Here is a 55,211-nt window from a genome sequence, read left to right on the forward strand (position 1 = left end):
AGTGGTATTGGGAGTGGTTCGTGAGGCTCGAAGGGCTTGGAGTTCAGTTAACACTGATTGTAAGACAGTGTTCATTTGGTCGAAGCTCGACTCATGTCGTGCTAAGGTTTCATTGACCTCATTGCGGAACTCCGCGTTAGTCTTTCCACGGGTGTCCATGGTCGAACCGGCTCTGATACCAATAATACGCTCAAGTTATCTAACAAGAGGGAGAAGGATCTAGAATAAGGAGAAGAGAGAGAGAGAGAGAGAGTTTGTTTGTAGAAAAGCCAGTGCCAACTCCATTCATTCAGGCTATATTTATAGCCTTATGGTGCTACAAACTAGGAGTAGAAATAGGAACTACTGCCCCTTAATCTTAGGAGCTTATCAACAAAAAAAACAGAATGCACTTATCTAGGAAACATAATGCACTTATCTAGGAACAGAATTGAAGACTTATCTATTCTAACAGAATTAAAACTGAATGGATAAGGCTTATCCCAACTAAGAGCTAACATGACCGGGTCTTCTGCTGCTATCCACTTTGACCGGGTCTTCGGCTGCTGCATGCATGCACGTATCAACATCTTAGGGGATTCTTTGTAAATTGTGTATCTCTCTCTATCTTTCTCTCTCACTCTCTATATGCATCTCCCTATCTCACCCTCTCTCTATCTATCCATCTACCTATCTTTTTTTTTTTTTTTCTCTATCTCTTTGTCTCTCTCTTAGGTTGGACAATACTTTAATGAATTTGAATGTTGTCTATCTTAGGTTGGATAATACTTTAGTAAATCTTTGTCTCTGTCACTGCATCTCACCTATTCCTAATCTTTTTATGATTTTTTTATAATAAAACAAACTTAGAAAGGGACTTAAAAAATTCATAAACTAATTTGATTTGCATGGCATTTATACATTGCTAATAGTGCTAGTTGGGTATATCTTCTTAATATACTCGGTCCATGTGACCATGGATGAACTCCTTGAGTTGAATGATTTGTCAAGAAATGGGTTTGATCTTCTTAATATTAAGTATTTCTTCTTAACATACTAATGTCAGGAAATGGGTTTAATGATCTATGTATTAATTCTCTCTCTATGTTTACTTCTCCAAGGGTTATTGCATTTGAATATTGTCAATCTTAAGTTGTCTAATTGTTTAATAGTTTACTAATAAAGTTTGAAGCAATGTGAAATTGAATATGATTTTAACAATGATAGGTTTGTTTTGTTTTTGGTCTAGATGTCAAGTGGGATATAAACCATTAACATACACCATGGTGGCTCCTTTTTGAACATACCACCATTGATTTATACTGGTGGTGACGTGTTTGTGAAGCACAATGTTGATGGCGATCTTTTATCACTCATTGAGATTCAAGTGTTGGTGAATTAGCAATTGAACAACTAGCAATTGAAGCATAAAATCTGATTATGGCTTTAGTCTATATAAGCTTAGTTTGGTGTGATGGGTCTTCTTTGAAACAATTAGCAATTGAACAACAATACATGAAATTGTTATCATCTAGCCTTCAATAGAGGCATTTACAAATAGGTACAACCTCCCTTGCTTCCCACATCTCCTTGATTGGTTTGGCATGCCAAGTCTGAAATCCACTTTTGTTTAATTTAAACTTAACACTCCATTTCCATCCCTTGACTATTGAAAGCTTAACACGTGAATTTACTATGTGTTTGGTTTCGTTTATGTTTATTGGAAAAACATTTATCTAATAAACACTCACTTTAAACGTTTTTTATTTTGTTGTTTGGTTAGGTTTATTTCGGGTGTTTCAAGAAACGCCCCTTTACAGCTCAACACAATAAACGTTTTTCCACCATGCTATTTAGTGGCACGTTTCAAGAAACAACTATATGGATGTTTCAATGTGACACTTTCATTTTGGTGTATAGGATCCATTAGTCAATCCAACGGTCCAAATTACAGGTGCTTGTATTTAAAGACCAATTTTTAAATCCAATGGTGAAAATATGATATAATCCACATCCAATGATGGATATATGACACTTTCGCTTTGACTCTCTCTCCCCCCCTTTCTCTTCCTTCATCTCTCTCTCAAGAAACCCTTAACAAATGGAACCGAACTTGCTGAAGAAGAACGAGGTCCACTGCTCCTTCGGTATCACTCCTCCGGTCATGGTTGGGGTTTCCTCTGGTGTCCACTGTTATTTGCGGGCGGCAAACACTGACTCATGGTTAGAACTTAGGGTTTCATTGGATAGAGAAACAAAAAGAAAACAGATAATGGGATGGTAGATTTGGGATGCATCGGATCAAAACCTCATTGTGCCATGTCATATGACATGTAACCACCATGTCACCTGTGCGTTTCATGAAACGCATAGCCATTGGGGGAAGGGAGAATTTCTTGCTTCTCCCAATGGCTAATTTCACGAAAGCTGATGAAAATAAATGAAAAAACGTTTTTTAGTGTTTTTTTTATTAAACACTACCACCAAACAGTAGTTTCAGCGGCAATAAACGTTTATTGTGCCAAAAGCTAAGGTGGCGCTGAGGTGGCAACATTTATCTGATAAACATCAACGGAACCAAACACCCTCTTAATTGTGAAATCCATTTTTGTTTGCATAAATGGTAGAAAGAAATAAGTTAACTTAAACTTATAAGTTCATCCACTGATCATAGAATATAAGTGAACTTAAACTTAGGTGGCGTTTGATAAATCTAAAAATTTATATCTAAAAAGTTAAAAAGATATTAAAAGTGTCTGAAATCTGAAAAGAGGCATAAATGCTTTTCTACTTTTTCGAGGATCTAAATCGATAAGTTTGTTTGTGTTAGATCAACTCTTTACCATATAAAATTTACTGATTTACTATTTTACCCCTAGAACATACTATTTGGAATGTTGAATTCAATTTGCATTATCTCATAAAAATAATTTTCAACCTCAAAATAATATTGAAACAATACAAATAAAAAATAATAAATTATTAATTATTAATTAATAAATGAAATGATTAAAATTTTAAAAAATAACTAATGACTATAAAAATATTAAAATAGTTAATAATTTACATAAATAAAAATTAAAATAATTTTTAAAATTTAATGAAACAATTAAAAATGACTAGTAATAAAAATAATCAATAATTAATAAATAACATAAGTAAATTTAATAAAAAATAATTAATATTTAATGAAAATATTAAAATAATTAATAATTAATAAAAACATTATAATTAATAATTAAATAAAAATATTATTTTTACTCACCGAACCACCACTGCTGGATGTTGTAGTGACGGTGGCGGTGGTGGGAAGATAGGGGAGGGAGAGAGATAGATAGATATATATATATATATATATATATATAGAGAGAGAGAGAGAGAGAGAGAGAGAGAGAGAGAGAGAGAGAGAGAGAGAGAGAGAGAGAGAGGTCGAATGGAGAGGGGTAGTTTTGATTTTTGGCCACGTCTGAAACGCGTCTGAATGCGTTAAGTGACAGGCCTGAATCTAAAAATTTTAGATCTGAAAAAAGTTTATAGACCCTATTTCAGATGCAACATCAAACAAAGGTGGCGTCTAAAAAGCAGCATTTTCAGATTGAGACGTTTGAAAAATGCAATCAAACGCCACCTTAAACTCCTATTCAAAAAAAACCCTACTACCAATTTAAGTTAACTTAAACTCATATCCATATACTCCAAACAAATAGAATTGAAAACTCATATAGGAATAGAACTTGAATAAAAATTCGAGCCTGACCATAAGTTAACTTAAACAATATGGTCCCAACATCTTAGGCAACAAAAGTTCACATGGTTAACATTCTCGACAAAGTTTTGACTCGATTGTCAAGCTCGGCAACAAACTTCTCAATCTCCCTCATATGAAATGATTGGCCATCTCCAATGATCACAAGTGAAGTAACATTATCTTGGTGGTTGATTGGAATGACCCATTCGAAGAAATCACATGGTTTAACATTCGGTTGTTTATCTTTTTTTTATTAATAAATTATGAACACTGATCATGGTGCCAATAATAAAGAATGGTAAAACTTACAACTTTGCGAAGACAAGTATAAAATAATTTCTATGGATTGGAGGTGGTCTTAGACACCCTTATCACACACTTCTTACCACAGTTAGGGGTGAGCAAAAAAAAAAAAAAAAACGAAAAACTGAACTGACCAAAATCGTACCAAAAAATTGGTTATCTGAATTGGTCGGTTTGGTAATTTTAAAAAACTGAAGGTACCGGTTCGGTTTCGGTTAACCAATTTAAAAAAACCAACGGTTAACCGAATCGACCGGTATACATGTTTTTCTATATATTTTTTATATATTTATGTATATTATATTTATGTTATATACATTATACGTAATTTATATATTATAAATTAATAAATACGCATTATATATAAATATATATATATATTTATAATATATTATGTATTATGTATTATTTATTATTTAAAATATATTAATTTATATATATTTATATACATTTTTATAATAAATATTGTAAAGTAAAAAAAACCGAAAAATTGACGAACCGAACTGTCAGTTAACTGAACCGATCAATCAGTTAACTGATTGGTTTTGGTTCAGTTTTGATTACTGATTTTCCAAAAACTGGTACTACCAGTTTAGTCCACAAAAAAGGCCCACGGTTCGGTTACTCGAACCGTGAGCACCCCTACCCACAATCACAAACTCTTGTCTCAAACCTAAGATCACTCGGTGACTGGAGTGTAAACTTTGAATGCTCACTCATTGTTGCATTAAAAATAGGTTAAAATTACAAACATCCACTAATTAAATTCTGTTTAGCAAAATGAACTTCACTATAAGACATGAGCATTGATATATGGACCATTGAACCTCTTTCATGAACATTAAACACTTCATGATTGACATTCAAATATCATTAAACACATTTCATCAACATCAAACAATGTTACACCTCATGAGAATTAATACATGGATCATTAAACCCATTTCTTGACATTAGTATGTTAAGAAGATATACTTAATACTAAGAAGACCATTAAACCCATTTCCTGACAAATCATTCAACTCAAGGAGTTCAGCCATGGTCACATGGATCGCTTGTATTAAGAAGATATACCCAACTAGCACTGTTAGCAAGGTATGAATGCCATGCAAATCAAATTAGTTTATGAATTTTTTAAGTACCTTCATAAGATTGTTTTGTTATAAGAAATCACAAGAAGATTAGGAATAGGTTTCACGTGTCATTACAAATAATGAGTTAAATCCGGAGATTAACTAAAAGTTAAAAAAAACCCTTATACTTTCATTTCTATAACAACAATGAATTATCCTTTCAACCTTTAAACCCTAACAATAAGCAAACCATGGTGGATGTGAACTCATCAAACAGGAAGAATTGCCGTTAACCTTCGCTATGAAGCAAAAACCTCTGTTGATATACACTATAGAAGTAAAAACCCTATGCCCTCTGCTCTTTGAAACTTGAACTAATTAGAGAAATGAGAAAAATCACTAAATGCAAGCTTTAAAGTGATATTAGGGGTAAAATGGTCTGAAAATATGTCAAAAGGGCAATTTAGGTATTTAAAAATATCATAACAACGATATTCTAACTTTTTTTCGGCGATAACTAACGGAACCCTAACGAAGAGAGTCTTTGTCTAACGGCCAAAGTACAAAATATTCTTCATCGAAAATTAAAGTTCAAGGGGTATCTATCACTGACCCCATAATATAGGAGGTCCGTGTAATTTACCCTTTTAAATATAATTATATAAAAATTGCATATTAAAATTAACAAATATTATAATATTGATTTTAATCGGATCGGATGGATCATGTCCAAATCCTACCGATTATTAATTGGATATAAATTGTAACATCCAAATCCGATTATCATTGAGAGGCCTATCGACCACGCGAATGACACGTAGCAAACTAGCAATTGAACCAAATTAGTGGCAAAGAGTGAAGCAATGCAAAGAGGCATATAACACTTGAAGGGAATATTCGTTGGTTTTTTTTTTTTTTTTTTTTTTTTTTCACTTTTGCGAAGATGACGAACACAACCTATAAATACCAATTTCTCATATTTTCTGAGCTCCAATGACAGCCTCATTTGCCAAATCCCCATTTGCCGCTCTCGCTCTCTCACACTAACTCCAGCGACTGCGAGCAATGGAGATGGCGATGAGCTTCCACAGTCCTCTCAAATCGTCCCTCTCTATCAACCACTCTCTCAGAAACCCTAAGCGAAGCTCCTCTTCTTGTCTCCTTTCTAAACAATTTTTCGGCCAGAGCTTTCCCTCGTCACTAACTGCTAAAACCACTTTAAGTTTCGGTTCCTCTTCGAGTTCTTCCGGTCGTACCTCGATAAAATGTTCAGTTTCTGCTGCCACAGAAACTGCCACTGGTAAAAGTTGACTCTTTCTTTTGAATTGCTTGTTTTTTTTTTCCACTTCAATTTTCATCTTTGCTTTTGATAAACGAGTTCTGCTTATGCCAAAAGCTACTTGATTGCCTTTGATATTCTCGTACGTTTGAATTAAAGGTAGTGGTTGTTTACCCTTTTCTTTATTTGTTTTCTTCTGCCACCCCATTCCTGTTTTGGTGCTAGTTGTTATTATCGTCCATCTCGCTCTTCCAGTTACTTTCTTTCATTCTCTTTTAAAATTTGTTGCTTGCTTGTTTGTTGTTGTTGTTATTTGTATTGAGGATATGTGAACAATCGGAATTCATCAAGTATCCAAGGTCTCTGGTAACTTCTTTGATGTGGAGATATCCTAGAGTTTCCTGTTATCATAATCTTGTTCATTGCAAATAACATGGAGGACATATTACTGATAAATTGAAAAGAAGGTCTAGTTAGAGGGTTGTACACTGATTGGAGTTGGCCACAATTAGTTTAGTCATTATTGATTCACTTATTTCATTTTCTTACATGTCATATGAATTACATTTATATATATTTTTCTTGTCTTCTCTGCGGGGATGGTGTGTGGCATTTTGATTTTTGAAGGATGTGTAAGTTCTTTTGATCTATCCATAATTCAAAGAAGTGAAATGTGTCTCAACTCTCAAGATAGGAAGGGGGTTAAGGGCCCAAGGGCTGCAACCATTGACTTCCTCTTCAACTGTGTTATCCAACCTGATTTCCAAGTTCAGGTTGGAATTTTAAACTCAACTGGTAAAGGGATAGGACCATAGGGGTCAGTTCAGTCATTTTCTACTTCACCATGGGGTACCTAACTAATCTGTGGGGTTTTCCTTGGTTTGAATTTCAGTCTCTCAACATAACTAATATGGAGTATGGTCTTGGGTTTGCATTGGTTTGCTGATTTAAGCAGTGGCTCATCTTATATTATTGCCACATCTGCAGTAGATTCATCACATATCTTCTTCTTCTTGTCAATTAGATTGTTCTGTTTGTTCAATTCAAATATTTTCATGGTATACTACAGAGTTGGCATTTCTACCAAAAATAAATAAGAAAACTTTAATGTTAGCATTCTCCTACGCTATTTCCTTTTTATGGATGAACTTATCTCATGCATAATTATTTTTTAATGTAAGGTTGAAATGAACCGTACTTCTAAAACTTTTCTTAGTTTGTATGATAAGAATGTCTTGCTTATAAACCTTTGTCCTGATGTAGGGAAAAGAAGTTCATTAAAGACAAGAAGAGACATAAGAAATATTGCCATAGTTGCTCATGTAGATCATGGGAAAACAACCTTGGTTGATGCAATGTTGAGACAAGCAAAGGTAGTACCAGAGAAATTTGTATCTCAATTTGACCTTGTTGTATATTGTTTTTCAAGGTTTCCAGATTTCATGATGAATTGGATTGAACTTTGGTTCTGAATGCAAGCAGTTTCAGTTTTGTAAATGTAATAAGTAGGTATATATCATTAAGTCTAATGAATATTTTCTTGTGTTTCTCATAATTATCTGTTATTTTGCTTTCTTTTCTGTTTTCATTTCTTTCTTTTTCTCCTTTTCTTTTGCTATGATTGTTTGTATCAGTTGATGCATAAATTTTTTGGTAATCTGGTGTAAGGGTTTCACATTTAGAAAGATGGCTATATAAGCAGATCTATTAGGTAGGATTTATTGACATCCTCCAAAATCCCAAGAAATATCATCATGTACTATTGTTTCAATTCTGAAATAAAGAGGTACTTTTTTTTCTGTTTTTAGATTTGAGTGATTAAATATCAAGCACCAAAAACTTTATTAACTGCCATTTTTTCTTTTTTTTTTTTTATTTTTTTTCCTGTTGTATGGAATGAAGGGACACTTAGTGTAAAGTCTCTCTAGATGAGATTTCTAGTCCCCATAATTTAATGATTCAGAACATGTACATAAATGCATTTTTTACTATAGTTTATTAGTCAGTTATGAAACATCTTATTTCTGCCTTTCTTATCTTGCTCAGCCTATATATGCAAACTTAGTGCAAAATCCTCCAGATGGGATTACTTATTGCCTTGTCCCAATAGTTTTATGAGTTGGTATAGGTGCATAAATGTGTTTTTGACTCTTAAGACATGGATTGGTTATAATAAACCTTAGCTCTATGCCTCTTCTTAACTTACTTAAATTATAGTTTCAGAACTCTCATACATTTTTCATTCAGGAACATCTAGTTCCACTCTAGATGGTTTAACTGATCAGTCTTTCAGAGACTTGATGCTTTTAGGCATAAAGATGATTTACTTCTAGCTAGGAATCTAGGTGCTACTTATAGAAGTCTGTTGTATCTTAAGATGCTGTTTAGCTTTAGGACATACTGGGGCCTATTGACCAATTGCTACTTAAGTTAGAAGCTAGAAGAAATTCTGATGAGGTTTCTGCAATATTGGTGTCCATATATGTATATGTATATAGATAGATAGATAATAGACAGATAGATGGACTGGGTCCTGATTCTCCCAGAGTTTGAAGGAATCACAAAGGAAGATCTTGGTGCTGAATTTTGGAATGCCTTGCAGATGGCATGATGTGTTTTTTGTTTTGGCCCATGCTATTGCATCATCTTTGTTGTTGTTTATCCCTTGTATTTTTTCCTCTTTTGCTCTTTCTTGTAAGGCTGTACTCTAGTGATATCTCATCACTTCCAGATGTACTGTTTTTTGTATTAATAAATTTTTCTTTTTATTGATTACCCAAACAAAAGGTACATCATAATTTCCATCCATGGTGGTAACAAATATACTACTTCTCTTGTGCAGGTCTTTCGTGAAAACCAATTTGTCCAAGAAAGGATAATGGATTCAAATGATCTAGAGCGTGAAAGGGGAATTACAATTCTTAGTAAAAATACATCAATCACTTATAAGGATACAAAGATTAATATAATTGATACTCCTGGTCACTCTGATTTTGGTGGCGAAGTGGAGCGTGTTCTCAATATGGTGGAGGGTGTTCTTCTAGTGGTACTGTCTGTCAATCCTCTTGGAAGTTGATACACTTAAACCTGTAATTGGTTATATGATTTTGATAGCCAGTTTAGATGGCATTGCTATTCCTGTCATTGTAACAAATCAAATTGACTTTCTATATTCCTACATTGGATATCTGAGACAGTAATTTGATCTTAACACTATATGCATCCAAATCAAATTGATTATAAAAATCATAGTCCAAAGTAATTCGATCTTGCCCAAAATGCATCTTCCTGAAATCCAATAATAAGTGCTTTTCACTCTATGTCAAATCATCAGTTACTTTCCTTTGGGCAGCTTATTAACTCCTTTGTGCGCTTTTTTCCCATGACTACAATTAGTTTTTTCCCTCTGTTTTGGTTATTTTGTTCTGAAGAAGACAAAACAATTTGCTTTCCTAATAGTTGACAATGATCTTGTTGCCTGCACATGTTCTTTTGGTTAGGAAGCTTTCATACTTTGGAATTAACATTTTCTTTTGTTAGTTATTTGGATTTTTTAATTAGAGAAATGTTAAAAACCTGGTTGCCTGATCTCTTTTAATGGTAATGTCAATCCAAATAGCACTATTTAACTGGTGCCATTTTTAGTTGTATTTTGAGAAAAAATTGTGTCAATATTTCATGAAATTTAATAGTAATCTTCTACACAGTGACATGTTTTGCAGGGGTTGATTATGCTGATAAGTTTTGATGAAATTCTATTTTGTAGGTAGACTCTGTAGAGGGTCCAATGCCACAGACAAGATTTGTTCTAAAGAAAGCACTGGAATTTGGTCATGCAGTTGTTGTTGTTGTTAATAAGATTGACAGGCCTTCAGCTCGTCCAGACTTTGTCATTAACTCCACTTTTGAATTGTTTATTGAACTAAATGCAACAGATGAGCAGGTTCTTTTGTCAGATAATTTCATATTCTTATTAATTATTTTTTAACTCAATGTTGACATATCCCAGAGCATTGTAAGTAGTAAGGTGACTTAAATTTGAGTCTAACATCCAGGAATGTTCATTATTTATGCAGTGTGATTTTCAAGTAATATATGCAAGTGGTATCAAGGGAAAGGCTGGTTTATCTCCGGAAAATCTGGCAGATGATCTTGGACCACTGTTTGAAGCTATCATCAGATGCATACCAGGGCCACACATTGACAAAGATGGTGCATTGCAGATGCTTGTTAGTCATTTTTCTTTTTGCTAATAGATGTAGTTATATTTGGATAAGATTTCATCTTTTTCATAGAGAACTAAATTAGACATGTCATCATGAACACATGTGCATTTTCTAGGGAAGTTCTCATTGGCATGGCCATTTTCTGTATATTTGTCCTAAGACTGCAAGTTTATAATGAAAAAGAAGAAGTTGATTGCTCAAAATTTCTTCTGTTGGTACTTAGGGGTGTCAACGGTATTCGAAAATCCGATTTCGAATTCGATATTCGACATAATCGAATCAAATTCGGATAATTCGAATAATCGGTCGAATTCGGATATCCTGTTCTTATTGAATAGTTAATCGGATTCGAATTCGGATATGACCTGATTCGATTCGATAAATATCCGAATTCGACCGATTATTTAATTCTTATATAATATATAAAATATTTTATATAATTTATATATAATAATTAAGTTATATAAATAATTTATATATTTATATACTTTGTATCAATAAAATATTTATTTTATATATTTATTGATTATCTAAAATAATTAATTAATCGAATTTGAATCGAATCGAATATTCAAATATTTAATCGGATTCGAATTTGAATATTAATTTTCAATATCCGTCGGATATCGAATTGAATTCGGATATTGGGATTTTCTAATAGGATTCGAATTCAGAAATTGCCTGATTCGATTCGAATTCAATCCGTTTACACCCCTATTGGTACTGATTGATAGGAAGGATGAAAATGTTAGTAATGGGAGTAAGTCATAAACAGGTGAAAAGTAAAATTTTACTTGTTAAAGTGACACGAATCCAAATTAATAGCATCAGGAAAGACTGCTGAATGCAAAATGAACAAGGTAAATTTGGTTAGCTGAGAGGTTATGATGGTCATCCTGGTGCAACGTTTGGATGCTTCTATATTCTACCTAGCATTTTTTAGTAGCATCTACTTCAACAGAGAAGAAAACAAGCAGTACAATGTCTCTTGCACCTTTCCTAATGATACTATGATGTTCAGGCTAGACTTCTTCCCACCAAGGTTTCCATTGTACATAAATTTCTTGTTGTCTTGCTCCTTACAATGAACAATAGGAAATAAGGAATAGCTTATATGCTTGGATTGCTATTGCTATCTGCATGTACCCATAATTGTTCAATTACATATTTACTATACTTGAATGACATGACACCTATTGGGTTTTGAGGTATTAGATCCGATTTTTAATCTGATTGGATTTTTGGTGGACTAGTTAGAGATTCCACATGTAAATATGCTACGTTCAACTCAGAAGTTTTTAATCTAGACAGAAACTAACTCAACTATTGGGCAATAGTTGATTCTGATGCCTCAGTCAGAAATTCCATTCAAGATGTTATATAATAAATAAAAATATAATAAAATACATAAATTCTTGTAGGCAAACATATATTATAGGATCCGTACTTACTGTGAAAGATCTATTTTATGATTTGGATTAGGACTGTGATTTGATCTACTTACAGCCTAACTGTCAAGTGTGAGAATGTAGGTTTGAGTTTGAAAGCGGCCACTTTGTGCAAAAAATGCCAAAGGTTAGGACCATATCTGGTCTACCCCTCCCATGACCCCAGATAGATGGGACCAACATTGGGTAATGGTCTTTTACAGCCTTACTGTCAACCTGGCTACCAAAGGCACTAAGACTTGTAGTTAATGATGTGAACTGATGGGAGAATGAGAATATGAGGGACTGAATATGACATTACTGCTAGCAGGGTGATGGGAATGGGTTAGTTTTCTCAGCCAAGCTAGGTGGCTCTAGATATACGGCTGCAGCATTCTTGGCACTGATGGAGGCAGAGGGGCTAGTGATGATATCAGTAGCAGTGGATGCTTCTTGTGAAGGTGCTAGAGGGTTTGGAAATGAACAGTTGGAGAGGAAGGGGTGGACATAGTTTCACTTTAGACCAGCATGGCAGGATGAATGGAAGGGAGGGGAGTCCAGAGGTGGGGAACTGATCTTGAGTGGTTCACAACAAGAAATGAATAGGAAGGTGTGGTGGGGCACTCAAGGGAGTACTAACTGAGAGATCTGTTGGGAGCAGGAAGGACCGAAGGATAGTGTTGATGAAATTATGAGAAAGAAGACATTGTGGGCACTTTATTGCTGCTCAGTTGGTAGGATCTCTGATTCACTGGAGTAGAGACTTGGGATAAAATCCCGCTGTCACCAGGGTGGGGGGGGGGGGTGAAGGGAGGGGGATGGGCAACCCCCTGTTATGTAGCCCCATGAAGCAAAAAATAAGTGGACTTTATTGCTAAGAAGTAAAAGGAGATAAAAGTTTGTTGCTTCTAGAGGGAGAAGTCATATGGGTTGCAGTGGTGGAATATGACAATTGGGGTTTGGGATTTGAAGGTGGGTTCATGTAATTCAAGTTGAGGTTAGTAGTTGCAGTTTATTGCCTTTTCTTTTCTTTCTTTCTGTGTGCAGCATGGTGTGGTGTTGAGTCTTTTGGCCGGCTTCTGGGTAATGAGTTCCCTTGTACACTAAGACTTCTGGGCCTTTTTATTAGAGTACCAAGTAACCAAGCGCTTGTTTTATTTCTTCTTATTTGTGCTGCCTCTCCTTTTATGTGCAACTTGCGTAGTTTTGTTTTTGTTTTCTGATAAAAGTTATGTTATCAAACCAAGAAAAAAATGTGAAATGGGTCCTATTTTTCATTTTACACTGTCAAATAAATTTATGCCAATACATATAGATTGACAAGTACTTGTAATTGAGTTCCCTACTTCAGTATGGTGTCTTTGCTTAGATTTTTATGGTTTCAATGGAGCTAGTTGTGGAAGGCAACCCATCAACCTTGATTGTTGGGTAAGAAGAGTGAAAAGCACATGTATATTACCCAATATCTTTGTGGAAGTTCAAATGTTAGTTATGTCCTAGAACACTTGTTGCCTGCATTCTTATGCCCACAGAAATGGTGTTCATATTTATATCATGTCTAGTGGTTGTTCCCTCTTTTTCATCATATCAATACAAATATAACTTATCTTTTTTTCAAAAAAAAAAAAATCATGTTTAGTGTTTGAGTTTTCAGTTGTGACATTTATTCATCCATGTTCTTCCTATCTTCTTGCACTGTTTTCTCTTCTTGTTTTTTTTTTTTTTCATCCTTAATACCTCTCTTCTTATTTTTTGTATATAATTCCATTATTGTAGCTTGAACTGTAGATTTTACAGTATTATCTTGAGTTTGAGATATTAATATCTTCTGGTCCTTGTGATATTTATGCTTTATTTAATTTTTGTTTTCACATTTTCAGGTTACAAACACTGAATATGATGAGCATAAAGGACGGATAGCTATTGGGCGTTTGCATGCTGGGGTGCTACAAAGAGGAATGGATGTGAGGGTGAGAATTCTTTGACCATGTTATAATATGATATTTGAGTTTCTATATTTGGCAGTACAAGTATCAAATATTGTCAGCCATTTTTTATCAGTAACAATTAAAATATTTAATGTTTTTATTTATCCTTTTCAAGAGCCCCCCCCACCCGGGAGGTTAAGCACAGAGTCATTTGTAGCCACATTTTTTTTTTTGATGAGTAAAGAGAAAAGATTCATTAATAGAGAATTAATGCAATTACAAGCTTCCCATGGAGAGGCACGAGCTGCGTCCTCTCCAAATAGCAGGAAGAAAGACAAAGGAAAACAGATAACAGAAAACAGAAAACAGAAAACAGGAAGCAGATTCAATCTACAATTGAGCCCAATATAAACTTTCCCTGTTTACCCCTTGCTTTGCAAGGCCATCAGCCATAGAGTTTGCAGATCTCCCCACCCATTGTATTCTCACTGTCAAGCTCCTTGTCAGGCAGTTGAATTTTTTAATTTCATTCTTAAAGCACCACACTATAGAGTCCGGGTTTTGTAGCCATCCCACTACCACCTTGGAGTCCCCTTCTATTATCAGATGTTCCACACCTATCTGCACAGCTAGCTGTGCTCCTTGGGTAGCAGCTGCTAGTTCCACCCTAATGGAGTTTCCAGCTCCTATTGGCCCCGAGTAGATAAGAACCACATTCCCAGCCTCATTCCTCAGTACCCCTCCCACCCCTGACGGACCTGGTTTACCAAGACTACTTCCATTGAAGTTCAGCTTCAAAAAATTCTCAGGAGGGGGTTCCCAAGTTAGACTCACTTTAGTCTTTCTAGATGAACAATTAGCCACTGCTAACCAATTCCTCCAAATATCACTAAATGAGAAATGATGAAATAAGTCCAGGGATTTTAGCCATAAGATCACCCTATTTAGAATGCAGTCCTTCATCTCTTCTAAGTTTCTCTCCTTCTCTTGGAAAGTTCTGGTATTCCTTTCTTCCCACACGGACCAAAGCAGCGCTGCTCTTGCACACCTCCACATAATTCTTCCTCTTCTGTGCTGCCAAGGGAGGAAAGCAGGATAAATAATCAAGCTTGCATCTGCTGGCCTAACCAACATGCGCCCAAACAATGAGAAGAGCCACTCCCATAACTCTGCGGTAAATGAACAGGAAATTAGTAGATGGTTATAGTCCTCACCATGTGACTTGCGAAGGATACACCAACAAGGTGAAAGACAAAGATAAGGTCTTCTCTTTTGTAGAATGTCTAAGGTGTTTATTTTCCCATAATGCACTTCCCAACAAAAAGCCATAACCTTAGGGGGAACAGGCCTACACCAGATTTCCTTAAAAGGGAAAAGTCGAGTGGGGTTAGATTGAGTAATGGATTTAAAGAAAGAAGCGCAACAGAAGGATCCATTTGGCTTGGGTGTCCAAATCCGTTTGTTGGGTTCAGAAGGGTCCAAACACACTGTATCAAGTAGGCTTAGCAGATTTGTTAGGGACACAATTTCCTCTTCCCTTAGGCCTCTACGAAACCCAAAATCCCAATTTGGTGTTAATGGATTATTCATAAAGGAGCAAAACTTTGAAACTGCCTCCTTTTTGTACCTTGAGATAGAGAACAAAGAAGGGAAGAGGTCCTTCAATGGAGCCTCACCGACCCATGTATCCTCCCAAATAAGAACAGAGTTACCATTACAAACATCATACCTGACAAAACTGAGAAACTGAGGAAGGATGCCATGAATAGCTTTCCAAGGAGTTGCCAAGGTTGCCTGCCGTGATACTCTAGCATCCCACCCATTATTAGAGCGACCATGAATACTACCCACCACCTCATGCCAGAGCCTCTCTCTCTCCATTGGCCACCTCCACAGCCACTTCCCCAGCAGTGCTTTATTCTTTTTAATCAAATTCCCTAACCCCAATCCCCCCTCCTCTTTATTCCGGCATACAATCTCCCATTTTATCAAGTGATCCTTCTTACCTTCTCCCGGTTCCTAGAGGAAATCTCTCATCACCTTCTCTAGCTTCCTAGCTTCCCTAGGTGGTATCCTAAACACAGATAGGAAATAGGTTGGTAGGTTAGCTAATGTGTCTCTTATCAACATGATTCTTCCCCCCAAAGAAATATAGTTTTTCCTCCAAGAAGTCAATTTCTTTTGAAACCTCTACACCACTAGACACCAAAGACTACTTTCCCTAGGGTTTGCTCCTAACGGAAGCCCCAAGTAGGTCATAGGCCATGACGAAATAGAACACCCTAAGCTTCTTGCTATAGCCTCCACCTGACTGTCCTCCAAGTTAACCCCAGCTACACAACTCTTCCCAAAGTTGACACTCAGATTTGACACCCTCTCAAAATTCCTAACCAGATCCTTGAGATTTCTCACTTTCTCAATATCGTCCCCTTCACAGAAAATCAAAATATCATCTGCAAATTGGAGATGGGTGACCAAAATACCATCCCTACCTATCCTCCACCCTTTAATCATTTCTTCCCTGTCAGCCTTTGAGATCATTCTATTAAGCACCTCTGCTATTAGAGTAAAGAGGAAGGGTGATAGCGGGTACCCTTGTCTGATACCTCTACAAGCTAGGAAAAAGTCCACCACTCCATTAACCAGGACAGAGTAATGGCATGAACTCACACGTCCAAAAATCCAACTGCACCATTCCTTCAATATTTTCTTACTTTGAGGAACATAAGTCATGACTCTTGGTTCATGCTCTTTTGGGTGGTGGGCTTATTTATTTTTGGATCTGCTATAGGGCCATAGCCCTTTGAAAGAGAACAAAGGTATAGAACTTATGCAAATCTTTCGGTAAAAACCCAAAAAGAAGTAAAAGCTCCTCCAATAATCAAGCTGATGTTTCGCTGGCACGAAGGCCGTGCGATCCGTTGAGTTATCATGAATCCTCAGACCAACGGGCAAAGCCCACGTCAACCTTTCAGTTTTTCTTTGACCTTCTAAACATGTTTCCTCTTCTAGTTGGTTTCCTTCACTTGTAATTTCTCTAGTGCTTTGCTTTTCTCCTTATCATTTTGTTTGGTTCATTTCAAGTGAAGGGATAATCTCTTTCTCTCTCTCTTTCTCGATGAGTTGACCTGATAAGAAGGCCTTTTAATTTGGATTAGGTTTTGATTGGTTTCTCCACATCTTGTTGCAGTTCTTGATTGAGATCCAGGCTGAATAGAAAAAAGAATCAAAATGACTCCTAAACTACTTATTTGATAACAATGAAAAGATAAATACAACTCATAAACAACTAGAAAAACTAGATCCTAAGGTCCGGACCCACTTCTATGAAAAGTGACCAAAATACCCTGGTCCCAAATCCCAAGAACCAGCACTGTATCACATCATGGCCTCTTGGTTAGTCTTTTCCTTCTAGTTCATGTTTTCAAAGGCTTATTGGATCCTCATCACGTTTCCTCTAAACTGTTATTGGTGTAAAATGTCTTCTTGCACATGGAGGCACCATTGCATGGTATGTATGTTAATTTCTTTTGGCAATTTGTTTGTGAAAATTCAATGTGGTTGATAGTAGTAGGTAAGTCTTTTGGTTATTATCTAGGATGCACGGTGAAGAAACAAGTTCTTTCATGGTTTGCTATGAATAATTTAATTTGAAATTTTGTAGGTATGTACCTCAGAAGAAGAATGTAGATTTTCCAAAATAAGTGAGCTTTTTGTATATGAAAACTTCAGTAGGGTTCCTGTAGAGAGAGTGGAAGCTGGTGATATCTGTGCCGTATGTGGTGTTAGTGATATACAGGTATGTATTTTTTTTTTTAGTTTTATGTCATTTTCCTATGAATTCCATGATTGATTTTAAGAAGATGCTATAGATGGAAATTATGGTCTTTTTCCTCTAGTAATTGAATCTGTATTTCTTTTCTTTTAAGTAGATTGGGGAGACAATTGCTGATAAAACTTCTGGGAAACCATTGCCTACCATTAAGGTTGAAGAGCCAACAGTTAAAATGTCATTCTCTATCAACACATCACCTTTTGTTGGCCGTGAGGTATGGTTTATCGATCTTGATGAAAAGAAGAATGTATACTATTTATACACATAAAATGATATAATATAGTACATTATGTTACCCAGATACAAGGACACGGCTGTATATGGTGTCAGATGTGGAATTTGCACTAAAAATTGAAGTATCTCACACAGTTTGGCACCCTTGTACAGTTGTACATAGAGATGCTGATGCTAAAGTTCCACTTACATGTGCTTAGAGGCAGAATTCAAATGTAAGAGTTATGTAATAGAAAAGTTTTTTCACATAAAGGAACCGCGAGAATTTATTCTTACTGGTTTGCCAGACCAGTTAGGCTGAATGACTCTTCTTGCAAATTTTCTGAGTATATTTCCCACCACAATGTGATTTATCTCTTTGTTGTCTAAACAAAATAATATTGGTGAATTAATTTACCTTGAATGCTTTCTTTCTGTATGGGACTATTTTTTTGAGAACCCCTGTACAACAAGTGACCGTACATTGGGGAATTTACAAAAGGTCATTTAAAACTCAGCATGGATGATTACAAAAAAAGACATCCATATCAAAAAAGTGTTGTAAGGTCTTCCTTTAAAATGAGGTGATGGGGCACCATAACAAAAGCATTCCTTTAATCTCTTACCCCCTACTGTCCTCATTGGCTTTGTTTTCAAATGTACAACTGTCCCCCCCCCCCCCCCCCTTCCCCCCAAATAGCCCACATCATAACTATCAGGCCATCAGTATCATATCCCACACTAACTTGCCTCCTCTACTCCCAAGGTGCCACGTTTTCAAGAACTGGACTGTTTCTGGAAAGCATATCTGCACACCAAAAGTGCCTAATACTCTTTTCCACTGGAAAAGGCAAAGCTGAAAGGAACAGGTGATTAGCTTGTTCATTGCAGCTGTTACATAAGATGCAATTCAAATTATCTACTTCCATGCCCCTTTTCAGAAGCTTCTCAGGAATTTGTCCAATGCAGCGACCCATAACAAAAAAGAGACCTTTGAGGATACTCCACCATTCCACACTAAGGAGTGTAGAAACTTGCTGCCTTCCCTGGGTAGTAAATTCCTGTACATAGACTGACTAAGAAGTCTCTTGAACTGTTCCACACCCACTCTCTTTTGTCCCTCTGACTTCTATTAAGGTTTGTATTATGCAGAACCTGCAACAGTCCTGCTATGATGCAATTCAAATTATCTTCTTTACAGTATTGGTTCTGGCTGCACCAATTTTTTGTCAAATTAGTACTTGTACCTTTCCACATCTTTGATGTACTGCAAATGCATCACAATCATCTTTTCTCCTGGATGGTGATTTAATTTATCATTATGAGGCATGCATTTTTTGTATGGAGATGCAGTAGAAACACACCCTATATGTGGCATACACTTTTCTCATCACCATCATCTAAGCCTTGTCCCAACCTTATGGGGTTGGCTACATGGATCCTGTTTTGCCATTTTGTTCTATTCAGTGCCATATCCATTGTTGAATTATGAATGCTTTTCTAAGAGAAGTGCACCTGATTCATCTCAATGCCTTATACATACATGCATTTGGGCATATTTAACGCTTCACATAGAGGTGTGCCTCCAGGCATACAACCTTTTGGAGATTTTGATTCCCATATCCAACTCCATGCAATACAACCTTTTGGAGATCCATAGAAAGTGGCATGCCCATGTTCTAATTTTTGGAATCTTCTGAAGTCTTGAGCTATATACTTTTGTTTCTACTTCTATCTTTATCTGTTTTTTCTATATTCTTTTATGTATCTTATCTTTATGGAGACTAAAAAATGTTATAAATCTGTCATTATTGTGTTTTTTTATGGGTAAAAGTTAGACATTCATTTCATTTCTATCTTTGACTTGCTTCATATATTAGTCTGCATGCATAGGGTTCCACATTTTTATCTTATGTTTTCTTGTATCATATGACACTCACAGGCACCTCTGAATATATGCTTTGGCATCTTAGAAAACTTTTAGGTTTTCATTTGGATGTGTCTTTTGAGTCCTTATTTGGTGAGCATGCCTGAATGGCCATTGTTGATAGTTCACCGCTAGCATTTTGTTCTTATGGTTAACATTCTTCTCTGTCAATTGACTCAATGTTTCTTTCCAGGGAAAGTATGTAACTAGTAGAAATCTGAGAGATCGACTCTACCGTGAACTTGAGAGAAATTTGGCTATGAAAGTTGAAGATGGTGAAACAGCAGATACTTTCATTGTTAGTGGGAGGGGTACTTTACATATCACCATACTGATAGAAAACATGTAAGTTAGAGTTCAAGTCCTTTCACTATTGTTGGTTTCATTTTGTATGCAGGTTTATATAATCCTTGTGAACTGCAGGCGAAGGGAAGGATATGAGTTCATGGTGGGACCACCCAAGGTTATCAACAAGAAAGTGGATGACAAGTTGCTGGAACCTTACGAGGTATTATTTCCAAGGTTCAAAGTATTGATATGATATGCCCTGTATCGGGCATATTGTTGGCTTCTTGATACACCTATTTACGGGTGTATTGATTAAATAATATAAAAACATGTATAAAAGTTAAGTTTTGAAAAAAAAAAACCGTGTGGCCTATAAAGTATCGATGTACAGGGGTGTATCGATACTTTGAACCTTTGTTTCACTAAGGATTTCTTTTTTGGATAAGTAAAGTTGTTTTAAGAAATTGAATAAAAAACAAATAAAAGTTGTAGAAATCATCAGTAAGAGATTCTTTTTTGGGTTGAGAAATGTATAATGCATTTAACAAATCCACTTGATAACTGTACAAGTACAAGTTGCATTGCAAGGCTTTGGTGAATGTTCTAGTTCTATTTTATCTCTTTGAAGACCATTTTCATTGATATAACATGCAAAGAGAGAAGTTTTAGAGATGAGACTGCTTTTTCATTTTTTACTTCTATGATGTAATATGCATAATATGTGAATTCCTTGCAGATTGCTACTGTTGAGGTGCCCGAGGAATACATGGGACCTGTAGTTGAACTTTTGGGTAAAAGACGTGGGCAAATGTTTGATATGCAAGGACTTGGGTTTGTAACAATGGATTTTTTATTGTTTATATATCCAGTTTCACCTTGGCACTTCAATCATAGAGTCATCTCAATTGCATAGTGCATACTGATTGATTACTACATTGTTGCTTGTGTATCTTCAATAGAGTCATTTCAATTGCATAGTGCATACTGATTGATTACTACATTGTTGCTTGTGTATCTTCAATGAAGCATAAAATTAACTTCTGGTCCATCTTGAATGATGTAATAGTAAATATATCGACTTCACTATCTTTTGGAACTTGTTTTTGTACTGTCATTCTGTCAAAACTCTTTCTTCTTGTAAACTGTGTTCCTTTTCACTAATAAAATTTGCACTTTATCACAGCAATGTATTTACACAAATTATAGATGCATTATGTTGTATGCTCAACAGAAGTGATGGATTTATGCTTTTTTGTGTCCATGCAATAGTAAAAAAATGTGCATTAACAATTCATTTTTTTATATGCATATAATTTATGAACAACTATTGTAATTATGCTAAGTAAATGAAAGTTGTTCCACACTCTCCATGCATGTAGGTCCTAAATAACTAATGAAGCAACAATAAATTTATGCCTGATTATATGGTCAGTTTCTCTTACATATTAACAACTTTGCAACTTCTGTATGCTATATCTGGCAAATAACCTTGCATTTATGATCTGCACACTGGTGACTTGTTATTCCAATTGTTGGACATCATATTCCTTTTTTTTATGTCACAAGCTTAATATGATTCTTATTGATAATTTGCTTTTATAATGAATGGATAAATAGGAATTCTCCCCACATGTTGCACCAAGGTGATTATAGTGTTTATTGCCATATATTCTAAAATCCATTTGTCCACCAGGTCAGAGGGAACAACATTACTTAAATATAAGATACCGACTCGTGGCCTTTTAGGATTGAGAAATGCAATTTTGACGGCATCTCGAGGAACAGCAATCCTCAATACTATATTTGATAGTTATGGACCATGGGCTGGAGATATTAGCACCCGAGATCAGGGTTCTTTGGTAATTCTTGCCCCTTTTTTTTCATATTTTGATCAGAAACAGTAGAAATTATTTCATCAAGAAATAATATGATACAAGAATGCCCGGCATTCATTTAATGAGGCTGGCACCTGCTCCCTCCCTTTACATGCATTTCTTTTTACAAAGTACCCCAAACATTTTTCTTGTATTCACCCATTGTCTGGCCATGGCATCTGCTATCACATTTGCAGATCTATATGCTCATGTAAAGCTTGCATTCAGTTCTGGTCACAAAGTTTTCAGCTCTTTCAAATCATTCCAGTACTGCAATGGTCCTTGTTTCTTATATTTCAGCTAGCTTATCACCACCTTTGAGTCTCCTTCCACTACAACTTTCCTTGGGTTTAGGTTCTTTGCAAATCTTAGGCCTTTCAATTCTGCCTTCCGTTCAACCCTGATAGAATTTCCTTTCCCCATGGGGCCTGAGAATATAGCTAGAATATTCTCCTTTTGGTCCATAGAGACTCCTCTAATACCCAATACTCCAGGGTTTCCAAAACTGCACTCTTTAAAACTTAGTTTTTACTTCTCTTTTGTTTGGTGGAACCAAATGCAATGAGACCACATTCCTTTGAGTAGTAGTAGTGCTACCACACTCCACCCTCTAAGAAAATTCGGAATAAGAAATGCTTTAAAAAGTTTAAGGTTTTAAACCATTAAGTGCTTTTACATAAGCTCCCCTTAACTCCTTTATTGATTCTAGAGTCCTTTTCTTGCCTTTAAAGATCTATTGTTCCTCTCTTCCCAAATTATCCGTAAAGATGTGGCCCTGATGCACCTTCACATGGTTTCTTGTTTCTTGGTTTTGCCCAAAGTCTGAACCCTTTTCAAGATCAGTATTTCTCATCTAACAAAGTTTCTATTCTGTATTAAGAGAACCTAAATGAAAATTAATTCAGGTTGCATTTGAGGATGGAACCACCACGTCATATGCTCTCTCTAGTGCACAAGAGCGAGGTCAGATGTTTGTTAGCCCAGGCATGGAAGTTTATAAAGGCCAGATAGTCGGCATTCATCAGCGACCAGGTGACTTGTCTCTTAATGTATGCAAGAAGAAAGCTGCAACAAATATACGTTCCAACAAGGAACAAACAGGTAGGAAACAGCTGTAAAGCTCTTCTTGAGTTAAACTACCTTTATTTTTTCATTGATAAGGTAATTCAATGTCCATTGTTCCTAAAAAGTAGTCATGCTGGCATTAGATTTACTTGTATGATTTGGTATCTGAAAGCAATAAGATGAAATGTCTTCCATCCAATAGAGACAATATTTGAATATTCAGTTCCTCTAAATAAGTGTGTATTCTTAGAAGGTTAGAAAAACAGATTAAGAGAGAAGAAGAAAATAAAGAAAATAGATTATCAGAGTGGTAGCAACATTGGCATTTTCTTCCCTTCTGAAACTTAGCTGGCATCAAGTGTGTGTGCAACTTCTAGCACCTGTCATGATTATGTCTGGTCTTTTAGCAACAATGGCACTTCAGTTCATCTCTCATCTAGCATAGTAGCTTTACCAGCCTTAGAGTTGGCCTTCTGCCTAGTCAATGCAAGGGCAGAATGATCTATTCCAGGAATCTGCATCCTAGCCAACCTTCCAACTTTCTTATCCTTGCACCAATGCATAAGCTTGATACGAACTCAATACCTCTTGTCTAAGAATCTGTTGTCTAGTGATATAAAACTCTGGTTTTAACACAATATAAACTTGAAAACCATGTTATTCTCTGCTAAGCTACTACATTTCTCACAATCATCATGATGCTTCCTCTATACAACTTCATAATGATCATCTTGTTCCATAGAGCACTAAGAAAAGTATATGGAGACCTATCTCTGCCATTGACAATGATTGCTTAACTCCTTATGCAATTGCTTCATACACCCTTTTCTAGATTTTTTTTGTAACCCTTTTTTTTCTAGTTTTTTTTAGCAGTTTTGAGGAACATATAATTCTGGCTGATATATGGTTCCATGGAACTTCATAACCATGATGTCACCATCAAATTCTATTGTTCTCACTTGGAGTAGTTAGGATTATTTGTTTCAGGTTGTGTTTCCTTGTAAGCTTAGAAGGATAGAGAAGACAGATTAAGAGAGAAGAAAGGAGAAAGATAAGAAGAAACGAAGAACAAAGATGATTGAGAGCAAAACCAAAATATGGCAATTAGGCCATAATTTATTCTTTTTTCTAGTAAAAATAGAGTACATTATATACCGCTGCAGCTACATACAATCAAATATTCAATAAAACCCTGGGGGGTAGAGGGACTCTCTTCATACAACTTATCTACTAAGACATGTTGGGAAGAGACTCTCTTCACACATTTCCGTTAAGATAAATTTCAAACTTAGGTCTTTGGTATCAGCATTCAGTCATTTTACCAGCTAATTGATCTGGCATCAACAGTTATTTTTAATATTTTTTGTAGTTTCATGCACATTTGTTTTTTCCAAGAACAGTCTTTCTATACTTAACAAATATCCTCAATTTATGAAATATGCCATATGTCTATTGCTACCTATTTATTGGTTTTCCATGTTCTAAGGTGCACTGTAATCACCAGTGAGGTTCAGATTTCTGGCTCCAATCACCAAATATGCACCTGTCCATGTTGACATAAGTCACAAATAATTGAATGATGATAGTGTTTTCCAGCCTAGTAGGGCTTGCCTTGTTTACTTTGGCATTTTTTATTTGGTTATTTTTCTGTGTTAGTTTGCACTGTTTATGCTTAAAATCAACCAATTTGCATCAGTTGACTTTAAGGTCTTATATTCTCCCTTTTATTGGTGAGGGTAGTCTTACATTTAATTACATAACTTTCTTCTCCATTGGTGCAGTGGTTCTTGATACCCCTTTGGATTATAGTCTGGATGACTGCATAGAGTACATTGAAGAAGATGAGCTTGTGGAGGTGACTCCATTAAGTATTCGCATGTGCAAAAACCCAAAACTAGCAAAGAAGAAGTGAATACCTGGCGGAGAAATGAGATTGCGTATCAACTGTCTTCCTACTAAACTCAGATCAATCACCCGCCATTCCTTGGCAGTCAAACTTTATCAACTTCAGTTGATGCAAGAATATGCCAGTTCTCTCTTACAAAGATTAGTGTATGACAGATTATCCATATCATATTCACCAAGGAGATGAAACTAAGAGACGCATAGGGTGGTATGAGACAAGATTTCCCCCTGATTTCTTGTGTATATAGCCAGTATTGAATCTCAAGATCATTCCCCTTCGGGATCTCCATTCTTAAGAACGTCGGAAAACTAATCCTGGAACCACAGAAATGAGAATCTTCATTATTTATTGTACTTCCTACCCAAAGATGATAAGCGTCAGAGTAATTATTATTATTATTACTTTTCTAAATGTGATGCAGATAAAGCAAGGAGACATTAAATTATTTGCAGAAATCAGTTTCACCTGTCAAGGTTGATCATATTTTCTTTCCTGTTTCAAAATTCTCCGGTGTTTTATCAGGGTGCATAATACTCTAGTAAGATTGTTTCTAGAAGAAGAAATTCTATTTTCTTATTCTTCCTTGGAGGAAGATGTGCTGGGTAAATGACACATTTGAGATTAAAAAGAAAACAATGAAAGCAGTTTTTCCTAATCCTTGATGAGATTGGTTTTATGGCGAGTCTTGATGGCATTATGAAGACCCGTAAGCTATGGCTAGTTATGAAGGCTCCAGATGGCATTATGTGCTTTCTGGCCTCAGAATTGAAGACGCTTTAATAAGATTCAACACCACCCATCCTTAATCTCAACAAAGCCCGGATTGTTCTAACTTCTCGTCCCATGGTTTAAGTGAAAAATGATGGATGGGTTTAGAGGCAATTGCTTGATAAGAAGGATTTTACCCTATGTTGTCTCAGACTCCCAGCTATCTTGGGAGGGGTGGATTGGATGAAAAGGCGTTTGCTTGGAGTTCAGATCTCCGTCCCACGGAGAGCTGCCTCATAACTTACCACACATCTCCGCCGTGCATTGGGAACATCTCCCGTTGATAGTACCAGAACCGATGATGTCATCATTGGGAGATGTTTCCAATACACGGCAGGGATATGGTGTGGGGCGTTGTGGGGCAGAGATGTGAACTCGTTTGCTTGATGCAACATGGTAAAAGTTGGAGTTTTCTTAACGCCCAGTTCATTTTTCAACAACCTTGATGGTCGAGACCTACATTGGGTAATAGCCATGGTTTTGAAAACTGGAGAGTACGAGTTGGTTGGATCGGTTGACTCAGGAACTATTCAGGCGATTGGTTCTGTTTCACCCTAAAACTGCTTTTGGACCAAAAACTGTTGATTTGGTAAGTGACCCACTGACCTGGGTGGTTGAACCATTGACCTATTTGAATCAGACGGTTGGACCATTCAACTTAAGAACTGATGGCCAAAATGGTTGTGTCCTGTCCAGTTTTTAAAACCTTGGTAATAGCCCTTGGAAGAGCTCAAGAGTAGAGCTGTAAAATGGACCATACCTCCTGCGGCTCAACACGACGGAACGTGGGTTATGCTGAGCACAGCACGATCATATGGGTCATGCTGGGCTTGGAGTTTCAGGTCCATGGGTCGGCACAATACGGCATGATTATGAATTGTATACATCAAAATTCATATAAAATAAAATTTTAAGACTTATTAATTTTGTCTATTTTGTTAATTTTTTTAAAAGACTATACATCTCATGGCTTAGCCTGGTCTATGGCCCAGCCTAGCCCAAGGCTCGGCCTACAGACCAGCTCGACCTACGACATGACATGGGCTTGCATGGCTTGGGCCATGGGCCGTGCTGGGCCGACCCCCCAAAGTATCTCATAGGAGAGAAGCACAGCCTGGGGCCGCCCACAGGCCGAGTGGTGCCGGCCCAGCACTGCTCGATTTACACGTCTGGTCAAGAGTTTTCTTAGCTCGTCTGTTACCTCTTTTGGATAAAGAAAAAAGGGATTGTTCGATCAACCTTCCATTATCCTGGTTTGGGTTCGTTCTGCCGATTGGCTTCCTGTTTGATATCCCAGGTAGAGCGACGTTCAAGCAAGCCTTTTTCTAGAGAAAAAAGCTCATTGTTACGGAATCAGTTCTCAACAAGCAATTAGTACCAAACTTCCATTTATTACTTCATCTCTGAATCTTTGAAGTACTGCAATCTCTAAACATTTTCAGCACTAGATGGCACGTAGCTTTATCAGTTTAAATTTGTCACAATTTTCAGTCGGAAGGGAGAAACTGAGAAGCTGAGATGGCAGGAATTGATCGAACTATCGAAGAGCTATGCTCTAGTTCCATCGAGGCATCAACCTTGAGAGACAAATAGAAACTACCAGTTAAGAACTCGAGATGTCTGACATCTTGTCATCTTCCGACAGATCTTTATATTAAGAAGATTAGATACCATTTACCAGCCATTGGATACGGAGAGGTATATCCATTGCCCACGCTTCTAAAGACATCAGAAGTTCGAGTTCTCTGTTGAATTATCAATTTTTTTCTACCATTACATCTCTGCTCCTGAATTATCGAATTTGTGTTGTACACGTGTTGGGTCTAATATGTTACAGACAATCAGAAATTCAGAATCCTCTTAAAAGAATGATAGGATGGCCCACGATTGATATCAATGGTGGAAAATCTATGATTCTGGTGTCTCATGCAGCTTAGGTGTTAAGGGGATGTGGTGAATATCGTTCTTAATGCTGCTCATATGAACCATATAAATATGCTTTAAAAGATAATAGAGATTTCTAGCGTAGTGGGTTTATCGTTAGAGCCTTGGAGGCCTGAAAGTTGGAATTTTGGTTCTGGAAATTGGATTGTGTGGTCAAATGCTACTGCAAGTTCTCACAATTCAGAAGCCGCCATTAATCTCTCCCTCTGTTCTCTTTAAGGTCGAGGTGATACCCTCTATATCGTTATTCCATCATGGGGGTCAGAATTTCAAGAACAGAAAGAGAAATTCATCTCTGCGTGCCGTGGAGAAGGAATCCCAGTTCGAGTTAGACCAAGAAAAGGCCCGGGAGGCACTGAAAAAGCTCGACGAGCAACTCCAAACCCTCTCTCAGAAAGAAATAAGTCCTCCAAAGAAAAGGGTCTCTTCTTCCAACTTGGGTACTCTCTCCCTCAATGTATTCTGGTTTCTGTTTTTTCCAGTCCTTTCTATCTGTTCTATTCGTTTTCTTTACATTTTGCGAACATCACAGTTCTGCTTTTGTGAGACCCTGTTCTTTCTTTGGAGGATTGCCATGCTACAACGTAGGTGTTCCACATTAATAGTTCCTAGAATGGCTAATTGATTATTTTTGCAACGGGTGGATAATCATGGTCCGATCATTTCAGACGGTACCCAGTTCATATTAAAATCACTATTTTAGATTGCTAATGTCCCTTATTGTTTCTATCTAGTGGTAGCTTTCTACTGTCTAGATGTTCCATTCTCGCTATCTGTTGGTTAAACAATTATGGAGTCATAATGTTTTGACAAGTAGAGAACAGAATTTTGATCCTTTCCCCCCTTTCTGGCTTCTATGGTGGAGTTAGACCCGTTCATGGGCTGGGTGGCCCGACCCCCGGACGGGCTTGAACAGGTATATGGGTCCACGGGCTTAACCTCGGGCCAAAAAGCTCAGCCGGCAATAAATTCGAACCGGGCTCGGGATTTGCCAAAATAGCCCGGCCCGACCTATTATTAAACCTAAAAACCCTAGTCGAATACCCCTCTTTTTTTCACCTCTTTGCCTCTTTCCCTTCTTTTTCCAGCCGGACCCTTCTTCTCCACATCCTCTTTCCCTTTTTTATATTCTTTTTTTAATGTAAATAAATTCTGATTTATATTGATTATTGAATTTAGAATTTATATTCTTTTTTAATGTAAATAAATTCTGATTTATATTGATTATTGAATAAAATCTGATTTATATTGATTATCTAGGCGCCCTAATGGTGATTTGTTCAAGAGATCACCTAACTCTCTTTTACTCTCTTTCTTGATTAAATATTCGATATCCTCATTCAATAATGGTGTCTCCTTAAATAGGAGATTACAAGAGTCCTAATCTTAGGGAGTCTCCTTGCTGAATAGGGAGACTTCCAATTTTATCTTGCTAAGGATAAGATAAGCTAATCATAATCTGATAACAAGATAAACTAATCATAATCTGATAACAAGATAAACTAATCCTAATATGATAATAAGATAAACTAATCCTAATCTGATAACAAGATAAACTAATCCTAATATGATAATAAGATAAACTAATCCTAATCTGATAATAAGATAAACTAATCCTAATCTGATAACTTACTAACAAGATAAGATAAGAGCAATAGAATAAGATAAGAACAAGCAAGATGATCTAATCTAATCTGGCGGTGGGTCAGGTTCCTGTTGCTGCCGGCGGCGATGGTACGTCTTTCCGAGGAATGTGTCCATAACATTACTCCCCTCTTGGACTACGAGCTTGTCCTCAAGCTCGAACTCCGGATATGTGGCTTGGAACTCTGTCAATGGGATCCATGTGGCTTCGGCCAATGGTAAGCTACACCATTTCACCAAGACTTCAAGAACTCCTTGATTGAAACAAGAGCGGATGACAACTTTAGGTTGGGGAATCAGTTTGCCATCTTGCAAGGGTGGCAGGCAGGGGACTTGGTCCGGAGGAACACCCGTAAATGGTTTCAGCAAGGCGATGTGGAAGACATCATGAATCCGGCTGGTCTCTGACAGTTCTAGCTGGTAGGCCACACTGCCAATCCGTCGTAGAACCTTGAAGGGCCCATAGGACTTAGGGGCCAGTTTCGGGGCAACTATACTAGGACTAGTAATAGCTGCTCGGAGAAGCTGCTGTTGCTGTTGTTGATCATGTTGTTGCTTCTGTTGCTGCAGTTGTTGCTGTTGTTGGTTGTCTGGCTGCTGTGGCTGAGGGTGTTGTTGTTGTTGTGGACCAAGAAGAGTCTGCTGCTGCTGCTGTTGTTCGCCGGACGGCTCCGTCAAGTCTGGTCGGAGGCTGTTTGTGGTTACAGCCCCTTCTGGATTCCTCTCCTTGTTAGAGAAATACGATTCCAGCAAGCGTTGTAGCTCCCGAACATCGTCTTTGACCTCACGAACCTCCCTGCTGGTTTCTACGAGCCTATGCTCCAGTTCGTGGACCCTGGATGATAGCTGCTGCAGATCTCCCATGACGACCGACTCTGATACCAAATGTTATGGGCCCGGGAATAGGATCTCGTCACGGGTCGGTCCACGGGGAAAACCCTTTGTTTTCCCTTGTTCCTCCCTGCTCTTGATGGACCTATCTAGGCGCCCTAATGGTGATTTGTTCAAGAGATCACCTAATTCTCCTTTACTCTCTTTCTTGACTGAATATTCGATATCCTCATTCAATAATGGTGTCTCCTTAAATAGGAGATTACAAGAGTCCTAATCTTAGGGAGTCTCCTTACTGAATAGGGAGACTTCCAATTCTATCTTGCTAAGGATAAGATAAGCTAATCCTAATCTGATAACAAGATAAACTAATCCTAATCTGATAACAAGATAAACTAATCCTAATCTGATAATAAGATAAACTAATCCTAATCTGATAACTTACTAACAAGATAAGATAAGAGCAATAGAATAAGATAAGAACAAGCAAGATGATATAATCTAATCTGGCGGTGGGTCAGGTTCCTATTGCTGCCGGCGGCGATGGTACGTCTTTCCGAGGAATGCGTCCATAACAGAAAAATTCTAGTTTTTTTATTAGGTCGGGCTTCGGGCTTTTTATCAGGGTCGGGCTCGGGCCCAAGTTGTAGGCCCATTGGTCGGATTGGGCTCGGGCTCGGGCCTAACATATTTCCATTAATGAAAAGTAAAAGCACGGCCCAAGCCCGGCTCGGCCCAGCCCATGAACAGGTCTAGGTGGAGTTGAAAACTTTGGGGTTAGAATTATCTATCTATCTAATATTATCTCAAAAGAACATTGTTTAATCCCAAACTACCTAGTTTATATATACCTTGTCAAGGTCACCATTCTAAATTATATGGGTTGTGCTTTGCTTAATAAGACCATCTTATGCCATAGCCTTACTGTTGAAATTCATGGTGATTAGGAGTATGTCACATATCCATTAGTGGGCCCACCTATCTAGGAATTAGAGGGAGAATAAAAAGGTTGTTAGTTGAAAATCTTTAGGCACAAGTATCTAATTGAGTGGGTTAGAGTCCTGTGAATCCATGTATTGTGCTCACGTTGGGTCTTGTGGGGTCAATGTTGGTAGTTAGGTAGAGAGTGATTGCATTGAGTAGGATAGTGGATTATAAGGGATAACATGTTTTTAGGAGTCAGTTATTATTCAAGAGTCTATTTAAGTTGTAATTTTCCTCTTAATTAAATCATTATGAGAATTATCTTTTGTTAATTGAGAGTTATCTCTTTGGAGGTGTTCTTCTCCCTTGAAGCAGATGGAATTTATGTTACGTCCCTATTTGGGTCTGTAACAGAGTATGTAGTCTGAACATGATCTATTTAGGAGATGGGTTGCAGATAGGAACTATCACAAATGGATGACAAAGAAGACTAATGCTCTATACTGGTGAAGCTATTAGGATTACCCAAAAAAAAAGGATCAAGTCCATACTCCAAAAGCCTAGCCAAGCCATGCCATCCTCCTTTGAGAATTATATGTTTATGAAGGTGTTTTTTCCTCATAGTTTCCAAGACATCTATCATGTACTCCATATATCTGGCATATTAGATGTAGCAGAGTGGTTTACAGTTATAGCTTGCAAAATACCAAGAAAAGGAACACTGAAATGGTCTCCCTGTTTATAATCCTATCAGCCCATCTTGCACTGTACAACCAGAGTAGTAAGTCAAACCATTACTCTGACTAGTACATAGAATAGAAAAAATCTCTGAAGGGTTGCTCTCATTAGAGAGCCTGTGGAAGTAGATATCAGCCATGTGAAAGAACCCCTATTTGGGGAAGTCCAATTATGGTGTAACCACTTGAGATGGTATATGAGGGATTGGCTGCAGTGGACTACTGCTCTAAGTCAAATTCTACGAGCCAGAGTTATAAAAGACATGAAAAGATATTAATGGGAGTTTGAAGATCATACAAACCTAGGTAAAAAACTGATAAAACAACCAAAAAAATACATGTTTAACATGAAATGGTTCAGTTTAGATACCTTGTAGATGTTCCATAGTTTCAAAAATTGAATCCGAATCATCTAGGAGGGCAAGGAAAAAACATATGAAAGTATGAGTCTGTCTTTATGAACATTGGTTTTGCTTTAACAATTGGCTTTAAGTTTAGCAAGGTAAGCTTGTCTGAGTATTGAGTGTAGTCTTTGATAGTGAGAATTGACTACACAGTAATAATAATGGTGGGTTTACACTGATAAAAAAAATAATGGTGGGTTTACAAAATTGATATGGTTCATGATGATATAATTTTAGCTAGTATCTTTAAGATCAAGAAGATTCAGGGAAATCAGTGTCTTGGCAATATGAATTCACTAATCTGTTTTCTACAAAGATTCTATGTATAGGTGCAATTGGTGGTCAGGCTGTTGCTTTTGAGCAGGATTACCAAATAAATCTTAGGAGGCATGAGACAACTTAGCCTTGAGTTCACATTTCCGCCCCACAATGCCCCACAGCACATCCCTGCCGTGTATTGGGAACATTTCCTGATGATGACATCATCGGTTCTGGTACTATCATTGGGAGATGTTTCCAATACACGGCGGAGATGTGCTATGGGGTGTTGTGGGGCGGCCCCTTGTGGGGCGGAGATTTGAACTCCTTAGCCTGAACCAAGCATGGACATCCAATTACTTCTGCACAGTTTCTTTTGCAAGAAATTCAAGTCTCGGTATTCATCTTAGTTCAATTTTTTATTTGTACTCTATTGTAACCAAGCCTAACAATAGTTACTTGACCTCCCTGGAGAGATTTATATAGTTAAATATTTCTGTTGGTTAGAATAGATTTTGACCATTTCCTTATTAGATCTCCTATTTGGATCCCTTAATTCTAGTGCTTTAACCATCAAAAAGTTAAAAGTAATTCTTCCAATGGATAAACAAATTTGAAATGGCTTTCAAATCTGTGTTAATTAAAATAAGTTACTTGTAATTTCACTAACAAAATTGGATTTGATCTTTGACATCATACACCTATGCCTGTGATCCATTACTAAGAGTGGTAGTATGATTATCACAGATACTGAAAAATAGTGATGTGTATTCCAATGCTTTGTTTACATATTCCCTCAAGTAGTGTCCTCTTATGTAAAGCTGGACCTCTGGAGGAATTTAATTTATAAGTGGTTACATTCTTATCTCTATTTATGTTAACATACAGCTTGTATGTTACAAATTTATGTTTTCCTAGCTTGAGCTAATGTCTATTACTAAGTCGGTTCTAACACAATTTTGATACCAACCAAAACAGTGGTTGGGATAGTTAACCTGGGGCTTGAGTCCTTTACTGGTTGCCCTGGTGCCAGATCCAGACATGCAAAGACCTGTTAAAATGGGCTGGTATAACTGGTGGACTCTGATAGATTAATATTTTTAATGGAACATGAATGAGTACTATTTTTATTTTTATTCTAACTTTCAGACCAGTTCATGACATTGAGTTGACCGAGTTGCAATCCACCAGTCTTGGTTTGGAGTTTGGTACTGACTTTCTCCATTGACTGGGTCAATCTCCTCTCCTGGTTTGAAACTTCAGTTATTGAAATGTTTCAAGTTTGGGTACTCCTGCAGTGGGTCCTGAAGACCCACTTTTTACACTAGACCACCAACTATGTCAACTCAGACTATTCAATTATGGGCCAAATTGGTTGGACAACTGGGGGGTTGTCTATCCTGTCAGGTCATGTCAACAAATTTATGTGTATCCTATGCAGATATCTTTTCTTAATTCTGAAGATATCTACTTACTGGGAATGTTTAAATATTTGGTTTAACTTCAAGCTTAAAGTGCCAACTGAGAGATGGATCAGTTGGCTGGTCTGTTCCAGCAGAGATGCAGATCCAATTCCAATTCCCACAACCATCGACTTTGGGGGGGGGTGTATTAGTGTTTTACTGCACCATTCAAACGGTCCCTATGGGGGATTTGGGTGTATCACCAAAATACCCAAAAAAAAAACTTCAAGCTTAAAGTTAAACCATATTGTATGAGAAGAACACAAGATTTAGGCATGAATTGGTTATTCTTCATAATTGAATTTATAGGGATGAATGTGTTTAAACTTCTAATATTCTTTCAAATTAATTGCAGTTTCAGATCCCCGCCAAGCAAGAGATCTAATGAGGGAAGAAATGCCAGAGTTCTCTGGTTCTTATCTTGCATATTCAGCTTTTGCTCTTCTCATCTTCACCATTTTTTACAATGTATTCTTCATTACAGTTATCAAACCATTTGTGGATGGACCAGAATCAGCTCCAGCTCCAACTGTTATAAGAGACACTCCAAATGCAGTGATGGTACAGAAGTTGTCATCACCAGATGTTGCTGAACAACGCTGAAATTTCTCTATTTTTGATACAACTTAAATGTTAACTTTAGTGTGAATTGTTTCTGTGCATCTTAATTTGCAATACTAACTAGTTCTTACAAGGTGCCATGTTGGATAAAACCCTGGAGGGATGTGCATTCTGATAGCCATAAGTTTACTATCAAAAGAAAAACATAGAAAAAAAAAAAGAAATGGAAGTTCCATTTTGGTAGTTGAGAAGTCACTATAAAAAGGTGCTTGTCTTCAAGCATCATCATCATCATTCCAGTCTTATCCCAACTATATGGGGTCGGCTAGGTGCTAGTCTTCAATCCAATATCATTATTTTCTCAATTGGAAGCTTCAAACATTATGTTGCTTAAAAAGGTAGTCATGTACCCCTTTTCAGGTGAAGATTCATGGACTATGTGTATCCAAGAGACTAAACTGTTGTATTAGAATCTGCATTCGTAGAATCAATTTTACCAGGCTCAGTGTATCCACCAATGAGCTTGATACAGTAGGCTATGGAGTTAATGATGTATGGAAAATTGATTGGCAGTTGGAATGTGATAAGTTAATTGAAATTAAGAATTCATACAGTGAGATATAAATATCAGATTTTTTTTTTCTCTATTCAATTTGACCAATTCTTGAATTGCCATCATTTATCAAACATAGATTCACAAGAACATATTACTAACAATTTAAAAATTCTCATTACAATTAACTACATTCAGTATTAAGTCTCTACTTGGTTGCAAGCAAAATGAAGGAAAACGAATGATTTCCAGAAATGTTATTTTACACTAATCTGTTGTACATAAAATGACTGGAAAATGAAGGTTTTTCATAGAGTAGTAATATTAGAAAATAGCCTTTCTTCTAATTTTCCATGTCTTAATCCTAACAGAGATTGATCCTCTCAGTTCTCACCTGTGCCCAATCAATTTGAACTAGAACCATGTTCCAACTAGAGGTGCTCAGCTGGGCATGTTTTTGAAACTGAACCAGTCCTTTGGTTTTTTGCAATATTCGGAACCGAAGTCGAACTGAATCGATAGGTTAGTCGGATTTTTTGGTTCGATTCGGTGTTTTGGTTTTTGATGATACACCCCAAAAGGGGTTAATCTGGGTTAAGCAGGTCTGACCAGACATTCAAACCATGTTTACCTAATAACACACCCGACAGAGATAGTTGAGCAAATGGATGCAAGGTTCCTGGTTCATCTGGGTAAGTAACATATGGTCCAAAAACTTGGGCTATTCAACTGGTTTACTGAGAATGTTCCAAGAACCAACCTTTATGCATCCATGCTGCACCACTTATCTGGTCCTAAAATGTGAACGAGTTGGTCAATATGAAGTCCTAAAGTCAAAAAATATGGCCGACTGAATGGGAAAGAGTCGTCCTTTCTGCTGGTGCAAGTGTTGCAGAAGACCACAAGTCACAAGTGACGTTAATGGTTGTCCCACAACTGAACCGTCCCTGCAAACAGAACCTTAAAATTTGACCCAACTGCTTTCACATGTCTGTGGCCCGGTCCAATTCAGACACTTTCTTTGTCGATTGATTTCAGATCAGATGAGGCAGTAAACTCCTTCTGTGAAATGAAATCATATCCTTTTATGTTGACTTTTGGGCCTAAGAATTTTCTTTCTTCCATGACACTGTCACAACTTTACATCTTGGACCGGTCCAAATTGTTGGGTTGAGTTCAGGTTCAACCTAACTTCAAGAACCAAACCATTGACCCGAACCGGAAGCTTTCTAGTTTCTACCATCCAACTTCGGACCAGCTAATCCAGCTCTAGGGAGGGCCGAGGCCCAGAGCTAGCTTGGGCTGCAATCCAAGTCTCGTCACATCTGATCCGATGCAATGATCTCTGACCAAATCTATTTATATTAGTGATACATTTATTCCAATCCAGTGGCGGATGCCCTTCACATGAGGCGGCTTCTAGTGGATTCTTTTTAAGAACGGAAAAGGAGCCACCACTTCCACGCGTAATAATACCCATCTAAAGAGAACTCCAAACGTTATTCTCGAAGTCAAATCGTCGAGTTTGACCGGGCAGCTAAAAGGAGGCGTTTCTTCTTCTTTTTATGCAGGAAGATTCTTAAGAACGAAATTACCCCTGAAGCTTCCAAATTTAGAAACAAAAATGGGCTTTGCAGTCATTTTCCTTATTGACGAAAAAGCCCCTAAAAGTGGATGAAATAGTAAGGCTGCGTTTGGCGGGGCTTTTAACATTACCACGTAACTATGCAACGACTAATCAATTTCTATTTGAAGTTTTAAATGTAACGGATACCAGTCAGCCTACTACATCTTAAGCGTCAAAACTAACGTCTATATATTACAAAAAAAACATTGGAACGTGTATATAAACGACCTCATTTTGTGACGAAATTACCCCTCGTCATATTCGCTTTTACAAAAGGGGTCAAGGGAAAGGGGATGGGCTACCCCCTCTAATTTTGACTTTCCAAGCTATAAGATATCTCCGTAAACAAAGGAATGTGTTATGTGTAAAGCGAGCAAATACGTCAGCTAGAGGCTGACCCTGACGATTGCACGGTTTGCACCTCGCTTGCTTGAGGTTCAATTACGAAATTACCCTCACGCGCTAAATTGGTTTTGTTATTTGCCACCAGCCGGTTCGGCCCCACTTTTAGAAACTTTTTTTGTTTTTGCTACGCAGAAAGGGTTAGGACTTCTTATATTTACCGAAATACCTCTCTCTTTTAATCAACAAAAGAATATCTTTTAATTGATTTTAAAATGCAAAGTTAAGTTTATGGGTGAAATATGTTAGAATCATGGTTTTCAAAACAGAATCGGACCGGATGGTCAGACTGGAAAAACTAGGAATCAGTCATTTGATCGGTTTTGTTTTCCCCAAAACCGTTGATTTTGGTCAGCAAATCGTTGAACCGGTTGGTTAACCGTACGAACGGTTTTGACCATTTTTCAAATTTTCTATTTTTTTTTAATTTTTTTTATTTTTTTGTCAGAACAGGCCGACCGTTCGACCCGATAACCAGACCCCTAACCAGTTCGGTCTCTCGATCGGTTTTAAAAACCATGGTTAGAATAAAAGGTTTTAAAACAAAAGAAAAATCTATGATGTGAAAAAAACATGATACTAAAAGGGATTTGACCAATCAAACCGTGGTGAATTTTGGTTAAAACCCACTTAATTAATTAGCACTTTTATAATGGTGGTTGATTGGTTATAATTTTTTCGGTATATGTCTTTCCAGCATCATAGTCAAATATAGGATTAAATAAGAATATTGCTAAGTTTAACAATAGAAATGTAAATTAAGGTATACTTAAAATTGGAGATTACCAGATAATGTAACATTTTTTGTATATATCTTTAATTCATGACACGAAAACTATTTAGATCAAAAAGAAAATTTTGTAAAATAGTTATAAGACCGATGTTGTATGGAGCAAGGTGTTGGGAAATTAAGAAACATATCCAAAAAATGAATGTAGTAAATATGTATATGCGGAGTAGATGAGTAAAAAAACCAAAAATGATAGAGTTAAAAATGAAGTCATTGAAAGAAACATAAGAATAGCTCCAATAGGTGATAAAATGAGAGAAAATACACTAAGGTGGTTGGATCACATGCACAAAAGACCACTTATAGCACTTCTAAGAAGATACAAGTTGAAGGAGGTAAAAAGGGTTAGGGGTATTGCCAGGGGGAGAGTGAATTTGGTTCTCTTACATTGCTTATGCCAATTGCTGTCATTTTCTGAAATTTTGAATGCGAATCCATTGAAGTGGAGAAGTAACATCGCAAAGAACCGATTAAAGCATGATTGTATGAAGAAAAATAAAGAACAAGAATAACATAATACACATGAGATTTTATAGAGGTTAATCTAACCTTATTCATATATTCAAGATTTAAAATTTTGATACGATACATCTGATATGGGACAATCGTATCGTATCTTTTAAAAACCGATACAGGATATGTATGAAAATCAGACGTTTTGTCTTTTTTCATGCGTATCAGGGGCATACTAAGGGTGTATCGGGGGGTATCGATAGCGTATCGACGAAAAAGATACGACCAAAAACTAAAAAAATTAGGGGGAAAGCAAGCTTTTTTTCCCCGAAACAAGCATTCTTTCACACCCCCCCCCCCCCCCCCCCCCCCCAAATGACTCTAGAACTCCAAACTTCATTCTTAGAGTGCTAGATTTGCAAAATTTTACAAGAAACAAGTGTGAATCGTTAATTTTTTAAAGATTTTTCAAATTTTGAAAAAATATGGCAAAAATAGGTAATTTTTTTCAATCTTTTATAACATCTTGTAATTTCTTTTTTTTTTCTTGAATGTTTACGTTTATGTTGATCTACATTTCTTACATTCAAAATCATAATTTTTTGTACTATTAGTAGATTTATGGAAATTTCATGAAGATATTTGGGGAAAATATAAATTAACAAAAAATTTGAAAATGTAAGATTTTTCTTTGCCTATAAAGACTAAATATGCTTTATATCTATGGATTTGTCTATAATATCCATAGAGCAATTGAAATTTCTTCTTTAATATTTCTTTTTATATTTTTTATATTTTTAGAATTAAAAAATAATAATTAATTATATTTTATCATTTGATCATAATAATCATAACAATTGAATATATTAAAATTCTATGGATGATCTATCATATCCATAAACCAATTAAAATTTCTTCTTTAATAATTATTATTTTATTTTTTTAGAATTAAAAAATAATAATTAATTAATTATAGTTTTTCATTTGATCACAATGATTGAATATATTATAATTCTATGGATGATCTATCATATCCACAATTGAAATTTCTTCTTTAATAAATATTTTTTGAATATATTATATAATTTTTATTTATTTTTTATAATTTTTGGAAATGAATAATGAATAATAATTATTTAAACAATAAATATTTATTAATTAGATTTTCACATAGAAGTTGTGCCAATGCATATTATATGGTTAGATTGGAGAGTTGGGTTTTTCTCATTCCATAAAACATTAAAACTTAAGAATTATAATTTATAAATTATAGTTAAGCATAGGATTTTTAATGAAATTATAATTAGCTATAATATTTTTTCATAAAACCATTAAAATATATTAATTTAATGTATACACACCGCATTGAGGTCTTATATTTAGTATTGTTGATGTATTTTTATGATTTATTAAAGTATTTATAGTGTTTCCAAGTGTATCTATGCATATCTTAGTTTTTCTCTGATACACATGCGCATCCAAAGCATATCCCGATACGTATCTTAAAATTGCCTTTCCGATACTTTGAACCTTGCATATATCCTCTCCTTAGGCACATTACCTGAGCATTCTACTAAAAATGGCTGAGCTTTTGAGGCTAGCCAAACCTGACAATTAGTAGGACTTCTAAGTGACTACAATACATTGAATATAATTTTCCATGCTATCTCAATCTTATATCGTGCCTTTGCCTTCACACCTGGAAGACTCAACGCTAGTAGATATTCTTAGAAGTCCTATCCAAATATTTTACACCTTCATGATATTACATTGAAAGTTCATTACAAAGAAATTACTCTTAATAGTCTGATAGAACTATTACAAGCAAAATTATCCAGCATACAAGATAACACCATGAATACTCTAGGCTTAAATAGGTCTTTCCTTACTTTTAGGCTCAAGGATTTTCTCTCTTTTAGCTCATAGGGAACTTAGGCTATGTTTGGTTTGAAGGAAAAGATAAGGAAGGGAAACATAGGGAAACCTATACAAAGTTTGTAAAGGTTTTCCTACATTTCCCTTTCTTTCCCTACCTTTTCCTTTAAACCAAACACAGCCTTAATAGATCACTCTTCTTGTTTGCTTATATTTTCTTCTAATTTTCATGACTCCTTTAATTCTCACATGGTTGCCCCATTTTTCTTCTTCTTCTCATAAATTTTTATAGGCAAAAGAATATATTCATAAGTTCATTATTATTTGAATTTTGGAACAAGCACTTCTTATAACAACAATAAGCACTTATTGTATAAACACTTAAAAAAAATTAGGTGTCAAATGCAAATAAGTGCTTATTCGAATAAACACTTGTTCGATAATCACTTACTTTTTACATAAACACTCCCAAACACGGCCTTACTTTTGGCCATGGTCTCTTAAATTTGGTCAACTGAGTTTGGTCTCAAGTCCATGTGGTATATCTTGCACTTGGTTACCTGAAATCCTAACTTCAGTCTATCATTTGAATTAACTGTACATTCTTGCCTCATATCAACAGATACTTCTTCAACTCTTTAAGCTCAACTTAAGTGTGTTTCACTGCAGCTATACACTTACTTTTCAAACCATTAATACTTTTAATGAATTTATTACTTATTATCAATAAAAATACATAGAATATCAACAAGGGGCAGATCAAATAAATACTGTTGCTGCCAAGGAAGGGGCTTAGGACAACAAGGTATGTAATTATACTGATGTCTGAGGCTGATGAGTCCAACCTGTGAGTAGGAGAAGAGCATACGTCAAAGGCCCCGGGTGCTCCGACGAACAAGCTAGTTAGGTGCTTAAAGAGGGGTTGGACTAAGCTTAAGACGAAGACTCAGGGCTTAGTCCTTAAGAGCTCAGACGAGATCTCTCGAAAACAGAAATGCAAGAGATCAATAGTGAGCAAGATGGATTTACCTTGAATTGGGCACCCCTTTCTATAGTTGAACTTGCCATGAAGTGGTTAAAGGTAGTTAGGAATAGACTACTAGGATCCCATCTGGCCGATACCACGTGGTGCAATCCAAAACTGGCCATGTGCTTTTATATCAAATACTAAAAAACATGGGTCAAAGTAATAAAAAATGATTTAAATGCTCATAATTTAATAATGGATAGAGCATTAAACAAAACGAATAATTGGGATAAGGCTTTAGATGTGGATGGCCCTTTTAATTGATTTCAAAAGTGTTCAGCTATTCTGCTCTAACTAATTATGGACTATTTGATAATGGCTGAATTGCTGAATAGAATCAATTTAGTGATTCAATTCAGCAATTAAGGATTTCACACCCTACTTAAAGGGCAAATTGATAAGTGATTCAATCCAGCCAATTAAGCCATTATGGAGTTTTGGTTTCAAGGAGAAGGTAAGAAAACCTTTAGAATCCATGCTGGTCATTGAATTAATAAATATTAGAAGTCAGTGCTACTATAAATAAATGTGTTTGAGGTAATATTTAGGTAAGCAGCCATTAGAATTATGAAAACCAAAACCATTTTGGCTACATCTATATATCAAAAAATAAAAAGAAAAACATTTTAGTTAGAGGTTCTTAGTTTGAATGTTTTGACTATCTAACCCAAATTGAAGCTGACAACAATTGTGGAAAATTATTGAGCTAAAACTAGGGAGCTAGTGGCTCTTGGCTATAATACCTATAATAAAGCATGAAGACAAACCATTTCACTGTGTCCAGCTAAGACTAGAAAGATGAGCCTGTACCAAAACATACCATGATTATTGGTTTCCTGTTTTTTCAGTAGATTCTTTTTATATGGTTCAAATCAATTCCCTTCGTTACTTAAATTGCTCTTTCATTCTAGCTGTATGTTACATATTTTTGCAACATTTCGAACTTATGCTGATGTGATTGAATCATCAATTTCAACTATCTTTTCATCCAATTTAAAGGTGGGAGTGAGAGTAGATTATGATGTTTTGGCATGTAACTCAAAACACATAATGTGTAATGGGCATCTTTAAACACATTTACAACTATTAGACACCACATAGGACAAATGAGGCATGAAGGTGTTGATTCAACAACATCATTATAACATATCGACATTGCTTGATATGCCCATTGCATGTAAAACCTGAAGCAAGTTGTGGTATTTCTGTTTCAAGTGGAACCCATTTTACCAAAACTGGTTTTTGAACATTAAAGTTGATTCGCCTATGTGGTGCTGATGTAGCAGTGATTCTACCTGAATCACACACTGCCAAATGGCAAGTACTCTCTTATTAGGGGACCCTCACATGAGAGGTGATGTTTTGAATCATCAATTAATTTCAATCATCTTTCTCATCCAATTCCACTTAAAACATAATATTTTATTTGACATGTCTAAATTCTAACACATAAGCGCCATTAGACACCAACATGGGACAAATGGGGTGGGAGAATGTGTTAAAACCTGAAGCAAGTTGTGGTATACCCGTTTCAAGTTGAACCCATTTTACCAATTTATTTATTTATTTTTTTGCATGTTAAAGTTGAATTGCCTATCTGATGCTGATGTGGCAATGATTCAACCTGAATCCGAATCAGTACCAGATGGAAAATGCCCTCTTATTAGGGGATCCCCCACGTGAGATGTGATCTTTTGATATATGAAATAAGAAAATAGTTAAGACCCATACCCCACTTTGTATTGTTCCTCTCTGCATGGGGCCAGTGGCTAAACTATTTCCTCTTAAATTTCTTGGATCATGTCACTAGGAGAATATTTTTGGGGGGACAATTGTTTATGGGTCCTGTTTGGACATCTTCCTCCTACATTTCTGCAATTATATATGGATTTTGGATTAGTTGTTAAGAATATGGAGACATAGTTCTGAACCAATGTATATTATATTAAGTGATAATATACTTTAGCAGGCTGGATTCCATTTTCTAAAAATGGTAACATGAAAGCACTTGTTAATTTGTTAGTGGTCATTCACCATGTAATTTAGCAATCAAGAAATTTCCTTTTTACCCATTTAATTGCTGCAAAACAAATTATAAGAGTAATTCAGTTTAATCAATTCAGCAGTTACCAAAACGTCCCTTGGACTTGGACTTTTCCCTCCATCTTTTTCAGACATCAAAGTTCTAGATAAGATTTAGAAAACAGATGCATATCCGAAGTATTGAATGATAAAATTGTCATTTATTTGGAAAACTGGGGTATTAGATATAGGGTTGTGGTGGTTTTCTCCTTGGATGAAAAGGAAGAGAAAGAAATTGATTGAAACTTATATTATGCTTATAACACTAAAGATTGTCAAGGTTCAATTAGTCCTAATCACAAGGAGGATGCCACCTTGAGTCCTTGACTCATAGGAATATCAAGGTTTATATTTACAAGAATTAGGAATGCTAGACACCCTCATTACAGCAGCCATCGTCTTAGTTTGACCTTCTTTTCTATTTTATAGCACCATTTCAGCTTGGAGCATTGGCACTCTCTTAAACAATGTTTCAATGCCTGGTCTAGAAGCTGAACCTCTTTTCTCTTCAGGTGGGATAGTGGTTAAACAATTAGGGTCAATGGGTCAAATATGAAAGCTGTTTTGCTTTTCAGTTCTATTCAATGTGATATTCATTGTTATGGACACTTAAATCATTTCTAACTAATCCGGCCTAACTTATCTTTGGTCTACCCCTAACCCTTTATCCTCTTCAATGATACAATATGCAAATATCCCACTTAATTAATGGTTTTTTGATGGGTCATCATTCACTAAGTCAACATTTCTTTTATATTATTATAGCAGGTTAGAGGTAGGGATGTCAATGGACCGGTTCTGGGTTGGATTCCGTTTAAAAATCCATTTGGACGGATTGGATGGACCAATAAGACATATTGAAGTTGGATGAACTAGACAGACCAATATGACATATTGGATTGGACCTGGTCCATCCATAATGAATTTCTATTGGATTGAGCCAATATCTGATCCATCAATAGAAGATAAGAACATAAGTATCAATAGGCTAGGTTTGAATTGAAACCAATCTAAATTAACAGGAATTTGAACAGATTGGATAGTCTCTGGACTGGTCCAAAATGGTCCAAAATATTCTGCTTTTAAAAGAATGAAAAATACACTCAATGACCAAAGCATCATCCACCCATTCCATTAGCCACACGTCATCCAACAATTTCTGTCCATCAAAATTTTGCAAACAATATATTGCAAAAAGACATGAATTAAAATAGTAAAAAATGATTGAAGTATTAATAATTGAATAATAGATATGGCACTAATTAAACAGAATAAAATGGTAAAAACAAGATCATAAGGATTAGATGGTAATGATATTTAGAGAATGTAGTTTCATTGTGAATGGTAGATAAAAAGATTGCAATTTATGAAAGAAATATTATTAAACAAAGTTGTTATTCTATATGAGTTAGGCTGTTAAAAGTCAAAGTTGGTTAGGTTCTAGATACCGAATAAATATTAGCATAAACCTCCCCCATTTCAATTTCAAGTCTTCTATGCTTCATCATATTTTCATGTAAAAATACTGTTTAATGTATTTATTTCATTTAAAACATGGAGCATTTTGATTGGTTTAACACAATACCCTTTTCTTTTCTTTTCTTTAGATGATATATCACTTTCATTCTATTTAATTTGGGTGACTGAACTTAAAAATATCTCTCGATCTAGATGGCCTAGACTTTTGGATGTTCAGCTTGGAAATACCTCTTGATCTAGAAGGCTTAGACCTTTTCTTTCTCGAACTGTCATTTGGTTGGTGACAATTTACTCTGTTCCAAATCATTTTTAACTGAGGGATGTATTTAGGACCCTCCCTCCCCTCCATTTTTAACTGAGGGTTGTTATACATGTTTCAAAAGACAAAACTAACCCTATCTACTAATTTTGGGGGTTGATTTAGGCACACCCATTTTTTTAAGTAACCATAAAAAGACGTGTCTATAAGGATGATGACCCAAGTATAGGGGTTTCTTTTTGTCATTCAAAACATAACCTTTGACCATGTGGGGTGCCTTTTATATGCATATGATGTGGCTAAATCAATTCCCTTTGATGAGAATATTTTCATGGCTAACCCTTTTGTGTTCACATGGCTGGGATTAAAAGATCAATCCTTTCCCAAGAAAAACTGAGGTTGCTATGCCATCCATTATCCTCTTGCCTACCATGTGATGTAGATCAAATGGTTGCAATTTAATGCTTCTCAAGACAAAATTACATCTAGAAAATTGACCATATACTCCCTTTTGCTTTGATCAATTCTTTTATCTTTTCTTAGTGTAGACTAAATCAGGAAATTGTTTGTTGTCGAGAGGGGCATCAAATTATAACGGACGAGGTTACATTTGTCATTTGAAGGGGGTGTTGAAGTAAACAACGGTTGGATGGCATTATGTAATTTAATGAGATATTAGGGGCATTTTCAGAGAGGCCTCTGTTTTCAGATGAGGTGACAAATTCCGGGCCTTGTTTGGACATTTTGCGCAGAGAGGAGAAAGAAGAAAGAGGAGAGAGAAAGCGAGTTTCCCACTCTCTCTCTCTTTCTGCTTTCCCTCTCTGATTTGTATGCTTGTGAGAGGGGAAACTCGACAGAGGAGGGAGAGGAGAGAGAGAGGGGGTAAGGATAGACTAGAGAGAAGTCTCTGCGAATGAGCTTTGACCCTCTCTCGTCCATGGCAGGTTCACACCCTTGGTTCCTCTTTTCATCCTCTTCTTCTAGCCCGACACTTCTTTCATTCCATTAAAGCACCTCACGGTCTTAAAACCCACCTGGGTTTTGTTTAGAGTTCTCTTTCCCTGCGTGGAAATTCAGAAATCTTGTAGGTTTTCGCTCTGGAACTGACCCGTCCTGCTTCATTTCACGGGACTAGACCATTTCTCTGCAAGGAAGATTCTGTGCTTTCTATAAAGGGTTCTCTCCTATTCAACATTTTCTTTCTTCAAAACGGTCCAAGAGCTCTGCAGCGGATTTAGTTCCTTGTGGGTATAGTTGGATCTTGTCTTCAGCACTTCTGGCTTTGCTGAAAAATAGAAGGACATTAATATATGAAGATTGATTCTTGATTTTATTCTTCTTTTTTAATTGGCAGGAACCCACGTTTTCTTGACCTTATTTGGTTGTTTCGCCATTGGGAACTTGAACAGAGGCTAGGTTTTCTTGGTTTCAGGCTTTTACAATTTCTGGAAGATTTTGATTGATACTTTCTTTTTATTTCGATCGATCTCGTTCAGAACTTGCGACGCGTAGTGTTCAAAGATCACAAAAAGGTAGAAAGTAAAGCTTTGAAAGATGGGTAATTGCTGTACGACGCCCACGCTTGCTATAGGGAACAAAAAGGCAAAGAAAAAACCGAACCCTTTCTCCATTGATTACTCTGTAAATTATGCTGCCGGAGGTGAAAATAAGCTCACGGTCTTGAAAGAACCGACTGGTACTGACATTGAGAGCACATACGAGCTGGGTCGCGAGCTTGGGAGAGGAGAATTTGGGGTCACGTATCTTTGCACAGATAAATCTACTGGGGAGCAATTTGCTTGCAAATCAATTTCAAAGAAGAAGTTGAGAACAGCCATCGATGTCGAAGATGTGAGAAGAGAGGTAGAGATCATGAGGCATTTGCCTAATCACCCAAATATCGTAAGCTTGAAGGACACGTACGAGGATGACAATGCTGTTCATCTCGTGATGGAGCTGTGTGAAGGTGGGGAATTATTTGACCGGATCGTCGCCAGGGGACACTACACCGAGCGAGCTGCTGCTGCCGTTACCCGAACTATCGTCGAAGTTGTTCAGGTTTGTTCTCATCCACCCTCTTTTTGACGAATTGATATCAGATTGATGCTTTGATGAATTGTTCGCATGGGTTTCTTTTTCTGATAGACCTGTTGATATCTTTGTTTCTATTGATCTTGATCTTGAGGAGCTCTTTTTTCAGGAAAATCTTTTTGATTTTGTAGAAAATGAAATCTTTAACTCAACTTTAATTGGTAACATTAATTCTGTCCTTGTTGTATAGAATCCATTTGGGTATTTTCTCTTTATGGTTTGGACTTTCGGCCTATTTTAATTAATTTCTTGGATTCATTATGGTCATATGGTGTTCCATCTAATATTATCTATATCACATAACTTGTACTAGTCGAATTGGTACTTGCTTTCATGCGGTAGTGGCAAAAAAACTGAGACCTTGTCTGGTTGTGTCTTTCTGTTATGTTTTCTGTGGTCAATTTGGGTCATATTCAAGGTTATTCACGATCCCATGTCAGAAATTCCTACAAAGTTGTGTCCTTTATTCTTTATTCTTTGTTTTTCTTATCGTGTTTTCTCTAGCAATGCTTCTCAGACTGGACTATTCTGCTAGGTGTAACTTTTTATCATTTCTTGTTGCAACACCAATCATTTATTAGTGTCTCCTGGAGCTGGTTACAGTGATTTCTATTTTTGCAACACAATCTGTGTTCAAATCTTGATATGTTAAATTTCCAATATTCCATGCCCAACATTCTAACCAAGTAGAAGAACCAACAAAGGAAAGAAAAATCAAGTTACTAGGTCTGCTCTATCATCATCCTCTTTCAGTTTGTTCACCTGCTCTTTCTCGTTCTCTTTACTATCTATGTAAGTCTGTTAATACTGTTCCTTTTCTTGTTTCTTTAACTTGAAAGTGAAACTGAAATTTGTATGTCTTTCATTCAACTTGACAAAATTGCAAGGTGCCAACCAGCGGGTGGGTAAGGTCTCCTGCTGGTCGTAGCAGAGACTTGGGATCGTATCCCACCTGCACCTGGGTTGGGGGGATGGGCTACCCCCCTACTGAACCCTTCAAAAAGATATCAAAAAAAAAATGACAAAATTGCATTTGGCATGTGCTGTGGTCTTATGAAGCTTATGCAGTTTTGTTTTTGTTGTTGCATTTCAGGTGTGCCATAAGCATGGAGTGATGCATAGGGACCTAAAACCTGAGAACTTTTTGTTTGCAAACAAAAAGGAAACAGCACCTCTAAAGGCAATTGATTTTGGATTGTCAATGTTCTTTAAACCTGGTAATGTTTCATAACAACATTAATGTATTTAATCCTGGTTTTGCTGTTTTGTGCTATTTGTTTATCTGGTTTAAGGACTAGCTGTTGTGATTTCTTTTTTGAACTTTAATTCTTCCTCGTAATGTCGTTAAAATTTTATCATTTTTTTACAGGTGACCGGTTTACTGAGATAGTGGGAAGTCCTTATTACATGGCTCCGGAGGTGCTAAAACGGAATTATGGCCCTGAAGTTGATGTCTGGAGTTGTGGAGTGATCCTTTATATCTTACTTTGTGGGGTTCCACCCTTCTGGGCAGGTTGTTTTTTTTTTCTTCCCCTCTATTTGCTCATTAGTTGTAGTTTGTCCAGTTTGAAGAAGTTATGAAGTTGGAAACCACTTGGGTGCCCATCTGTTAACTTTCTTAGGAATATCTGGAAAAAACAAAGTCTGTTAGATTTCTTAAGTTCAGTTTGGAGCCTAGACAGTTGAATAGTTTAAACTTCAAAGGAAAAATAAATGAATAGTCTCATTTTGAAATTGAACTTTTCTTTTCAATCCTCGCATTGTTGTTTGATTTTTCCTGTCTAAAAGTTCTGATATCTATGCAGAAACTGAACAAGGTGTTGCACAGGCAATTATTCGCTCTGTCTTAGATTTTACGAGAGATCCCTGGCCCAAAGTTTCTGATAATGCGAAAGACCTTGTGAAAAAGATGCTTGATCCTGACCCAACGCAGCGATTGACGGCTCAGCAGGTTCTTGGTAATGTTCATTTCTTTTGAACTCATCGTATTTTATGCTTATGGAGTTATTCAAATACAAAATTAGGAACTTTTTCAAAATTAATCTAGATAAAAACCTGCAGAAGATTTACCCTTTTCTTTTGAAACTATCTTTGAATGCAGATCATCCCTGGATACAAAATGCAAAGAAGGCTCCAAATGTGTCTTTGGGTGAAACCGTGAAAGCAAGGCTCAAGCAATTCTCTGTAATGAACAAGCTCAAGAAAAGAGCTTTGAAGGTGAGGATATCAAATGCTTTGACTAGATTATCTATTGATAGCTGGTTATGAGTTGACATTTGAGATGTACAACCTTGGGTTAGTATACATCTACTTTTTTACTCATACTTCTAATCTTAAAATCACAGGTGATTGCTGAGTTTTTATCTGTTGAAGAAGTGGCTGGCATAAAGGAGGCATTTGAAATGATGGACACTGGTAACAATGGCAAGATCACCATTGAGGAATTGAGAGATGGTTTGCAAAAGCTTGGCCATCATATCCCTGAACCTGATGTTCAGATTCTAATGGATGCTGTAAGTAATACCGCATACACATAGCCCAACAGCCCCCCTCTCTATGAGTTGCCATTATTTGAGGTTCAGAGCATAAGCAGCCACTTTGTTTTCAAGACCTGGTGTCTGTCCTTCGCTTTCTTCAGTTTGTGCATATACATTTAAGTACCTTCATTTGTGTTATAATACATTGAGTGCTTTGTTGATTAGCTACTGATGGTTGGAAAAGTGCTATTAATCTCTACAGTTTGAAGAATGCTATATTTTGGAAGTTATTGAGAGTTGATTTTTTTGCAGGCTGATTTAGATGGAGATGGAGCTTTGGACTATGGGGAGTTTGTTGCAGTTTCGGTTCACCTAAGAAAGATGGGCAATGATGAACACTTGCGGAAAGCCTTTTCTTTCTTTGATCAAAATCGGAGTGGGTATATAGAGATTGAAGAACTACGGGAGGCCTTGGCTGATGAAGAGGGTGGGGATGCCAACAATGAGGAAGTCATCAATGCCATTATTCAGGACGTCGACACAGACAAGGTTGGTTTTATATGGGGTTGGAATATGAACCATATGCCTCTCTGTATAGGATCTCATCTCCTGTTAAATTGCATGACAATTGGAATTCAAATTTGTTTCCATTGCGTTTACTTGCAGGATGGACGCATTAGTTATGAGGAGTTTTCTGCAATGATGAAGGCCGGTACAGATTGGAGGAAAGCATCAAGACAGTATTCCAGAGAACGGTTCAATAGTCTCAGCTTGAAGTTGATGAAGGATGGGTCTTTGCAAGCAGTAAATGGTGGTGCTAGATAAGACGGGGAATCAGAACAAAAAGAAAAAAAGAATTAAAAGTAAAGAAATTTCTTTATTTTTGTTGAGTCTACAAAATTCTTTTTTTTTTCCTTACATTTTGTTATTATCATCTTGGACAATGATTATGTTCTACTTTTGGGGATTGGAGCGGATGTGTATTTCATGGCTAATGGCTATAGTTCCATGTTTTTTGAGAGTTTTCTGGAGGAGAAAAATGGGTCATAGAAAATTGAAGGCATGGGAAGGTTGTTATTGTCGTTGTAAATATGTCAATCTGGCTGAAACACTCCCCTTTTGATTAAGAATCATTGTCTATATGCTGCTTATCTGCTACCCCCACAAGTCCTGTTTGTCTTAGAGAGACATACACATGATAAATGAAATTGTTAGTGTTTTTATGGTTATACGGTCTTTCTTAGCTTCTTATGGTTGTATTGCTTTTCTGCTACTCGCTCAAATATTCAGTTTCTTTTTCTTCTCGTCTTGGTATGTATTCCTTATTTGGTTGACCTGGATTGTGATTTGTAGTTTACTCGGGTCCAACAATAATTGGAAGTCCCCTCAAAGTTTAGCACTTAGGCTTTGTTCGTTTTCTTGGGAAGTAGGGATGGATATGTTGATAGGTTCTAAGTAAAAGAAATAAAGGGTCTTGCAGAAAAGAACGATTCTTGAATGGCATTTATTTAGGAATTTGGGTAAATTGCTTACCCATGCGCACTGAAAATCACTAATACGTAATGGGACAACATTGACCCTTCAAGTGTTTCTCCATATAAGTGCATTTATGTAGGTAAGTCATTTACCGAGACATGAGTGAGCTTTAGTGGTACACTTCTTCTGATATTCCTCCCATACCTCAACCTACCTTTTAGTGGGGGATGATTCCTTTATTCTGCATTAGCAGAAGAGTCATGTACATTTAATGTTAAAAATGTATGGGTATTATATATACTGGTGGAAGAGCACATTGTCACAAGTGACCACTTCACATTACTTTCAAATGTATCTTGGGTGGGGATACACATATTTTGTAAGGGGATGGTATTATTGTAATTATTAGTATGATTTTCAACATTTTGATGTATCTTCTTGTCAAAGCACTAAAAGTTTAAATTACTCTCTAAGGGGACGTAGATAGTTGAGCAGTGCCAATACCGTGTAAATGTTAAGCACGAGGTCCCTTCGATACAAACTTGTATGTTTGTGCTTGCCATCATTTAATGCAATACAAAATGTCTTTTAACTAATTCATGTGCCAACTTGTTGCCTTTTCTTGTGTTGTTGTTTATTGCTTAGGTTTACTTGATGCATTCGGGTATTGCACGGGCCCCAACGACTAGTCTCATGATAATTGGCATCAGAGTAGGAAATCCTCCACACATTGGTCTTTGTTAATCGACCCATATTCAGCACAAACAATGAAAAGCAACCGTGACATCATTGATCACATACTACATGGGCTATCTCACGCCCACGACACTAACAAGGCACCAATCTAAGGACCCTTCAAAAACCAAGCCTCGAAGGGATACATAACCAAAGCAACCAAGCAGGACAAACCCATTGATCAATTAGTGATCATGGACAAGTGTGTCTTGCGTTACAAGGCAACCATTGGTGAGACCCAAGACCAGGATGATGAAATTCACCTCAACCTAAAGACTATCAAGAATGCCATGGAGTAGAAAGCCGCTTTAATGGAGCCTTCAAAAAGATCCACGACACCTTGAAACATTCACAAGCCAACTCCTCCCAAAGCTGCTTTCAAGGCATGATGGACAGTTTCCAAGCATAATTGGATGAGATGAGGGGTGAGCTGACACTCCTAAAAAGGACAATGGCCAACTCTACTAGTGCCTCATCCGCTCCAATCACACACATCAAGATATGACAATCAACACCATACTCGGGTGCTCAAGATGCAAAGGAGCTTGAAAACTTCTAGTGGCAAGTTGAAGAATATTTCTTTGTGACTGCCATCCATAATGATCAAATTTAGGTATGTACGGCTGCAATGTATTTAAATGATATTGAAATATTATGGTGGTGTAGGTGTTTTCAGGACATTGAACGGGGCACACGTACCTTCAACACCTAGGCCGACTTCAATCGAGAGATCAAGTGACAATTTTACCTCAAGAATGTTGAATACCTTTTACGAATAAAGATGAAGAATTTGAAGGGCAATGACTTGTTGCATGACTACGTCCAAGAATTCTCAGCCTTGACACTTGAGATCTTCGACATGTCTGATAAGGACCACTTGTTCAACTTCATGGATGGCCTTAAACCATGGGTCGAGCCTGAACTTCAATGATGAGGGGTAAAGGACCTAGAAACATCCATGGCGGTGATCGAGCAACTTGTTGATTTAAAGAAGCCTAATGAAGTAGACCACCAGCCACATGACCTACACACTACTAGATTGAATCGAGGAAACTTGTAGTCAACTTCCACTTGGGAAAAACAATCATCCTCCAACAAGCCAGTCAATTAGCACAAGGGAAGAAGCTACAAGGACCTTACAACTCCAAGGTTACCAGTACAATAGGAGACCCGCCACACCTTCACCATGCTTTATCTACAATGAAATGCATTGGACAAATGAATGCCTCATGTAGATGGTCAATGCCCTCATCGCCAAGCTTGGTGATGATGAAGAGAGCGATGAGGAGAAACCCACACAAACCCACACAGGCACCTATGGTAGGCACCCTATAACTCATAAGTGCCATGGTCAAGAAAGAGGCCATAGTTAAATGGCCTAACAAAGCTTACAAGGGGATGAAATATGTGGACATCACCCTCGGTGGGAGGTCGACACAAGCCTTGGTAAACACTGATGCAACCCATAACTTCATCTCTCTTGTCGAGGCAAAATGACTCAGCTTAACCACTACTAACAGGTTAGATCAAGGCTATCAACTCAGGGGCCAAGGTAATAGAAGGCATGGCTAGGGGGATACAGCTCCAAGTTGGACGATGGAAGGGAAACATCAACCTATCTGTGGTGCCCTTGGATGCTTTTTAGGTTGTCCTAGGAATGGAGTTCCTCACACAGGTGGAAATAGCCCTCATGCCACACATCGATAGCTTATTCGTCTTGGACGAGCATTCTCCTTGCATGATCCTAGTGACAACAACCCTAAAGGTACATGGGAAGTAGCTTTCAACCTTGCATTTGTACCAAGAAGTAGACACCCATGGAGACAGTGCCGAGCCAATAGCATAGAAGATCTCCACATCAACACCTAACATCAATGAAAGAACAGGTGGGGAAGCCATCAACCGGCATCAGCACTACAAGCATCTAACCCTTATAGGACCTTGTGAGGAGCCATCATTGGGGAATAAATCACCATGGGAACCAATGCCCCAACAATCCAAAAACTCATTTTGATCTGAACTTAGCCCTAACTTTTCCTTCAATCAAGCCAGGTCATCCTTTGTCCTACCTTGAAGCAGCCAAGAAGGGACTTAATCAAGAACATAGCCATAGGATTCCCCTACGTAGTGTACATCTTCAAGCTTAAGCCCGGGCCATGGAAGAGTTGAAGTTTGTGGAACAACTGAAGAATCTTCCACCATAACAACAGATCAAAGCAACAAGCAAGAGTTGGTCTTCGTCCTCGAAGACCAAATTGAGTGGGGGAGACTATCACAAGTGAGCACTTCACCGTGCTCCCGACATGACATTATAGTGCCATCAAGTGTGTCTTGGGTGGGGCTACACATGTATTTTGTAAAGCGGTGGAGATTCCAATGGCATTATTGTAATTACTAGTATGGTTTTTCAACATTTTGATGTATCCTTCTGTAAAAGCACCAAAAGCTTAAGCTACTCTTTGAGGGGAGATATGTAGTTAAGTAGTCAATACCGTATAAAGGTTAAGCATGAGGTCCCCTCGACATAAACTTATATGCTTGTGCTTGCCATCATTTAATGTAATACGAAGTGTTTTTTAACTAATTCATGTGCCATCTTGTTTTTTTTTTCGCTTCATGGGGCTACACAACAGGGGGTAGCCCATCCCCTTTCCCTTAACCCCCCAACCCCTGGTGGTAGCGGGATTTGATCCCAGGTCTCTACTCCGACGAGTCAGAGAACCTACCAACTGAGCCATCATCAGTTGGCTCGCATGCTATCTTGTTGTCTTTCCTTGTGTTGTTGCTTGTTACTTAAGCTTACTCGACACATTTGAATGCCACATAGGACCCCAATGACCATCTCCATGACAACACGGACATGTTTGGTGTGTGTATAATGTTAAAAACATACAAGTATCATATACACTCGAAGTTTTTGACCAATTTGCCATGTAAAAAATAACTAATTATCAATCCAATGTGATGATCGCTTAAAGTACAAAACTTAAGTTAGGTCTTTGATAATTTAAACATCTTCAAAACAATATGATAAGAGCAGCCCGGTAGATTTTTCATTTCGTAGAGTGGATCAAAAAGTTAGTTCATATCCTTTAATCATAAATGAAATCCGCCTTTTCCCTTTATCTCTTGGGTTTGAACTATGGTCAACATTGTTTATTCATCAATTAGAATTGTATAAGCTATATGGCTTAAATGAGATTTAAAATAGAACTCGAAATAGTTTGGATTATAAATGGATCTGATTAATGAAAAGTTAAAATATAAGGCGATGTTTGGA

At 36.8% G+C, this 55,211-nt stretch overlaps 3 protein-coding genes across 3 annotated transcripts; all 3 read left to right on the forward strand.

Annotated features, from left to right (window-relative positions):
• Positions 1–6,087: 6,087 nt before the first annotated feature.
• Positions 6,088–25,574, forward strand: SVR3 (elongation factor family protein). The gene is made up of 14 exons (XM_010280663.3): positions 6,088–6,403; positions 7,646–7,755; positions 9,225–9,428; positions 10,149–10,325; positions 10,459–10,611; positions 13,916–14,005; positions 17,628–17,762; positions 17,896–18,012; positions 20,132–20,283; positions 20,362–20,446; positions 20,963–21,057; positions 21,920–22,085; positions 23,006–23,201; positions 24,947–25,574. The coding sequence occupies exons 1-14, from the start codon at positions 6,169–6,171 to the stop codon at positions 25,075–25,077; spliced, it is 2,046 nt and encodes a 681-aa protein (XP_010278965.1). The 5' UTR covers positions 6,088–6,168; the 3' UTR covers positions 25,078–25,574.
• A 1,500-nt stretch (positions 25,575–27,074) lies between these two features.
• On the forward strand, positions 27,075–34,738 carry LOC104612988 (uncharacterized). Its single transcript, XM_010280662.3, has 2 exons — positions 27,075–28,223; positions 34,400–34,738. Exons 1-2 carry the CDS (start codon positions 27,941–27,943, stop codon positions 34,645–34,647), a joined length of 531 nt encoding a protein of 176 aa, XP_010278964.1. The 5' UTR covers positions 27,075–27,940; the 3' UTR covers positions 34,648–34,738.
• An 11,261-nt stretch (positions 34,739–45,999) lies between these two features.
• Positions 46,000–50,949, forward strand: LOC104612987 (calcium-dependent protein kinase 32-like). Its single transcript, XM_010280661.3, has 9 exons — positions 46,000–46,396; positions 46,507–47,210; positions 48,337–48,460; positions 48,613–48,756; positions 49,049–49,201; positions 49,345–49,460; positions 49,589–49,756; positions 50,033–50,269; positions 50,387–50,949. Exons 2-9 carry the CDS (start codon positions 46,707–46,709, stop codon positions 50,543–50,545), a joined length of 1,605 nt encoding a protein of 534 aa, XP_010278963.1. The 5' UTR covers positions 46,000–46,396; positions 46,507–46,706; the 3' UTR covers positions 50,546–50,949.
• Positions 50,950–55,211: the final 4,262 nt, after the last annotated feature.

This window comes from Nelumbo nucifera, chromosome 2, assembly GCF_055504915.1.
Source record: "Nelumbo nucifera cultivar China Antique chromosome 2, China Antique-T2T, whole genome shotgun sequence".
Taxonomy (NCBI): Eukaryota; Viridiplantae; Streptophyta; class Magnoliopsida; order Proteales; family Nelumbonaceae; genus Nelumbo; species Nelumbo nucifera.

Coding starts and splice junctions, on each gene's coding strand:
- SVR3 (XM_010280663.3), top strand. CDS start 6,169: ATGGAGATGGCGATGAGCTTCCACAGTCCTCTCAAATCGTCCCTCTCT. Junction 7,756..9,224: donor CAATGTTGAGACAAGCAAAG/GTAGTACCAGAG, acceptor TCTCTTGTGCAG/GTCTTTCGTGAAAACCAATT. Junction 14,006..17,627: donor AAAGAGGAATGGATGTGAGG/GTGAGAATTCTT, acceptor GAAATTTTGTAG/GTATGTACCTCAGAAGAAGA.
- LOC104612988 (XM_010280662.3), top strand. CDS start 27,941: ATGCTACTGCAAGTTCTCACAATTCAGAAGCCGCCATTAATCTCTCCC. Junction 28,224..34,399: donor GGTCTCTTCTTCCAACTTGG/GTACTCTCTCCC, acceptor AATTAATTGCAG/TTTCAGATCCCCGCCAAGCA.
- LOC104612987 (XM_010280661.3), top strand. CDS start 46,707: ATGGGTAATTGCTGTACGACGCCCACGCTTGCTATAGGGAACAAAAAG. Junction 48,757..49,048: donor GGTTCCACCCTTCTGGGCAG/GTTGTTTTTTTT, acceptor ATATCTATGCAG/AAACTGAACAAGGTGTTGCA. Junction 49,461..49,588: donor TCAAGAAAAGAGCTTTGAAG/GTGAGGATATCA, acceptor TTAAAATCACAG/GTGATTGCTGAGTTTTTATC.